The sequence below is a fragment of the Hypomesus nipponensis genome, chromosome 14 (assembly GCF_054491055.1).
Source record: "Hypomesus nipponensis isolate SF chromosome 14, ASM5449105v1, whole genome shotgun sequence".
Lineage (NCBI taxonomy): Eukaryota > Metazoa > Chordata > Actinopteri > Osmeriformes > Osmeridae > Hypomesus > Hypomesus nipponensis.
In genome coordinates, this window is record NC_140374.1 from 12,385,451 (window position 1) to 12,445,000 (window position 59,550).

The 59,550-nt window shown below is 47.7% G+C and overlaps 1 protein-coding gene and 1 long non-coding RNA gene across 3 annotated transcripts; both read left to right on the forward strand.

Moving 5' to 3' along the window:
- Positions 1–228: 228 nt before the first annotated feature.
- On the forward strand, positions 229–29,401 carry sema3d (sema domain, immunoglobulin domain (Ig), short basic domain, secreted, (semaphorin) 3D). The gene is made up of 18 exons (XM_084671824.1): positions 229–458; positions 7,828–8,147; positions 12,773–12,933; positions 14,822–14,884; positions 15,001–15,120; positions 15,447–15,540; positions 16,256–16,384; positions 17,959–18,095; positions 19,706–19,820; positions 19,935–20,004; positions 20,152–20,296; positions 20,888–21,110; positions 21,747–21,835; positions 22,042–22,083; positions 22,861–23,018; positions 24,059–24,123; positions 24,314–24,447; positions 28,913–29,401. The coding sequence occupies exons 2-18, from the start codon at positions 7,889–7,891 to the stop codon at positions 29,399–29,401; spliced, it is 2,493 nt and encodes an 830-aa protein (XP_084527950.1). The 5' UTR covers positions 229–458; positions 7,828–7,888.
- Positions 29,402–33,507: 4,106 nt separating this feature from the next.
- LOC146258648 (uncharacterized) lies at positions 33,508–37,128 on the forward strand. 2 transcript variants are annotated; one of them, XR_014729639.1, is made up of 3 exons: positions 33,508–33,647; positions 34,520–34,585; positions 35,708–37,128. It is a non-coding gene; the product is annotated as an uncharacterized LOC146258648 (long non-coding RNA). The 2 variants fall into 2 exon arrangements; XR_014729640.1 differs by having other exon boundaries at positions 33,519–33,647; positions 34,517–34,585.
- The last annotated feature ends 22,422 nt before the right edge of the window (positions 37,129–59,550 follow it).

Below are 59,550 nucleotides of genomic sequence, written 5' to 3' on the forward strand. Positions count from 1 at the left end.
TAGTCTACATGGATTGTAAGTATTGAGTGATTTATTTGCTTCGGAGTTTGACCGCAGGCAGTTAATCCAGGAGAGGGACCTGGCCGTGGTACAAACGCCTTGGAGACTCGCCCGCTAACCCCTCCCCTCCGGTCGGAGCATAGCTCAGAGTTTATCGTCTCTCTTTCTCCCAGGGCGAGCGCCTCAGATCAGAATCATCCAACACACGCCAGTGCACGAAGAGTTCAGCATCACCGGCGGGGCTCTCTTCCGTGCGTCAAAGTGCTCTCTTAAGTGTAGCCTACGGTTAAGGGAGGGAGAAAAAGATCACATTTTATTTGTATAACTTTGTAGGTGCATTACTTTAGCGGTTTGGTTCCGCGCTTTATCAAGATTAACAACTGAAGGACACTGAAGAGACGTGTATCAGTTTGATTTAAAGTTGTTACCAATCCTTCAAGAGAAGATAGCGCTTCAAGGTAAGCTGCCATAGAAAGTAAAATGGATTTAAAACTTTTTACCGTTTACTTAATCATATATAATTATAATATTCAGTCTGTAACAACACCTTCGTCTGTTCATCATTGGCAAAATAATTCCAAAACGCGTTATGAGAGGATAATGGACTCTTCTAAAAGTATTTATTGGATACGGTTTAAATTCCTCACATTACTCAGTAAAAAAATCTGTATGTCTGAAGTCTTGTGATGATGAGGGAAATTCTAAATCGTTAATTGGACTTCAGTATTTGCATATTATTCAAATACTTTACAAAGCTGTGATGAACATTTATGAAATACAATTTTATAAGCTTGTGAATAGTTCACATCTTGGGATATGATTAATTGAACCTCCTATAATGACAGTGGATGACTAATTGATAATGTTTATAGATCATTTCCGTCCTTAAATGGCATACAGTGTTGCCTGAACTGTAAGTTTCTCACAGCCTGTAAAGATGGAATCTACGGTTTTGATCTTGTGTGCAATTTAATGAAAAAATAATACGCCCAGGTTGACAGGGGGAGTATTTTATTTTCTCTGCCAAAAATGAAGTGAAGAAATGCAGTAGAGGAGGATACTATGTCAGTCTTATGGCATCTTCTTTTGCCCCGTTAAATGTTTTATGTCAACAGTGAAATACCCTATAACATTTTCTATTTTTTCTTGCTTGTCACACACTCACCTATGGAAACTGGACTCTGTCTCTCAGTGTAGAGAGGAAAGCAGGAGAAAGACTCAGTCATAAGTGACCACCCTGTCACTACCCCCTCTCCTTGCTGTTCACCTAATAGCCTGCAGCACACTGTTCCCACTTACGGACCTATTAAAGATTTACCTAGCACCCTACCAGGAGACAGAGAGAGAGAGAGAGAGAGAGAGAGAGAGAGAGAGAGAGAGAGAGAGAGAGAGAGAGAGAGACAGAGAGAGAGACAGAGAAAGAGAGAGAGACAGAGGGAGAGGGAGGGAGAGGGAGAGGGAGACAGAGAGAGACACATATTTCAACATAGATACCAAGTCTCCAAGTGTGTTTATTAGAGTGAGGCTTTGGCCTTGTTGAGATTCAGTGTGCCTTAATTAGGAAAGTCTTTGTCTGCCTGTTGAATCGAATACATTTATACTCCATTAGGATCAATGTATTCACCCAAGACTCTATCTACAACATCAGTATTTCAGAACACAAACCGAGAGAGAGAGAGAGAGAGAGAGAGAGAGAGAGAGAGAGAGAGAGGCAGAGAGAGAGAAGCACTATCGTACGCAGTTGTAAATTCAGTGATTTGTTTTCGCCCCACGTCCCTCTTTGGCTGCTCTCCAGTAGTTTCCGTCAGAGTGACATGGGTAAATAAATGTGTAGCTAATTTCTGCCGTCCTGCGTTCAAAAGACAACAGAGAAAAAGCTTCTCTAATTGTGTTCTTTAAACACCATCCAATCATGAACTCGGTGATGTGGTGACACCGAAGCATCCCAGTAACTAGTGTATGCGCGGGCACACACCAGGTTAGGTTAGGGCAGGGCCACTGGCAGAGCATTCTGACAAAGGTAACATGGTTAAACTATCAAATGGATTCCTGAATGACCGTATTGGATTCCCTCCAAAATGCCCACGTTGATTTAGCAGCACCGCAGATCCATCAGGACGTGATCCCGCTCTGCTGTGTTTAGCATGGCCTACGGCTCCATTCCTGAGGTGGGTGACCCCGGCGTAGGTTTCGTGCTGGGATTTTTCCTGGACCGAGCTGAAAGGCGAACGCTGAGAGAACGTTGTTTTTCTCGAAACCTCCCCTGGATTTGGGTGGAAAGACTTGTAAAACATCCTGGTGCAGACCTTACCGAGATGACCATATATGGTCATCCTTCCCGACAGAGTGGCATCTTTGCTGAGCTGGGTGATGTTTATGTGTTCAGAGTCCACAACATGCAGGTGTAACGGGGTCCTGGGTCCGCTGTCCTCCGCTGGATGTCTAGCCTGGAGCTCCAGGGACTGGTTGAGAACACTGGGGCTGCCCTCCCGGTGGCCTGACTGCGCCCCGCGAGAGGAGCATGTATCACTGTCTCCTCAGGCCACAAGACTAATGTGAAGAGGTCACTTAGGGCTGTCACTCCCTTTTGTCATGGCTTATTGCTCCTAACAGGGCTCCCTCTCAGGAGGCTTTGGGTCTCGCACACACACACACACACACATGCATACACACACACATGCATGCGCACACTTGCACACACACACAGACACATTTTTACATGCTCTAATGCCTGTAGCGGTGCTGTGACCAGGATGTATGGCGTTCCCTGTTTTCAGGTTCCATGTTTGGTTACCAGTCACTCGTTTAGCTTGGTTTTAACTCAGTTCTATTGCTAAATGTACAAGTATAGTCGACACATTTTGACATTTGAATGAAGGCTTTTAAGCTTTTTGCCCGAAGAGTGCTTTGGACCTTTTTTTTGTTTGTCTTTACTTAGCTTACTTCCGAGAAAGAACCTTGGGAACTGTTGGAATTGGTCTTTATCGCGTGGAATCTTTTTTGTTTGTACGAGTGGCACGTTCTGCATCTCCAATTAAAATGCGGTTCAGTCGAACAAAAGGAAGCTCCATTTGTAGTTACTGCTTGTGCGTGTGCGTGTGTACTGCATTTGTAAGTGTGTGCGAGAACTGGGCTGGCTTCGGTGTCAAGTCTCTGCCCAGAGCCAGAGGACCAGAGTGCTCTCCCATTCACAGGAGACAAAGATGATGCAGTGGCATTAAATGTAAAGCTGCGCCCTGACAGAGACATCTCAAGACTATTATCCACCCAAAGCCTATTCTGTTACCTCCAGAGCACTCTGCTCCAGTATTCACTTACGGTTGTTTCCAGATAACAGTTTGAGGTGCCCTGACAGAATACATAGGGACCCCAGGGTGGGAACCTGATATCCCTCCTCTGGTTCTCCCTACAATGGCTTCCCAGAAAATCATTCTGATCCCCTGTCATCTCTGTGGACCGTTGCCCTGGATAGATGACATACATTAAGACGGAGATTCCCCAGCAAAGTTAATTAGCACATTCCAGCTATTTATTATGTGCCGCTTTTTACGATCGAGGGATTGAATGTTTTCAATAAGGGTCCCCGTCTCCTCTCCCCTCTAACCTAACCCCTCAGATCAGCCCGGCTCTATGTCAAACTGCTCGGCTGTTCTTCGCTGTGGTTTAACCATTTGTTGCCTTGGCCCCTCCGACACACTGATTAATAGGATTTATTAGTAGCAAATAAGAACAGGAAGTTGCTTTCCCTCGAGGCCCTAGATCTGAAGGTCTTGGAGGCATCTTGCCTCACCCTTCGTACTATGCCCATAGTTAGAATCCACATCAACAGTAGGACATAGATACGTCAAAGCATAAGCCCATCACTATCCAGTATCCATTGCCATTTTGAATTTAATTCTCTTTCGTGAGGGTAGGGCTTTCGTTCTCCCTTCCAGAATCAGAGTTTGAGGATTCTAGAGTACTCATCTCTCTAGAGATTCACTTTGAAATGTGTTGCACTGTAAAGTTTTATTGATATCAGCATTTGATATGTTTTGGATGCAAAGCTTATGATCGCTTGCCAAATGAGTTTCTTTATACTTAAATGTTGACTTTGTGTAGTGATGAATAACATGAACTTCAATGTACAAGTGAGCCTGATGTAATGCTAGCTGCCAGACTGTTTTTACATCATACGACTCTACTAATGTTGGCAGTCTAATCTTTCCTTTGTTACTTGATGTTCCCACAGAGAGGATACAGTATGGATATCATTGTGTTTACTTACTTTGTGCCGCTCAAGGCTGAGCAACACAAGACAATAGTCACAACACACTGCAATCTCACCTGGGGAGGTGTCTGTGTGTGTGTGTGTGTGTGTGTGTGTGTGTGTGTGTGTGTGTGTGTGTGTGTAAGAGTGCATGCATGCTTTCGTTTGTGTGTGTGTGTTGAAACACAGCACAACCCAACATGCTTAAACTCATACCGAATATATGAGGTTGGAGAGCGCGGGAACATCAGTAATAAAGATAGTTTATAGATATTATTTAAGATACAATCAGATATTTAAAAAGAAACACTAGTAAAGTTGCAGGGAAAGTTCACAGTCTGTAAATCTATGGAGCTTTTTCTTAGCTGTTGGAACAATAAACTAAGTCCAAATAAGCAGAGTCATTGCAGCTCCAGTATTGTCTTTAAGACGCCCTGCTCAAGGCTATAACTGTTGTCATAGCTCCTAGGCAGCTCCACATTGTAATGTTTCTCTCATTACTGTTCTTAATAACCAGAGTTATAGCTAATGAAGACAATTTGGTGTGCCTGGTAGATGTTTTATTTTGTGTATTGTGCAAACAGAACACAGTGGCAGTCTAGTATTTTCACTGGTAGACGTGAACTCACTCAGACTCACTGGGGAGTTTGCCTGCTTTCTTAAACTGGGGGCTAAAAGGATGATTGACTGTTGCCAAGAAAAACAACCAATAGCCTCGAGAGCTAGAAACAATTAGCTGTGTTGTTCCGTGTGTCCCGGCCCTGTGGTCTGGAACTAGAGACTAACGGCCCAATATATAGGTCTCATACACTGTCCTGCCACACGGAGAGATGTGATAACAGCATACTCACACATATCCACACACACACGTACACACACACACACACACACACACGTACACACACACACAGAGGTGACAACAGACTCACAGATGATGCCTCATTTGGGTGTGTCCACCTAAATATCCTCTGTCCTATAGTACATGTAGATAACTAAAGTATCAACAAACCAGTCATTGTGTCCTGTCAGGTTTTGTTATCCGGAATGATCCGTAACTTTTTGTTGTGACCAGGACTCTGGTGTTTAAACTGGTTGAAACAAAACTTTAATGTGGCAAAACAACACGAAAGTTGTGTGGTTTCGGGGAGACGTCTGGCACTTTCTGTGTTTCCCACAGCACTGGGACGACTTCCATGGAGGCTGTTACTGTACTCCTGTCACCATCGCCATCAGGAAGGTTTCCCATCACCCCCTGCAACGTGTGTCGCCCATGTAGCCAAACATAACACATGCTGCAGCCTGCAAGGAAACACTGCTGTTGGTTTAACCCACACGCCACTGGCAGGGCTGGCCATTTCTCTCTCCCTCTTGTTTTTTGTTCTTCTCACCTCTCTGACTCCGCTTTCATTTTTTCTCTCTCATGACCACCCACTTCCACCCTCTCCTGAATGACCCAGTGGCTATTATCGACAAAGCAAATCCTATAATTCTGTAAAAGTAACTTTTAGTAGAGCAACTTTTATCTTAGACATCTATAGAGGTAACGTTGTTTACAAGATCCCCCCCCTCTCTCTCTCTCTCTCTCTCTCTCTCTCTCTCTCTCTCTCTCTCTCTCTCTCTCTCTCTCTCTCTCTCTGTCTCTCTCTCTCTTTGTCTCTCTCTCTCTCTTTGTCTCTCTCTCCTTCACCTCTCTTTGTAATTTCTCTCCCCCTGTTGAGTTCTGTCACCTAACTAATTTCCCCCGTGTGGCTGCTAACACCATCTGAACTCCTATCTGTCCTCCCATCACCGGCGGCACAGATGGAGTGCGTTGTTGACGTCCCTCTTGGAACACTTGAGCTTCCTCCTTTGTGGCCGCTCCGCTCTTCCACAGAGATACAGCCCAGTCCCTGTTGCTGATAGATGTGTGCGCTCAGGGGCGAAGAGAGATACATTACATGAACTTTACTCACATGGGTGAGATCGTGTCAGCACCCCCCCTCTCCCCTCCCCCCCCCCTCCCCCCCCCCCCCCCGACACAGGGGAGGCAACCCCCACAACCACTATCACTCTTTCACACACGCACCCGCGCACAAACACACACATACAGCCAATCGCGCACGCAAACACACATGCGACCCCAACTAGTATTCTAGCACATGCGCACAAGGGCACACACTACCGAGTCTCCAGCTTGGCAACATGTTTTTCGCTAGCCTATCCATCAAGCCTATATCCTATCTGTGCTCTGTAATCCCACTGGGGGCCCAATTTGTTCGTCCAAATAAACAGTTGTCTGTTTATCAGTCCTTAATCCTCCTGCTTTTAGGGTTCTTCTGTGTTTGTGTTTGTCCTTTACAAGGCTCTTGCTCCTTTCATCCATTTCCAGCAGTTTAGTGTGACATCTAACATGATCTGTGGATAGAAGTCGGTAGGAGTTGTTTTCCGTTTGTCATTCACTGCACATCCGCAGGTGAAACATTAGCGGTCTGCCAAGAACGGGTTCCATTTTAGAAGTGTGTTTAGAATGAATCAGATCCATTAGTTAAGTCTGACATTGTTTATGGTATGCATGGACAGGTTGATGTGTGTAATCTAGGTAGGGGGCCCAGGGAGTACGGCTGATAGGGAGACAGAGAGCTCGGAGACACAGGGAGGAACATCCATCCATTCTTGCCCAATGCTTGTTAGTTAATCATTAGTCATAGCATACGAGGAATGCGTAGGGATGCATTTTCTTTTTTCTTTTTAATTAGAAGGATATCAAGGAAGCTGCCAGTGTTCCATCCCTCCAGATGAAACTTTTAAGACAGTTAACCGGTTATGACGGATGCATGTCTTCCTTGAATGATTTTTCTAGCGCTGGAGGTGAACCAGGATAAATCCTGCCGCGGTACTGATGTGTCCTGCACGGTGTCTTCAACCTAGAACTCTTGACCCATGAGTGACTAATGGCTCGTCTACTCGCTTTGTTTCACTTTTCAACCCCCCCCCCCCCCCCCAGTCACATCGCTTTCAATTTCGGAGGTGTTGACTAATGGCAGTTGCGGTGGTCTTTGAGGGCTCGAACACATCGCAAAGGCACAGGGACAGGACTGAAGTCATTTATAACAGACGAGAAAAGGGCCACTGACAGGATCATCAGCGGGTGCTAAATCTACTAGCACGAATCATTTTGCGTGAGAGTCAAAATGGGTTTAGCATTTGAAAGAGGGAAGGAGCGAGAGAAGGATTGGGAGGGAGAGACATCTGAAAGAGGGACGGACGGCTGAAAGATGTCAGATCGCCTCTGTTTTTGTTGGTCTGACCTTTTGTTTTCGGCAAACAGATTTAAAGTGGACACAAAAGGAAAGGCGCAGAGAAGCTCCAGCTGATGTAGAAACGAGTAGAGAGAGAAGACATGCCTGTAAGGGACCATGGAGAGACAGCTGAATACTCACAACAGAACTGTGTGTGCATATCTCGCTGCAGTGTACACACACACACGCAGGCAGACACACACAAATGCGCTCGCTCGCACGCACACACACATACACAAACATGCACGCATGAAAAGCTCCTCCCTTGGTTAACTTTGGACACTGATCTCCTTCTTTCAGGCTGAGCAAGAGAAGGGAGGAGAAGAGTGAACTCTCACCAGTCCCCCACGCTCCACACACCATGACGACTGGAGACTCTGAAAGTCCGGGTGGGACTCCAGGGGAGAGAAGCTGCTCTCGTCCCCTCTCTGGGAGCCCTGCATCGAAGAGGCCTGGGTATTCTGTGTCCTGGTGCTCTGGTGCCAGTGTCAGGCAGGGGAGGCTGGAGATGACTCTAGCCCACCCATGGCTGCTTCTGATGGGCTTGGCGCTGACGGTTGGCCTGTCTGCTGGAGAGAACATCAAACAGAGTGTCCCCAGGGTCAAACTCAGTTACAAAGGTAAGAGACAAGGATCTGAGGTTATGACATCATTTATCTTCAGTGACGTGGAACCTGGGAATAAAAGTGGTCAGTGACCAGGGCTTTTCTAGGCCATCAAGCAATCTATGGCTATTTTTAGGCCCTATATTTAGCGAAATGATTAATATGCCGCAGCACAGACAAGAATGTGTGTATTGGAGTACAGATACTGTTTTTTTTTGTTGCAAAAGTTACTAAACTCATAAGCCACAAAGGGCTGTATTATGTGTGTCCCTGACTGTCAGATAGAACTACTGCAGTAACTGAGGCTTTATGCCATCCAAGCCAGTGATTGTTTCAAGCAGTTGGTCTTTGATGGGTAGGGAATGGTGCCTGAATCCTGCTTCATTGGCTCAAGAAGAACACGGCATCTTGTTGAAGAAAAACCCACCTGGCTGCCATCTTTAATAACAACCAAGCTTTCTCTTAATCACGATACTGCCCGTACCTCGAGTCATCCCTGTAAATAACCCGTGTCCTTGGTTAGCTTACATATGATTGCCCAGCTGTCTATCTCTTTCTTCTCTCTTTTGTTGATAATCTCACAGAACGCTCAGGTTTACCTCCCATCTGGTCACTCTGGTGGAACACGTCAGTTATCAGAGCAGTACCTGGGGTGATCAGGACACACACACACACACTTAGCTGTGATTATAAAACCCACTTGGCTGCAGTGGTAAAATCAATGGGGCTTGACGTATCACTTCTGGGCTGGAGACATGTTGGGGGAGGGGGACCAAACACTTTATACTCCCTGCTCATGTAAGCCTGAAGAACAGTGTTGCCACATTTACCCGTTTATACAATTCTGATGGTGTTGATGTGAAGTCCAACATGAATTTCAAAATAAACATGAAGTAGGTACGGTGGCGTCACATATTTGAATGCCAACGCACAGCCTTTGTGTCGCGGTGATTCAGCGACTGCAGCTCGACCTGCCGCGGGTATGTCATTCTTGGGTTTGGTCCTGGGCCTGACTCTGCTGTGGCTGTGGTCCTCTCCGTCCATGAGCTCACTCTTCGCTAAACTGGCTGTATTTGCTTTGTGCCACAGTGGGAAAGCTCAGTTAAAAGGCGACATAAACCCACATGAACCCTCCAACTCTTCGTCTTACGCTCTGTCCACTTCTCCTCACTACATCATGCACTAAGGAACTCCTAAGCCACTCGCATTCTACCATAAATAACTCACGTTTCCATTCTAGTCAAAAACAACCTGAAAATAAGCCCTGACATTGAATCTCCCATCCCCACCACACCACACCACAAACTCTCCATAACCCCAAATATAAAGCCCAAACCCTGTACTCCGGCCACTTTACTAAACCAGCATTGCTGGAAATAGACAGACATTTACATGTCCTGACCTTCCAAGATAAATATATGTATGCGGTGGCTGGAATAATTCCTTGGAACACTATTTACCTTGTAGTTTGGACCAAGGTTTGGTTTCCCTTTCTTTCTTTCTTTCTTTCTTTCTTTCTTTCTTTCTTTCTTTCTTTCATTCTCTGTTCTGGTTTCGGCCTGAGCTGAAGGAGTTTCGCAAACCTTTTTTGGAATGGAAGCACTTTACCGGAATGTCTGGTGCAGTTAAGATGAAAAGTGCGATTAACGTTGATGGTTTTGGGGGAAACTCATTCATGTTCAGTCATTTGAAAGGAAGACCATCTGAGTGTGTAATATCATTACCTTTAGATCTCATTTAGCTCAACATTGGGGTACTAAACCAGATCCATGTTTGGTCGTTCCTGTCAGGGTGACTGTGGAGTAAGATCCATCAAAGCTAACTCATCTTCAACCCTGAACGCACTCTCCACAACATTTCCCTCATGAATACACTCTTCAAACACAGCAAGGAACACACACTTCAATCGTAACACCGGCCCAGTCTCAACGCACAGCTGAGAATGAGCATAGGGTAAGATGATCAAAGGAGAATCATCCTTGATTGAATGCACCCCTCGAAAACAACCTCACAGCTCAGCTAAATGAACATTTGAAAACTCATTGAACTTTCCACTGAAGTCAACGTCTATCCTGTGACCTTCAGGGAGTTGAAAAAGTTTAGGATTTTGCTTTTGAGACCAATGACGAGACTATCAGTATTGCTTTTTTAAATGTAATTTGACGAGTTATGGCCTTTTCTGTTATCCTAGATGTAGGGCCAAACCATGTCAGAAACAGCAAAACAGTCCAATGTCCATGACGTTCCTATCACACAGATCCAAGTAATCCAGCTATAAAGTAAATATTTTCATGTTCAGCAGCTCCATGTTGTTGTTGATTTGATGACACATAATCACAATATTTGACATGAAGAGTTAAAAAACTGTGACGACCAGTGTGACACGTGTGTGTCAGTATATTCTCCTCACATAAATATACTTTTTGACTACACATGTCCCTGTTGCCAGTTTACAGGAAGTTGATCATCCAACACACAATGAAAGGGACTTATTGACTTATTGTCTTTCTTTGCAAAAGTCGATGACAAAGTTGGTCTTCATTTCCTTCAGTTCTTTCATTCAGCTCACCACCATGGCTCATGGGTACCATATGAAGCTGTAAATCCTTTTCCTTTCAGGAACATTTCTCTGTTTACTGTGGAAAAAAACAGGGTTTTAGGTCAGTCTCAGTGTTCAGCCTGTCTCACTCGCCTGTCTCGTCGTGTCATATTTTCCAAAATGGAAGGTTCTCTCAGCACACGTTAGGCTTCGTTAATCTCCTCCCAGCGTCAATGGTTGACATCAGAACCTCTTATGTGACAAGATGTTTTTTGCCGGTTATAAGGTCTGAAAACACTGGTAATCAGGTTATGTTGCATTCATGCACATTTGGGAGCGAGAGGGAATGGGCGAGGGAGAAAGGGAGACAGTGCTGTTAAATAGGTCATTGATGGAGCCTCATAGCCACACGTGAACCTGATATGATCTCAATACATGGGGGATCAGAGAGCTTCAGGGCTCTGACCTGGTGCTAAGAAGGACCTGAGGTCTTTCCTCCCTGAGGAAGGGTGCCGGGCGCTAAGCTAAACGGCTAACAGCTAAACATGGTAGTTTCAATGGGCTCACAGTGCTGTGTGTTTACAGAACAGATTAGCGTTAGCCAAAGGCTAGCACGACTAATCTTGCTGTGAGGTTTAGTGTGGAGAGGGCACAGGGGCTGTGTGTGTGTGAAGGAATGAGATATTTAAGTATGTGGGGGTGGTATGTGTGTGAATTTGTGTGTGTGTGTGTGTGTAGGAGGGGAGGTATTAAGTTGGCCGAGTCTGGGAGTTTAGGGGGTTGAAGTTCAAATATTGATAGTTAGTAACCTCAGCCCTAGCACCCAGAGGGTAATCACAATGTCAATCCTTTGAGAGAAACTCCCCCTCAGAGAGCTGGTGTTTGTTCAGGACATGTTGCTGTGCTCCTCAGCCAGACAAGCTGGGCTCCATCACAAGGCCACAAGGTCTTCACTGACAAAAAACACACAACTTGGCACTGCCTGGCTTGATTTGATGCCAAGTAGTAATTTACTAAAAATAAATCTATGATGATAGATATTTATATGCAGTAGAAACAAAATATTTGGAGGTGGGATTTGCCTTTGTCTGGTTCGCATGAATCAGTAATCCCCCCCAAGATATCTCAGACAACTTCAGATCTGTGCCAATTGTTCTGGCAATTTGCCATTTGAATGGACAAAACAACTTTGTAGTTTATCCCATACCAGATTGATTATCCACACATTTTCCACAACTAACATTTCTCTCTGGTCAGAAAGATTTTTCAATATTCCCCAACAATACCAACAGAAAGGAGGAAGAGGTCCCCTGTTTGTGTATTACAAAGGGAAACTGGATCCCCCCTTGTGGGGAGATAAGCTCTGTAAGAACCCAGCACATGTAAAATTCAAACATGCTCTCAAAGGTTCAGTAGAGAAAATATCCTGTTGATGTTTTCAGGATTCTTGGATCTGGGATTGGATGTGCATCTTTGATTTCAGTCTAACCTGAGTTCAACCCAGACATGGCAAACTTGTAGATCATTCGCAATAATTAAGGTGTAGAAATGGAGTAACATGAATCCAGCATCTCCCTTCCTCTCCCATCTCCCTGTCCTCACCTAGTCACTCACACATAGAGAAGGCTATAACATGCTGGTATTTTCACTGTCTCTATTGTAACTCGGATGCTAATACCGATGGTGGGATCAGCTCATCCCTGTGCTGAGGTGTGAGGGCACCTCGAGCGTGCATCAGAGTCTCTCCCCCTGCGCCTCTTCCTGTGTGCAGCCAAGGTGTTGAACCGCAGGGGATTAGACAGCTCTGAGTCAAGCTACGACACGCTTCCCCTCTCAACTCAGCACGAGAAGGGACCAAGCCCCCCCCCCCCCTCCCCGGGCCTGTTTCGACAGCCTTCATTACGCTATGGAGAAACACATGTCTCTTTACCAAACTCTGGAATCCGACGAGCTCCATGGTTTTATTTGAGATATCGAGTGTCTGCGGGTCCACGGTACAAAATGTCCTCGTGTGCAGGCTGTATCGATATGAGATATTATCTTTTATATATCTCTCTCTCTCCTTACCCCTCTCCTCCCCCCCACCACCACCACCATCCAGAGCTGCTCCTCGGGGCCAGTGTGTCCGTCTTCCTGGGGCCCTCCGACGGCCTCCACTCCCACACACTGCTGCTGGATGAGGAGAGGGGCCGTCTGCTACTGGGGGCCAGAGATCAAATCTACCTGCTGGACCCGGACAACCTGGCCAGGGGCCCCAGAAAGGTACAGCACGTCTCACACATCAACACGAGTATCTTCACAGTAGGAAAAACGAAAAGAAAAAAAAAACTGAACTCTCTCCAGCAACGGCAGAGGAAACATTCTGGCCGAGCTTCAAGTCCCGACAGCTGAGCTGGCTGGGTGTGTTTCCCCCTGCAGACACGACTGAAGCTGTCACAGGCGTCGGGCAGGCAGACTCACGCATGGATTCCCCCCTCACACATCCCAGTCACCTCAGCTATGTGGCTGAATAGCTCATTACGGCGAGCCCCAATCATTTCATTTCTCATCCCAAACTGTCATGGACCCCTTTGAGCAGACTCTGTGGTGACAAGAGAGGAATTTGGTATTTCGCTGCGAGTGTGAAATGTACTCAGTCATGTGTCGTTGGGAGGTGTGAACAGGTCTCTTTTCGCTAGCCAGCCGTCTCAGACGATCGATTGTATCTGCTCTGAAGTGTCTGAGGTGGGCAAGGTGAAAGGGCAACTCATGACCTTCACACGCCTTATTCCCTTCCCCTGCACCCACACACACACACACACAAACACACACACATACACGCTGCGAGAGAGTGATGCAGTTAGAGGGATTACATATGTTGAGGTTTGTAAATGTGAGAGTGTGTTTATGCAGCTGGTGCTGATCGTCCACTGAGAAGACCCCTCTGTTTATTTGATCTGTATCTCGTTGTTTTAACTCTTAGTCCGTCCCGCTAAGTGTTGCCTCTCTGGACACTGATACCGATGCTCGGACGATAGTCACGATTGGTCTTATTCTAAGAAAAGTGTGTGAGTTTCACCGCGAACAAGACAAATATACAGAAATTAGTTACAGCTCAGACCCACTGCACGCTTAGCTCCATAACTGGGTCCGTGGAGAACCGTTGACGCTCTGTGGCGGTCCTGTTGCAGATGGTGCAGGCTTACACACTGAGAGGGTGCAGGGAACACTCTGGCACCAATGCCTTGCAGTATGTGTTCATAACAGCTGGTAACAAGGCCCACCAGGTACCTCTGGGTACCAACAGGCGGGGGGTTGGGGGGGGGGGGGTTGGGGGGGGGGCTTCGTTCAGGCAAATTCCAGGTGCATTGCGTGAATGAGTCTGCGAATAAAAGCATTATTCCAAAGTCCTCCCAGCGTCCCAACAGCCTGCTCAGAAGCCAGGCTGCCGGGCCTGTACTTGGCGTCGTGGCTCAAACCCGACGAAGGCTAAAGTCCCTTCACAAGCTACATACTGTACCAATACAGAAAATCATAATTCCTTTATGAATTCCATGGTGCAGAAAGATCATCTACTGGAGAATTATAAGACAGCTGGTGTGTGCGTGATAGTGTGTGTGTGTGTGTTCGTGTAGGAGAGAGAGAGAGTATGTGCAGGTTAATCGTTGACCTCTGAATAATAACGGCGATAGCTCTCCTTGGCAGATTTAGAGGTGAACATACTAAGCACATAAGCCTGTTATAACACATGTGTGAGCACAGTGGGGTACATGCAAGGTACTCTGGGTGTAAGCCCTCCTTCACACACTAATACCAGTGACTGGAGGTGTTAATAGTAATACAACAAAGGTCCACTAGCCAAATCCACCAGGAAAAACGAATCTTACAATTCCTGTGGGATTACTGTAATACTGTAAAGTGCTTTGAATTGGGTTTAATTCAAAGTGGAATAGAAAGTGTAAAATAAAGTGTATATTTAGAAGTGTCGTGTCACTCAATTCATCCTTCTTTGTGTGTGTGTGTGTGTGTCCATGTGTTTGCGTGCATGCGTGTCTGTGCATGTCCATATGTGCATGTACTGTGTGTGTGTATGTCTGAGCGGGGGGGTGTACTCCCATGTGTATGTGTGTGTGTGTGTGTGTGTGTGACATGTGCTTGTGCCTCTCCTCAGATTAGCTGGCCTGCGCCCAGGGAACGAGTGGAGATGTGCAAACTGGCAGGGAAGAACGCCCACGTGAGTGCACCAATACAATACACAGACCTCCAACCCCCTGGGAGGGGGGGGGGGGCGGGGGGTAGAAAGGTTCTCAACCACATTCAGTGCACTCACCTCATGTTCTTCCCTGCCAGATGGAGTGCGCTAACTTTGTGCGTGTGCTGCACAACTACAACCGCACACACGTGTATGCCTGTGGGACAGGAGCCTTCCATCCCAGCTGTGCCTTTGTGGAGATTTCTGGACACAGACAGGTAAGAGGGGGGAACACTGTAGGTGCTGCTCAGAGGAGGTGGACTGAACTCAACAGACAGCTCCTCCACCGGCACGTTTCTCTTTCACACTTTCTGTATTTCTCCGTTCTCCCTCCCTCCCTCCCTCCCTCCCTCCCTCCCTCCCTCCCTCCCTCCCTCCCTCCCTCCCTCCCTCCCTCCCTCCCTCCCTCCCTCCCTCCCTCCCTCCCTCCCTCCCTCCCTCCCTCCCTCCCTCCCCTCCCTCCCTCCCTCCCTCCCTCCCTCCCTCCCCTCCCTCCCTCCCTCCCCCCCCTCCCTCCCTCCCTCCCTCCCTCCCTCCCTCCCAGAATGGGGCGTTCCAGTTGCTTCCGTCCACTGTAGAGTCGGGCAGGCTCAAGTGTCCATACGATCCCTGGCAGCCCTTCACCTCCGTTCTCACAGGTCAGAGGCCCTCCGCCACGCTCCGTCTCTTCATCCCTGACAGATCCTCTCCTCCCCCACAGCCTATGCTGCATATCTACGATGATACATCCTCTCCCCCCATATACAGTCTATACTGTACATGTCGATAACGATTCAACCTTTCCCACAGGCTATAATGTGTACGTCTATGAGAACCTCCTCTCCAGTCAATGGTGTACATCCTCACAGAACTTCTATTCCTCCTCTGTTGTTTCCTGCCTGTAGTCCCTGTAGTCCTCGGGGCCGGCCCCGTGGTAACAGGCCTGGGTGTCAGCTGCTGTGTGCTACACTTGTCTTCTCAGAATCTCTGGCAGAGTGGAGAGGCGTTCCTGTCGGAGTGACATAAACAAAGATACTTGGCAGGAAACCATAAACATTCAGCCATACTGTAGAGATTTTGTAGGACCTTTGTGTCAAATGCTCAAATATGTTAACCTACCCCTCAGGACCTGCGTGTTTGTGGTTGGGTGTGTTTGTGTCTGTGGTGTGGCCATATTTTGATGAGGTAATACGATAATGTCAGATTACCTTAAAACCATTTCATCAGCATGTTCCCTTTTAAGGCAATTGTTTTGACAGAAATTGCATACAGGATCTGACTGCAAAAACAGTTGTAATGTTGACCTTCGATGTCTCAAGCAGACCTTTTGTTCATTGGTTCTAATCAATGTTCCTTCTCTCTGATTGGTTCCAGACCAGTACCTTTACGCGGGCACCGCCTCTGACTTCCTGGGTAAAGACACAACATTCACCCGGTCCTTAGGCCCGCCCCCTGACCAGCATTTCATACGCACAGACATCTCAGAAGACTACTGGATAAACGGTACATACAGACACACACACACTCACCCCCCCCCCACCCCCCCCCCCCCCCACACACACACACACACATATGTTATTGTTCATTAACATGCCCATGCAGACAGACTCATGCTGAGTCTTGTCATAACCACTCGCTTTCCCTCTCAGTCTTTCCACGTCCCGCCTCTCCATCGATACAAAGGCAGCCTGTATGTTTCCAGGGTAGGATACAGTTCACCTATTGGCATTCCTGTCCACAGGAAACAGCCCTCTTATTCATCGAGGGCTTTTATATGAATGCCAGAGTGGAGGGACCACACCCTAAGGAGGGTTTCACTGTGCTTCCCAGAGTTCCACAGTCGAGCGCCTCAGCCACTCTGTTCTCAATGATGCATTCTGGGTCGTCTCCCCAGCCTGTCTGTCTCCCTTCCCCTCCCATCAGTTCCCCAGCCAGCTCTGCCATGGATCAACAGTTGTCACCAGCCTCCCAGCGTCCTGACACATGCTATCCACATTTCACAGCCTCAAGGCCAGGGTGTGGTGGTCTGTGGTGTGCCGGAGGTCTCTGGAAGGATTCTCTGTGTGTGTTTGTGTGTGTGCGTGCCTGTGTTTGAATGTGGTGTGTATCAGCTATATGTATATCATCATCTGTATATGCTTGGTAAGTGAGCGTGTTTGTGTTACCATGTCGGGGAGAGAGAGAGAGAGAGAGAGAGAGAGAGAGAGAGAGAGAGAGAGAGAGAGAGAGAGAGAGAGAGAGAGAGAGAGAGAGAGAGAGAGAGAGAGAGACAGACAGACAGACATAATTTCTCTCTGTGCCAGGTTGTCAGCGTGTAACATCTTACATTACATTGACATGACCTACAATCAAGTATACAGACCCTCTGCTGTGTGTGCAAGAGTGGCCCCATGTCAGACTGTGAATGAGGCATTGCTCTTAGTCTAGAGTGGGTTTCCAGGGTTTTTTAGCTAATGTTGATGTCATGCTACTGTAGCATGTTCTGTTTAAGATTGGCCTTTCTCTTTCTAACACACGAGCACATACTCTCAGTCTATCTCCTTTTATTTCTCTTTTATTTGTCTGTCTCTCTCTCACACACACACACGCTCTCTGTCTCTCTTTCCCCCCCCCTCTCTCTCTCTCTCTCTCTCTCTCTCTCTCTCTCTCTCTCTCTCTCTCTCTCTCTCTCTCTCTCTCTCTCTCTCTCTCTCTCCTCTCTCTCTCTCTCTCTCTCTCTCTCTCTCTCTCTCTCTCTCTCTCTCTCTCTCTCTCCCTCTCCCTCTCCCTCTCTCTCTCTCTCTCTCTCTCTCTCTCTCTCTCCCTCTCTCTCTCTCTCTCTCTCTCTCTCTCTTTCTCTGAGGTGTTGTCTGCTTGTGTTGTAACATTGATAAATCTCAGGAGAAGACACAATGAGACTATAAATTATTCTGAGTAGTGGATATACGCGTGTGTGCAATCCCTCACAGGCACTGCAGGATGAAGTTGTAAATATTTAAGTGTTGCTTGTGTTACTAACACGCTCTCCCTTTTCTCCTCTCTCACCTCTCCCTCTATCCTCGCTACATTTCTCTCTCTCTCTCTTTCTCTCTCTGTAGAGGCCAGATTCATCTCTGCTCATCCCATCTCAGACACATACAACCCAGACGATGACAAAATTTACTTCTTCTTCCGCGAGGTGTCCCGCGACGGGAATGACAAATCTGTCCTGTCTCGCGTGGCGCGAGTGTGTAAGGTGAGTGTGTGTGTGTGTGTGTGGGGGGGGGGGGGGGGGGGGGGAGTTTAAAGGTGTTTAGACGTTGTTACTCCCCCCTAGTGATCTTGTCTGATTGATCTTCCTGTTGGCTACAGATGTGCTTAAACCCCCCCGGGTGTAAGCTTCCTGGTACATTCCTCCTTTGTGTTGTGCTGAAAGAGGAGCACATCATTCCTGTCAGGGGGGGTAAATCAAGGTATAACCCCCCTTTGTGTTTGGCCGAGAGGGTAGGCTGGGGTCCCATCCCTGGACAGTAAGAGAGATAAATGGACTTGGAGAGTGTCTGGCCCCGGTTCATATCTTCATGTCAGTCCCCTCACTGCTGGAGATGTGCAAATGTATACGCAGCACACATATATATGAGTGCACGGACCACATGGACCACAACAGGCCTCATCCCCACATGGTGAGAGGAGATTGGTATGTGTTTGTCATTTATAGACACACACATACACAAAGTGCAGACTGCACATGACAGTCTTGTTCTGGGCCTGACCAGTCTTCCGTGCGGGATAAATATTCAGAGACCTCTTGCAACATTCTTAGGTTCAAGCTCTACGAGTGTTTATGACTTGAGAGTAAGCTGTAAGGCAGACTGGAGGGGGATTCCTGTCTTAATAACCGCTGTGTGTGTGTGTGTTTGAGTGTGAGTGTGTATTCGACAGAGAGGAATAGGGTGGGCTGGATTCTCCTAAGGCTAAGGGGACCAGTAACTGCTGCCATCTTTGTAGATTATAGCATTTAGAAAACAGCCTCATTAGTCCCTCAGGGGTTTCCCTGCTCTGGGGACTGAATGTGTGTGTGCGTGTGGGATTGGGAGACGAGAGGGAGAGAGGTAGGAAGGAGAGAAGGAGAGAAAGAGATCGAGAGCGTGTGAGTGTTTGTGAGTGTCGGTTCGTGGATCCCTTTAATGGCCTCTCCTTGTCCCTGGGTTATTTCAGGGGCGAGTTCAACAGGAGGGTTTGTCCGAGACCCTCAGACGACACAAAGAGGAGAGCCACTCCAGCCACTCCTTCCCTAACCCCCTTAAAGAGCCCTGCTTTCCTAGGCCTGTCCGCATGCTAATCGGCATACCTGCATAATTAATGAGCCTCCTCGTTTACCTTCAGTCCCACTTCACTTTCGCTCCATTCTCTCCGCTCTCTCTCCCTCTCACGAATTCCCCTCTCTCTCTCGCTCCTTCTCTTTTCATTCTCCAGTCTCTCCATCCCTCCTTCCCACCGTCCTCGGCTGTTTTGTATGATCCTTTGTCTTTTGGTCCTGGCCGCCATTAGCGTTAATGAGCGGGCCTCTCCTGTTCTGCTAGGTAAATAAGCAGTAACCCAGCCAGGCACATGTGCAGTAGCTCACCTGACCTCTGTCTACGTATGAGACACCAGACTCTGTGGGCTTTGGAAGTCTGGGAGCGAGGTTGCGATGTTGTCATGGTCAAGTTAAGGTTGTATGGAAAGTACTTCATGGAAGAGGTTGTGGTCTTAAAGCCACAGTTGCGGTTGCGGTGCAGACGGTCGAAACAGGTCTTTCAGAAGGTCGAGACAGGTCGCGGTCAGTGGTTCAGGATGACGATGGAGGTTGTGGTCGTGTTTCAGAATGACGTGGGAGGCCTGAGGAGTTTGACCAACAAATGGACCACCTTCCTGAAGGCCAGACTGGTGTGTTCCATACCCGGGCCAGACGGAGTGGACACACACTTCGACGAACTCCGTGAGTACCACACTTACCCCTCTCCAGCCCCACCCCACACACACACACACACACACACACTCAGACCGTCCTCAATGACGCACACACCTCACTGCACGTCCGCGTGTGTTGCAGAGGACATCTTCCTGCTCCCCTCCAGAGATGAGAAGAACCCGGTGGTGTATGGCGTGTTCACCACCTCCAGGTATGGAGCTCACCTGCACACACACACACACACACACCCAGAACTACACAGCCTGTGGCACGGGCGTCTGTGTTTGTCTTGCTTGGTGTAACGTGTGTGTAACGTGTGTGTAACGGGTGTGTAACGGGTGTGTCTGGACGTCCTCAGCTCCGTGTTCCGGGGCTCGGCAGTGTGTGTGTACAGCATGGCCGACATCAGGACAGTGTTTAACGGGCCCTATGCTCACAAGGAGGGCCCGGACCACCGCTGGGTAGAGTACGATGGCAGGATTCCATACCCAAGACCTGGCACGGTATGTTCCATACACACATGCTCACACACACACACACTCACACACACGCTTACAGACACAGTTGGCTCTTGCAGTGAGGAATGTCCACATGGATTAACCTGTGCTCTGACATGTATGTACTGAGTGACCCAGTCCTGATTAAGAATAATAAACATGTCTATCATGACATCATGCCTATTTGGTTGTAATCGTTGAGTGGATTACAGTAGAAGAGCTGACTGTGTGTGTGTGTGTGTTCGTAAGTGTCTATGTGTGTGTATTTGTGAGTCGACATGAATGGTTGACTAGTCAGACCAGAGAGCTTGTTTATTGTAACAGCAGTAAGAAGAAGCAGAGAAAGACGGCTCACATTCCAGATATCCACTTCCTGATGTTACCACTAGATGGTGACAAAAGCCTATTTATAGTCTTGGAAAACTTCAAATCCTCCTTTCCTTTTCCTTCTATGCATTACATATATAGCATCCTTACCGGTAAATATACTACAAATTGTGTTATGACACATTTCTACATGGGAATTTGACTATTTAGTCCACTTCTCATCCAAGTCCTTACCTATCAAATTAATCGGGTTGTCTGCTTGTTCCCCAGTGCCCCAGTAAGACCTATGACCCCAGGATAAAGACCACTAAAGACTTCTCTGACGAGGTGGTCAGCTTCGTGCGCTACCACCCGCTCATGTACCGGTCCGTGTACCCTCTGACGGGACGCCCGGTGTTCACGCGTGTGCGTGTGGACTACACCCTGACCCAGATTGTGGTGGACCGTGTCACGGCCGAAGACGGCCAGTACGAAGTCATGTTCCTGGGCACAGGTGAGACACAGGGCCCACCATGGTCTCAGGGGTCATGTTCCTGGGCACAGGTGAGACACAGGGCCCACCATGGTCTCAGGGGTCATGTTCCTGGGCACAGGTGAGACACAGGGCCCACCATGGTCTCAGGGGTCATGTTCCTGGGCACAGGTGAGACACAGGGCCCACCATGGTCTCAGAAAAAAAGGGTTAACGGTGACAGAGGCTTTGAGTGAATCGCTGGTTCATTTGGTCATTTTCAGTCGAGGCCTTAAAAAAATATCTTGACTGCCCTTGCCAAAGCTCACCAGCAGAGAGCGCCCACGTGCTGTTTACGGTCAAGCGATCCTCAATGAGTTTCTTTTTCACTAAAATGTTGCTGGTGATGTGGGATTGTACAACACCATGTTTTTCATGAATGTGTGAGAAGAAAGGCATAAATGAGAACAGTGTGTCGTTTTCTACAGGTCTGCAGTTCATCTTGTTTTCATCACTTAGTTCACTTCATGTTCTCCCAGTGCGAAATAATAGTTCACGAAATGTGCTGCTTTGTTTTCACATGGCCTTTCTTTCTTTCTTCCTCATTGTGTGTGTGTGTGTGTGTTTGTGTGTGTGTGTGTGTGTGTGTGTGTGCATGTGTGTGTGTGTGTGTGTTAGATGCTGGATCTGTTCTCAAGGTGGTGAGCATCACTCAAGAGAACTGGTCCACTGAAGAAGTGGTGCTTGAAGAACTCCAAGTGTTCCAGGTAATCTACATGCAAGCACAAGCACACGCACACACACACACACACACACACACACAAACCCACACAAAGACAGTTGTCCTTGGTTGTCAACCAGTTTGAAATATGAATTTAATTGTGAACACACTCTGTCATCTCCTGCTGTCATTGCTCTGTTCCTTGCCTGGATCTGAAACAATGCATGCTTGTCTCTCTGCTTTACCCTTCAGGTTCCCACAGCCATCCTGAGTATGGAGATATCTTCCAAACAGGTCAGACCTCCTCCTGCCCCTCTTCTTCATGTGTTTATGCCGTGCCGGTTCTGGACTAGTCTGGAGTTGTTGGATTCACCGCATCCACACCAACCTACCTCATTCCCCCCCCCCCCCGACTCGGCCTCAACTCATTTGTTCCCCCTTTCAATCTAACTGCCCCTCCTCCTCCATCCTCTGCTCTTACCTTCCTCACCTCCTCTTCTGCCCACCACCCAACCTGTCTTTTCCTCCCCCCGCTCCTCCTCCTCCTCCCCCCCCTCCCTTGTTATCTGGGGGTCAGTGGTGTCAGTAGACACTTCAGTTCCAATCAGATGCTTTCTTCATCAAAGGGAACTCCTGGCCAGACCCTGCAGCTGTGTGTGTGTGTGTGTGTGTGTGTGTGTATGTTTCTGCATGTTTTCTTCTATACTCTTTGTGTTTGCTGTGTCTCCTAGCATGTGTGTTTTGTTTTGGAATCTTTATCTCAGACGAGTTAGAGCAGATCCATAGAAACCCTCTCTCTCTCTTTCTCTTTCTCTCTCTCTAGTGTTTTGTTTTACTGTTTATTTAAGACTTTGACATTTAAATGAGTTTCATACTTATGTGGGTTGACTCCCAGAAATCCTGTTTTGACAAACTCCTAGTTGGAGTCCCTAGGGTGTGGATCAGCCAAAAGCAAACTATGAAAATCACCTTAGGACATGTTTATTTTGGGTCTGTTTCGTATTGTCTGTACTGGCTTTTTTGAAATTGACACATTTTGACGTAGTCCGTGCAACGTCTATGTCTCCATAGCAACAGTTGTACGTGGGATCGGGCGAGGGGCTGGCCCAGGTGTCCCTGAGTAGGTGTCACCTGTACGGTCAGGCGTGTGCAGAGTGCTGCCTCGCTCGCGACCCTTACTGCGCCTGGGACGGACACACCTGCTCCCGATACGTCCCTGCGTCCAAAAGGTACACACACACACACACATGCCATCGTGCCACACACGTCCGCAAACATACATGCACGCCTACAAGTCATCGTTTGGACCTTTTCCAAGTCAAAATACGAATCGAATATATATAATACTGTAACTTGAAGAAGATTTGGTGTTGGTTCCTCATATCTGACCTTCGACTAACCTAGTTCTTGTCAGCCTACAACGTGTGTGTCTGTGTTTGCGTGTGTGTGCTCTTTCCAAGGGCCTCGTGGTCCACTTTCTCCAGTGGCTGTCAGAAAGAGGGGAGAGACTTTTCTCTAATGTTCTCCTGCCATGGTTATGTTTACTCTGCATTTCTCAGTGCCAGAGGGTGTTAGTCCGTGCCCAGCCTGAAACATTGATTACAAACTGGGCTGCTCACATGATTAATGTTACCGTCACTGCAGACCTCTGGAGGACTGACCACGAGCGCCACGAGGTTTGAAGGTGTGTGTGTATGAGTGAGTGTGAGCGTGCGTGTGTGTGTGTGTGTGTGCGTGTGAGTGCGTGCCATCGCCCAACTATGGCCAAGGCTGCTCCCTGCAGTCGGGGGTCATCCCAATGCATTCTGGGACAGCATGGGTGCTATTATTGCATTGTGGGACAGCTCTGGCCCTGCTCGTGGCCTGGTGGGCTCTTTGAAAGCTGATCCTCGGAGTGTGTGTGAGAGCGTGGGCCGCGTACGACCCCGCGCCCCGGGCCGAGAAGATAAGGACGTAGGAGTGGGGGATGGGGAGGGAGAGGGAAAGGGGGAGAGAGAGAAACAGAGAGAGAGAGAAACAGAGAGAGAGAGAGAGAGAGGCAGAGAGAGAGAGAGAGGGAGAGAGAGAGAGAGAGAGAGAGAGAGAGAGAGAGAGAGGGAGAGGGGGAGATCATTTGTACTTGTCCTGTGTGAGCTGGGCTACGAGCTGCTACAGAGCTTCAAATAACAATGGCAAAAAAAAAAAGATATACAAAAACTAGAAACATCCAGTGATTGACAACGTGAACTGAACTCCATGAACTGTGAACGCTATGCCTGATGTGTCACAGGAGAGCCAGGAGACAGGACATCAAACACGGAGACCCTGCCAGTCAGTGCTGGGACACTGAAGACAGTACGTCGACCTCATTACATTATCAGCCGGTGGAATCTGTAACTTTCATCTTCCAAGTAGCAGCTTGCGGCTTCAAAATGACACTAAAATACTGTACTGTGCATGTAATGAGAATAAGCTGCTCCAAAATTCAGATGACTGTGTCCCTGACCAGAGATATGTTTGTGTGTGTGTGTGTGTGTGTGTCTAGGTCGAGGACACGTGGAGGACAGGCTACTCTTCGGTGTGGAGAACAACTCCACCTTCCTGGAGTGTGTTCCTAAATCCCAACAAGCCCAGATCCACTGGTACATCCACAGACCTGGAACTGAGCACAGGGAGGAGGTGAGAACACACACACACGCACACACACACACACGCACACACACGCACACACGCACAGACACGCACACACAGATGCACGGACAAAAGCACAGATGCGCGGACCCACACACACACACACACACACACAGAAACCAAAGGTTACAGTACAACAAGGTTTAGTTGTTACTCACATCCCAACTCATTATCTAGACACTTTTAGTGCCCCCCCAAAAAACTGACGGGATCCATCGCGTCGTGTTTTCTGCGGTCTTACGTAAGAGCGGGTGAACTCTGACCCCTGGCGAACCTCTCTGTGATTTACTGTAGACCTGCGTGTTTGGCTGGCAGGGACCATGTAGATGGCCAGCGTTCAAATTCAATCGGTCACACTGGTGCCGTGACTCCAATCCCAGACCTGATGTCTATCAGCCCAAGATGGCAGACAGATGATGCATGTGGTGTTAACAGGGGGGGGTGGCTACAGCCCTGGCTGATATGAGCCCACCGAGAACCCGGAATCTTCCGCCATACTCTCTATCCTATGATTGTCCCAGGTGAAGACTGACTGAGAGCAGGCACTGGGAGGGAACGAGGAGGGGAGAGGGAGAGAGAGAGACATAGAGAGAGAGTGGGGGAGAGAGAGAGGGAGGGAGCTGGAATAGGGTAAATGGGTTTGAGGAGGATGAAGTGAGTGAGTAGGTGGCAGGTCCGGGATGCAGTATTGTTTTTGGAGAGGGGGCCTGGGAGTTAGTTAGTGAGAAAGAGAAGGGAGAGAGGGGGGGGGGAGAAGGGTCAGATGTTTGTGTGTGAGGTGCAGAGAGGACCTCATTGGCAATGTCGTTCATCTCCTGAACTCGACAACAGAGATCCCTCTTAGACAACGGCTCCTACAATCTTCTCACACACAAGCACACACACGCACGCACACACACATCCCATCCCATTCCCCCGGGTCGGCTTATCATTCACCCTTCACCCCCCCCTTCCCTCTTCAAACCCCTCTTCTCAATCTATGTTCTCACACCCCTAGTTCACATCCGTAGTCACCCTGCCTCTATCTCTCCTTCTCACCTCATCACCTCCCCAACCCTACTCATTCACTCTCTCTCTCTCTCTCTCTCTCTCTCTCTCTCTCTCTCTCTCTCTCTCTCTCTCTCTCTCTCTCTCTCTCTCTCTCTCTCTCTCTCTCCCTCTCTCTCTCTCTCTCTCTCTCTCTCTCTCTCTCTCCCCCAGTCAGGACTCTATTCCCTCCCTCACAGCTGAATGTAAACACACAGACAGACAGGTGCAAACGCTTCGAAAACACCCACATGTCCCTTTATGGGTCCACACCTCCCCAGATCCATGTGTTTGTATGTGTGTGTTTCTTTATGAACCCTACAGGGGAAAACACAACATTGAACTCCTCAGGGACAGCCATGTGTTTTAGGGTTTACAATCGATGGGATGGAACTGTCTGTGTGTGTGTGCGTATTTGCATGCGTATGTGCGTATTTGCGCGCCCGAGTAGTTAAGCGCACGTGAGTATGTTGGTTTGTACAACGCCTCCCCCCCCGCCCCCCTACCCCCTCCCCGCCCACACCTCCCCCTCCTCCCCATTGTGGAGCGTTGGATGTGATGAAGGATTGTATCCAGGACTCCCCCCCCCTACCCCCCCACATCCCAAAGGTGCTCATGAAGACTCGTGGGCCTCACAATAGCGGCAGTGCCCGAGCGAGACGTTCCCTTTCTTTACACAAACAATGCAGAAGAGGGAGGGGACAAACACCCCCGGCAGCTGTTCGGCCGTCCGGCCCGGACTGAGCTCTCGGGGTGTGTGTCCTCCCAGTGGTCACCCTGCCGGCCGTGATAGATCACCCGCTCCCCGCTTTGCTTCTCCTCCTCTGTTCTCCATGGACGGATGGAGGCCCGGGGCGGTCGGGGTCTTGTGGGCCCAAGGGCCCCGTCCATGGTCGCGGGCCGACACAGGGAGGGCAGGAGAGAGGGCCCGGGGCGCCAGTGGAGACACACCATAGCCTCCTCATCCCAGCGGGGGTGGAGGGGGTGGTGGGGGGGGGGTGGGTCTTCCCTCCATCGCTTAGCTCACAGGGGAAGCATTGTGTGGTGGGATGCTGGAGGGGGAGTTCTGCTTCGGATGCGGTGCACTTGATTCGGTCGATGGAGTCTCGTGTGCTGTCGGCCACGTCAGGCCTTTTGCGGAGGTTGTGGGGACGGTTGCTGTGTTTTGGGGAGATCAGTTCACATCGGAGCCGGGTGGTCCCACAGCTGGCCTGGTTGTGTGGGAGCAGGTGAAGTCAGAGATCTCTGTTTTATTTCAATATCACGCCCCCCCCCCCCAACACACACACACACCATCCCTCTCACACAATCCCCCTTCCCTCTCTCTTTCTCCTCAGCCCTCCTCCCTCCCACTGCTCCTCACTCCCGTCTCACCACTTCCGTCTCCCCATATCTCACCCTCTCCATCATGCGGTCTCTGTTTTCTCTCTCTCTCTCTCTCTCTCTCTCTCTCTCTCTCTCTCTCTCTCTCTCTCTCTCTCTCTCTCTCTCTCTCTCTCTCTCTCTGTCTCTCTCTCTCTTTGTCTCTTTCTCTGTCTCTGTCTGTCTCTGTCTCTCTGTCTCTCTCTGTCTCTCAGTCTCTCTCTCTCTCTCTGGCTCTCTCTCTCTGGCTCTCTCTCTCTCTGTCTCTGTCTGTCTCTGCCTTTCTCTGTCTCTCTCTCTCTCTCTCTCTCTCTCTCTCTCTCTCTCTCTCTCTCTCTCTCTCTCTCTCTCTCTCTTTCTCGCTCTCTCTCTTTCACCGCCCTCCGATCTCCCTGGCCTCCCTCCCTGGCCTCCCTCCCTCCTCTCCATCACGTCCCCTCCGGCCTGGCCGGAACAGAAGCCCCTCGGTCCGACCGCTTCCAGAGCCTGCTCTCTTCCCGCTCCAACCCGCTCACATGCTCACACGCACCTCCCACACTCCTCCCCTCGACGTATCGTCTGTATTTGGAGGATCACGGTTGAGCCGTCTACCGTGTCTCTGGACCGGCATCGGGACACATGGGCTTCCTGCAAGCATGAGAAACACTTAACCTCATGGCTTTAATGGCGCTGAGATGGGTTTCAGACAAGGCTCCCCTGCACAGGGCACATTAAACTGCATCCCCTTCTCCCTCGTTCTCTCCCATGTTCTGTCCATATGGGGACGTTTAACTCTCTGGCCTTTTTACTTTAGTCACAGATACCTTAGTGTGGGCTGCACAGGGAGAGGAAGTTCAAAGGCACACACACATAACCTCTGACTGTGTGAAGGCGAGTGATGCAGCTAGTATTGATGTGCCAGCGCAATCCTGTTGCAGACAAGGTTCATGGTGCAATAGGTTTCACATGTATCCATAGCAAGAGCTGGAAAAGGGTGCATCCTGGAGGTTTGAATATCTGGACACATTCCTGGTATATCCACTTGAAAGCATGAGAAGGTTCCATCGAATGTGTTTTTTCAGGAGCTCTGTGTGTAATGTGTTTTTCAAGGAACTCTTCTGTGGGTTCTGGTAAAGTCCGTTTTGCTGCTATAAGGCTAACCACCAGCTGAACAACACATCATTGATGTCAATGCTGGGAGGCTGTAAACATACTACATTTTACTGCTATACACACACACACACATACACTCTCACACACACACACACTCACATGAAGACACACTTACGCGCACATAATGGCTTAACCAGAAATCCATCTTCCTTTTTAGAGCCCCCTTACTATCTCCATGATCAGTTTCCCCTCCGACCGGGTGATAGAGGGGCAGGGGTCTGGGGGAGGTATGCTTTGAAGCAACACCCCTCACTCTGTCTTACATACACACACACACACACACACAGACTCCAGGACACAGCTGTGTTGTTTTAGGCCTTGACAGTGGCCGTGCCACCTGATGAATCATGAGAGATGTTATTGAGCGTGGAGAGAGGACCATTAGTGCTCCGTTCACCCCCAACACACACACACGCACACACACACCCCCACACACACAAGCACACGCACGTGCATACACACAACCGATTCTCTTCCAAGGCCAGTTCAGCAGACCGTGGCAACCTCTGACCCCTTGTCCTTCAGTGTAAGCACACACTGCCCCGCCACGCCCAGCCTCCGAATGTGCATCCTGTTTCAGGGGTCATCAGCGTGTTTAACACCTTGGATACAAATCACACGCGTGTGTGAACACGGTGGGAGGTACTGAACAGGTGTTGTGTGATGGCCAACGCATGGGCAAACGTAGATGGGTTTTCGGAGCAAATAACTCTGTTCGGAAGGGTCTTTGATTTGGAAGAGTGCCATGGACATGTGTGTGCTCTGACGTGCTATTATACAGCTGGACGTGTCTGGGTTTTCAAGGACCTGTCCATATTATATGGGCACACATCGTGTATTTACACGGTTGCGGAATATCCGCTGCTGTGTTTGGTCCTTTACAATTCCGTCATCTCTCCCACCTTTCCCTCAGGTGAAGCCAGATGATCGCATCGTCCACACGGAGAGAGGTCTCCTCGTCCGCTCACTGCACCCTGCGGACGCCGGGGTGTATTTCTGCGTGGCCCAGGAACACACACGCTTCACACACACCCTGCTGCGCCTCACCCTGCGCCTCATCGCTCACGGGCATCTGGACGGGCGCCCCAAGCCCGGCGAGGACCCCGTGGCCGAGCCACGCCCGGGGGTGGAGTCTCGCCAGCGCTACAAGGACTACCTGCGGGTCATGAGCTCCCCGATTGGCTCGCTTGAGGAGTACTGCGATTCGCTGTGGCTGGAGAAGAGGCCCGGCCGGGGGCGGAGCAGGGTGGCGGGGGCAGGGTTAGGGGTGGGGAAATGGAAACACATGCAGGAAATGAAGAAGAGCAGGAACAGGAGACACCATGGAGAGAGGGAGGGGGAGGAGGAGAGGAGGGGACAGGGAAGGAAGGATGGAGGGGGAGAGGAGAGGGTGAGGTGGTGAGGCAATGCTGGTGGTGGTGGTGGTTGGGGCCGGGGGGGTGTTGGGTCATTGGAATGGGGCAGTGTCATGGCCAAAGGTGAGGTGATGAGATGGATATTCCAGGGCGGCTGCGGGACGGGATTGGAAAGCCCTGGGAACAAGGACTCCATAAGTGACAGGCCTCGGACACGGAAAAGACTGGACTGAACTGCATGAGCTCTTGGGACGATCTTTAGAGGGCTCTCGGTCACTCCTTCAAACCCCTCAACCAGACACACACTCTACTCCTGCTGCCCGTCTCTTGAGAAAAGCAACATCCAGTGATGTCATATCCTTCCATCACACCCCTGGGCTTGATCGGCAAAAACTGAACAGATGACGGCCAAGCCCGAGCTTGGGAGCCCATACTCTTCCGCGCACCCTCCTTTTCAGATTAGACAAAGCAGAGAGTATGATAAGTGACGAGGAAGACACTCAACAGAGTTGAGATGCAGGAAGAGGGAAGCATTCATGTTGAATGACTGTGTAAATACTTATATAACGTGTACAGGAGAAGCAGCATGCTCTACTTAGGCTTAGCTCGTAGCTATTTTACTGCTCAATGATGATAATCATGCATTACCTTTAGGTTGAACAAAGCATCCTATTTTTGTACAAAGTTATCATGTCACTTTTTATAGGTACTGTAGGTGTCATTGTGCATTTTAAACATATTTAAATAAACGTTACAGGGATTTTATCTTCTTAATACTTGTGTCGCAATTTCTTCAGGACTATCCAGGAGTACAAGAATAATGGGAAAACTTGATATGTTAGTGTGTGTGTGGGAGAGAGGCTTGACATACAGATAAAGACATAAAGACAGGCAGACAGACAGGCAGACAGGCAGACAGGCAGACAGGCAGACAGGCAGACAGGCAGACAGGCAGACAGGCAGACAGACAGACAGACAGACAGAGAGCACTAGACTGTGGGACAGACAGTAGATGTGTCCACTTAGGTTCAGCTGGCTCAGTCCTGATTTAGCAACAGCAGCCCAAGCACACGGATCGCACAGGACATTAGATGATTCGGTTCCAGCTGCTCTCTGACATTGTGTGTGGGTGTGTGTGTTTGTGTGTGTTTGTGTGTGTTTGTGTGTGTTTGTGTGTGTTTGTGTGCATGTAGATATGCAAATGTGAAGATGTATTAAGTGTGTTTCATGGCAAATAGGAGGTGGATGAGGGGAAGTTATTTACAGAACAGCCCAACCCAGAGGAAAATAAAACTACCAAAGAGCTCTCAAAAATGTCTCATGCATTTCTCGTAGACAAGAATGAGGTATGTATGAAACCAAAACGAGATTATGGCTTATTTCTCCTGTTTCTCATGTTTTTCTCTTGAGAAAAGGCCTCACAAAATCTCAAATTAGTCTCCTTTTGGGTTTCATAATAGATCTCATCAAGCACTGAAATAAGTCTCAGATTTTCTCAAGTTGTGTGCCTCTTTTTGATCTCAGGCAGAGATATCAGAGAGCTCTCTTTATAATCTCAATCTATTCACATCCTAGTCTCATTCATGCATCTCATGCTGAGCTCAGACACAACAACCAAAGAGCTCTCCACAAGCACTCTCTGAATTCTCATCCAGATGTATTGTTTTCTTTAAAAATTAACTCAACTTGCCCATTGTAATGTTGTTTATATGCTTGTCCATGACGAAAGGCAGAATCCCCTCAAAGCAGCTGGGCCGGACTCTGTCTCTCAAGCCACCCTCAAGCACTGCGCTGACCAGCTGTCTCCGGTGTTTACCTACATCTTTAACACCTCCCTTGAGACATGCCATGTGCCAGTGTCTCAAGTCCTCCACCATCATCCCTGTGCCCAAAAAGCCAAGGCCAACAGGACATACTGACTACAGACCCGTCGCCCTAACCTCTGTGGTAATGAAGTCTTTCGAGCGCCTGGTGCTGGCACACCTTAAATCCATCACTGACCCTCTACTGGACCTCCTGCAGTTTGCCTACAGAGCCAACGGGTCTGTGGACGATGCAGTTAACATGGCCCTCCACTTCACCCTACAGCACCTGGACTCCCCAGCATCCTATGCCAGGATCCTGTTTGTGGACTTCAGCTCTGCCTTCAACACCATCATCCCGGCCCTGCTTCAGGACAAGCTCTCCCAGCTGAACGTGCCTGATTCCACCTGCAGGTGGATCACAGACTTCCTGTCTGACAGGAAGCAGTGCGTTAAGCTGGGAACACAAGTCTTTGACTCCCGGTCCATCAGTACCGGATCACCTCAGGGCTGCGTCCTTTCTCCTCTGCTCTTCTCCCTGTACACCAACAGTTGCACCTCCAGTCATCCGTCCGTCAAACTCCTGAAGTTTGCGGACGACACCACCCTTATTGGGCTCATCTCTGGTGGAGACAAGTCTGGTTATAGGTGGGAAGCGGCCAACCTGGTGACCTGGTGCAGCCAGAACAACTTAGAGCTCAATGCTCTTAAGACAGTGGAGATGGTTGTGGACTTCAGGAGGAACACAGCCCCACTCACCCCCATCACCGTGTGACTCCCCAGTCAACACTGTGGAGTCCTTCCGCTTCCTGGGCACTATCCTCTCCCAGGACCTCAAGTGGGAACTGAACATCAGCTCCCTCATCAAGAAAGCACAACAGAGGATGTACTTCCTCCGGCAGCTGAAGAAGTTCAACCTGCCAAAGACAATGATGGTGCACTTCTACTCAGCCATCATTGACTCTATCCTCACCTCCTCCATCAACGTCTGGTACGCTGCTGCCACTGCCAAGGACAAGAGCAGACTGCAGCGTATCATCCGCACTGCTGAAAAGGTGATTGGCTGCAATCTGCCTACCCTCGAGGACCTGCACACCTCGAGGACCCTGAGGCGAGCGAGGAAGATTGTGGCCGACTCCTCCCACCCTGGACACTCCCTGTTTCAGTCACTCCCCTCCGGCAGAAGGCTGCGGTCCATCAGGACCAATACCTCACGCCACAAAAACAGTTTCTTCCCTTCCGCTGTTGGCCTCTTCAACAAGGCCAAGGGACCACACTGACTCTAATGACTTCCTGCTTAAAACACACTACTTTTTGCACTGCATTACAAAATTGTATCTTGTACATTTGTATTTTTTGTAATATTTGTATTTTTATATTGTAATTTACGGCAACTTATATTTTATTTTATTGTATATTTTATTCTAATCTAATCCCACTTAGTACTGCTAGTTTATGTACCCTTAGTATAGATAGTCCACATATTTAAATTTTAGGTCCCTATATATTTATTGTATGCACCTTCCTGCCAAAGCAAATTCCTTGTCTGTGCAAACTTTCATGGCGAATAAATCCCATTCTGGTCTCCAGAAAAAGAAAAGAAAATTCCCATTACATTTTAAACAGATGTTTTGATATTTACATGGCGAAAGTTGAGGTTAACATAATGCAGACAAAAGCAAATTTAACAATATGTTTTCACTGGATATTTCAATAATCTATCAATATTACTTGCACTTGAATAGGACAAATAGAAATGGAAAACAGTAGAGAGGATAACCACACTGTAAAGAAAATCCATAATTTTAACAGTGAAAGGTAGTAGAGTAGCAACAGTAAAAAACTGTTAATTATAAAACATGAATAAACAGATAAGTACTGTTAATGTAAATACAAGAAAGTTTGCATTACTAACTTTTGCATTATTGCTTTGTAAAAACTACAACTGTTTTACCGTGAAAACAACGGTAAAGTAGGCCTACACAAAAACCCAAAATGGTAAATCACTGTGTTTAGCCTACTACAGATGCATGCGGTTAGAACTGTTTTTACCCTTTTGTTTTTTCACAATACATCACAATGATATGCTCAACAAGAACATGTGTGTAATAGCAATTTTACGCCAGCACAAAAAATGCTGGTTAAATATACACTGAAAAAAATTAGACTGGCCTGGATTGGATTAAACTAAGCATCGTTTGTGTATTTTACACACTTGTGTCATGTTCTTTAGCAAAATGTGATCGCATTGTGTAGAATGCAGAAAGTGTAGGCCTACATGAAATTATTTAGGTCATTTTGTGATAAAGTGAATCAATCAAGTAACTTCAAGTAAGGCTTTCAAATTGTCTCGCGATAGCCGCGCAATCGCGCATTGCGCGCAAATCACTCACTCAACGGTTCAGTCATCACTCACTCAATGGCTCAACTCAGTGGAAGAAATTTGTCGTTTATCTGTGTTTCCACTCCAGCCATCACTCATCTCAAATATGTAAGTATGCATGGCTACCAATAGCTACCTGGTGATTTGGGGTTTGACTTTCACAATTTTCTAAAGAAATAAGTTAATGTTAGCATTAGGATTACCTTTGGCAATCACATGCAAGGCAACTAGCTACTGTAGCTACGAACCTTCGTCCACCATCTTAGATAGCCGACACACCATGAGACTAGCTTGCTATAATTTACATGCTAGTGACACTATATTGTGTCAAACCTGGGAACCGAGTAGGTTTGTCTGAACTTGTGTAATACTTTTGTGTGTTAGCCCCCTTAACTTCGCTATGTGGGGGTGCCCACATGAAACTCGCGGGCCACCTGAACGTATGTGCATGGCATGGGTCTCCGACCATGTGGAGCCCACATAAGTCTCCGACCACGCAATGTGACTTTCCTACAAATACATACCAAAGACAGTCTAAATTCAAATTTTCAGCTTTCATGTGCTTATTTAGTTGTTTAAAAACGACCTCAAATCAGCAACATTAGCAATTTGAGCGGCAAGCCTGAAATTATTGCTAGGCGATGCCGGATATGATGATAAGAATTCGATCTACTGTAAAATCAATTAGATGGTTGAACACTCATGCACCCCAGTTGAGGGTGGAATTCCAGTGCTATAGTCAAAGTTAGCAACCACGTTTTAAACCGACATAACAAAATGCTACAAATGAAGGTACATTATTATAACCAAACGTTTTCTGTTGTTATTACATTTACGTTTTTGTGTGACGTTGCCGCCTCAGAGTGGTTGGAGGCTAACGTCGTTCCACTAAATATATTTATGAGAAACCCTGCTCTAGAACTTAGGCTACACAATGTATTAATTGCATGCATGATACAAGTGTTTTTCTGTTGCAGCAGATTTACATTTTCTCACTACATTGTCACCTGGCGTCAGCTCTGCAACCGTGGGCTCTAGTTTTTGTGGTGAGTATTACATTAAGTTGCAATTGCCATTATTGTTGTATGGACTGTTTATGTCAAGACCGTTGATGGAGGTTCTTTCTGTCTCAGACATTAACTTGCATGTATTTCAAAAACACAAAACCTACGGCGGTGAAAAACATCTGATCCCGGTAATCATGAGTTCATAATTACGATGGTGTATTCTGTCTTTTTTTTGGACTATTTTGGTTATTGGAGTGGTATTTTTAAAACAAAGTTTTAACATTGGAGTGAACTAGTGTTGCACAGTAAACCTGTACTAAAAAGAGACACTTTTACATAGCTTCAGTGTTCCTGTGCATGCATGGGAGACTCTGACAGAACACCTTCTCTGTAGCACTCCATCCAGTCCAGAACCCAGGGTCCTGAAGTCTCGACTTTTACGATACTCAAACGATGCGATGTTAATATACCTCTCTGATCTAACGAGTCTGACTAGCTGTCGTGACCTCTCAGGTGGGCTTTGGCTATGATGGAGAGCTGGAGAGATGGTTGTTCTGCTAGGTTCTCCTGTCTCTGCACAGGAACTGCAGCTCTTTTGCAGTGATCGTCAAGGAGCCTAATGACAAATTATGGTCAGAATTATGTAGGCCCATGCTTAACCCCTTCACCAAGTTTCATACAAATCGGGCTGGTAGTTTTTGCGTAATCCTGTTCACACACATACAGACCAACATTCAAACACACACACGGGAGAGAAAACATTACCTTCCGCCCTGCTACGGTTTTGTCTGGGGGTGTTTAAACCAAAAAAAGTCCCACACAGCTTCCTTTTTGGGACTGAGGCCATTGTACAACAGGTCAAGGTACAGCGTAGCGTTAGCATGCCAAGTTGATGCCTTCTCTGCGGAGTGCAGACTGCTTTGCTCTCGAGATTCACATGACCAAATCGCAGCCGTTGCCATGTTTTAACATATCACAATATTATTGCAAATGCGATTAGTTGTTGAGCCCTAAAAGGAGGGGGGTGTTTTGTGTGTGATCAGGGCAAAAACTGGACATTGACTATTTCCCTGGTAACAATTAAGTCAGGATTTTCCACACCATGGTTACAGTACGCAAGGGGAATTTATCTTGAATTTGTGCTTTCTTTTATTCTTGCAGCCTACATCATGGATGGACACCTGTGGAGAAGGCCAGGGTCAAAAAAGCCTTCATCAACAAATGCCGTCTGAGAGTCGAAAATACACAGATATTAGGAGTGGAACGGTACATGTATTCGTATTAAACCATACGGTATGGGCGTCATGGTTCGGTGCATGAAATTACACAGAGAATACACGGTATAAAAATTTAAAATTAATTAATGTAATACGGATTGGCGCCGCCGTGAATCAGAGATAGCTAGCAGCACTAAGGACGAGTATGGCGAGTGGTGGCGACCCACGAGAGATAGAGGACCCGCTGGCCTCCTTAAAACCCTTGTGCTGCCTTCGGGTCACATGACCCAAAGGTTCATAATGAACCATCGTTGTGTTTACCCAATTTTACCCAATACAAACAAATAAAAATAATTTTCTTTTAACCTTCGCAATGTGGGGGGTCTGAGACAGCCCAACGGTTAAAAGAACTGCCTTCTTGTGATTTATATATATAATATGTGTGTTATTCCAATTGTTTAGACGTTACGATGACAAATGTAGCAGTTACGCATAATCAAATACAAAAACAATTGTAGAATAAGCAGTGCTTTTACTGTCCGTTCACTGCGGATGACAAGCGAAAAACTCACTTGCGCACTTCCATCCTGTATTCTTCAACATGTACGTTGAAAAGCACAACTCTGCTGTGTTTTTGCACGTAAATGTTATGCCAGTAATCACCTACGTTACGTATCCAACATGGACCAATTAAAATAGAGATATTACTGGACATTTGCGCAGCTAACGTCATTACACCAGCTACATTGTAAGCGTAATCCCTGCAAAATTCAAGTAAAAATGACAGCAGTGGTGTCTGCCGATATCACAGACTGACATCATCGCACGTCACTGATTGTGGGGTATGTGAGTGGAAATACATCTAACATGCTAACGCATCTGGCGTGTGCTAAATGACGCCATCACCCAGGTGTGCCAATCACTGGAACGAGACGAAAAAAACTGTCCTACTTCTCCCTACAGTGCTTAACCAGCCATACACATACAAATAGGGCCAAAAAAATCTGTGACGCAATCGGAATTGACATGTCATCTTCAATGCGCCCGTATTCACTCATAGAGGAACTTGGTTTGTTTTGCTTTTCCCTCCGTTTTACCGAACTCGTACCGAACCGTGATGTATGAACCGCGGTATGAACCGAACCGTGACTTCAGTGTACCATTCCACCCCTAATAGATTTACATTCTTTATATGTTAAGTTCAGATTGTTCTTCTGCTAATGTTCAGCAACAACTAAAAGTTTTGTTTTTGCTCAGATATACTGTATATATCTATTTAAGGATCCCTACAGAGATTGCCCTTTCTGTCAAAGTGATCATTTTTGTTTAACATTAAATAAAGGGTCCATTTGCATGCATTTGTTGAAAGTTTCCTTGATTTTTTTCCATTAGTATATAAATATATATGACTCATATATTGCTCAATATTTGCTCTGGTACTGCTCATTTTCTTTCCTAATGAGAACAAAGTGAGCCATTAATGAGACTGAGCAAGTTATCTCCATCAAGTCTCAACTATGACTCCTGCTAATGTTGCTCTATCTCACCTATTGCTCCTAGTGAATTTTAGGAGCAACATATGAGAAATGGATATATGACTCATATATTGCTCAATTTTAGCTCTGGTACTGCTCATTTTCTTTCCTAATGAGAACAAAATGAGCCATTAATGAGACTGAGCAAGTTATCTCCATCAAGTCTCAACTATGACTCCTGCTAATGTTGCTCTATCTCACCTATTGCTCCTAGTGAATTTTAGGAGCAACACTTGAGAAATGGTTCAGATCAAATTGAAATTAAAACGAGGCTGAACTGAGAGTCACAGTTTTGTCTCATGAGCTGTAGAATAGCAACCTTTGAGCAATACAATTTTCCTCAATATGACAAGCTTTAAAGGCCACAGTATCAACAGTGTTTTTAATGTAATAAGGACATTAAACATGACTGGTGACTTTACAGTGTAACCTTTGATTCATATAAAAAGATGTAATCAAATGTTCTGGTCCCACAATCATAAAGCTCTTGACTGCCACACCCCAAGACCATCCTTTATTAGAGTCATGAGTGTTCTCAGTTTTTGATTGGCTTCAGTAATGTGATTCAGATTTGACTGCTTAGAGTAATGCAATTTGAAAATATGATTGGTTGAACCAGTTATGTAACCAACGTCTTCATGGGGATCTCTGTTTCAGACAGAACAGAATGATGGCAGATGTTGTTGAAGTGAGTACTGACCTTCTCACCTGAGTACATGAGTGATTCATTTTTTTATTTTCTACCAGTCCCTCCAAACTCCTCAATAGCCCCTCACCTCACCATCTCTTGTCACCCTCACTATCTCCCGTCACCCTCACCATCTCCTGTTCAGAGATCTTTCCAGACAGGAAAACAGTGTGTGTAATGTGGATGGTTTTACCTAGCCATGCAAACTAAGTGGCACTGGGCCTATATGTTCTCCTATCAACCTAGTATCAGTGCAGTAGCACTCCTGAGATAATGTTACATGATTGCTGACGGCAGTCTGAAACAACATCACACCGATTACAGTTATTACGCTAAAAGATTTAAAGGAGGATGGCGGTTGTCTTCGACATGTTGAAATGTACTTCGTACGTTCTATATGGTAGAAAATGGACGTCATCCTCGCGCTACGGCAGTGATTTCTCTCTCTGTCCTGTGACAAAGGTCATGAATTTTTCAGACCGCTTTTCTATCCCCATTGTTTATTTATTGTGAAGCTGCAGTGAACAAACGGCATCCATCCCAAAAAGGAAACAAGAAAAGCTCTCCAGAGACGCGGCCAGCGCAGCACCAGCAGACGTGACCATCAGACTCTGCCAAACCGATCGCTGTGTTTGCATAGGACACCACTCAGACGCCGCTGACACATTACCCTGATGAGGAAGGTTTGCAGTGCCTCGCTGCACCGTGAGTTGCAACCGAAACGGTCCGGGGAGATTGGTTTTGTAAGCGCGCGACGCGTTCTGTTGTTCTTGAACGTCCACCTTCCCATTTCATCTCAGCCCTTTTGCCTGGTACCTCGACTCCAAGCAGCTTCCACTCCGCTCCTCTCCCAGGCCGGTCCTAACCACTTACAGTAGCACTTACACTCACAGGCTTTATCAGTGCTCAGAGTGGGGACCAAAAGGTGTGGCGGAAAGGAGAGAGCAAGGGAAGATAAATGGGGCGAAAGAGTGTGGGGGGTTGGAGGTAGAGCTGGAGTGATAGAGGAGGTGAGAGGGTTACTGGAGCAACAAGTTAGAGGAACAGGGGTCTGCAGAGCTGGACTGGGAATGGGTTGCTGAGGGTACTGAATACCAGAAAGGAATGCCAAACCTCAACTCAACACCACCAGACCTCACACCTTAGCACTTCTCAATTCAAGGAATGCGTGCGAAATGAGATTTCCTGATGTGCCTGTGTTAATCAGCTCTTGCCTTATCATCTGTTTATATATTCGGTCTTAGCATCCATTCAGAGAAATGCGTTCCTACGGTAAGTTACAGTGTTCTGATGAAAGTCCCAGTTCTATGATGGACTATCCGCCTGCCTATAATAACAAACAGCTGTTGGCTGAATGTTTTCTTCCTTTTTCTCCGTTCACTATGAACACCATCCTCTGGCTTTCAGAGCTGAGGGAGACATGATTGAGACCCAAGCCGGGTGTTGTGTTGTCATTCATGGTCAGAGGTCTGGTTATCCCTAAGCCAGCACCTTCACCATGTGCCTCACCAACTGCCTAAGGAGGAGATACAAAAACTTACAAAACCCGTACAGTGAGGCTACGCATGTACACTGCGTGTGACCAAAGCCCTGCAAGGTGCCAACTTAACTTATGCAGATCATTAGCCATCTGATTCGACAAGAGCGCTCAGTGAGTCGTGATGACTGGTCCAGACAGACACAGGAGGAGGGAGGGTGAGGAGGAAGTTCAGAGACACAGGAAGAAGGAATGGGCTTGATTTGATGTGATTGGTCTAATGAGAGGGGCAGTCTGTAATGGACCCCTACAGAGGACTTAGGGGAAGCTTTGAAAACACGTACACATATACAGCTCTGGAAAAAAGTTGAGGAAGACAATTTTGTGAGGAACAGAAAGGTAAAAATGTTAAGGCCACTGCACACTTTACCCTTCTGTTCTTTACTCAAAATTGTCCTTCTCAACTTTTTTTTTAAAAGGAAAGGAAAAGTTGCAGTGGTCGTATATATACAGAGTTGCAATATCCGGTGACCTAAATATGCCATAGTCTATATTCATTTTGCAGGTGTCTGTGAGCACCTGCAGCATGTCAGTATATGCAGGTGTGCTCAGGATGTGGAATCCAAAGCAGAGGTGTTTTTCAGTAAACACTCAACCCCAAAGAGAGACTCCAAAGGCCCCCGTGCTAAAATCCAGATATGAAACAACCTGACAGGAAGACGGAAAAAAACAAAAAAAACGACCAGTCGCGAGAGCGGAATTGAGTTGTCAGACTGGCAAGGTGTTCTTCTTCCTATATTACAGGGCATTTACTGCCCTGCACAAGTGTGTCTGTCAGGTGTTGACAGTTCACTTCTGGGCCGGGGTGGGTACAGTGGAGAGCAGTGTGTGAACTGTCGGAGCAGGGTGGTATTGATGGTGGCCCGAGGGGGAGGGTGGGCGGGCTGCAGGTATGTGTGTGTGTGTGTGAGGCAGAAACAGTTGTTCTTTGGGGAAGGGGGTAATGACTACCTGTAGTCTCTCTGCTTGATTTACAACAAACACGGTCCCTCCGCACAGAGGAGTGTGTGTCAGGGCATGCAACACATGGAGAATCTCCTGAGCACACACTTGGGAGCCGGTTGTCAGGGCACACGTGAAACACACATGCAGACACACGGACACACACACAAGCCTGAGTGATGTCTTCATTTCCACAGGGTTTGGAAAGGCTCCATACAACCATGTAAACCTGGGTGACATATCGCTCTCTTGTTCAGGTCATGAAATAACCTCAGGTATAAAAATCCTCAATAAATAACGTCCATTCCCCACCTCCTGTCGAGTCCACTTTTTTTCGTCCTCTCTGCAGTGATGCCGCAGGTGAATGATCGTGTGATGGGAATACTCCCCCCGGATGTAAGGTCAGTGCGGATGGGGTATTGTGTGTCGTGAAGCAATGTGCGGCCATGCGTGTCTGGTTTCCCCGAGGTTCTGATCGCAGTCCATGTTCCTGTGGGTAGGGGGTCAAATGTCACAGCCAGGCTGCTGGTTACAGGGCTCTGATGTCTCTAATATCAAAGCTCTGTGTGATTGCCTGGGGTAGAGCAGTCAACACACTCCATCACATTAGCCAGCCATGACTGATGGCTCATGTCAAGCGTAGGATGTATTGTGGACCTTTTCAGTTCATGGAAAACGTGTGGGGATGTGACATCCTCCCTGTGTTTGTGCAAATGAGTGTGTTTGAGTGTAATTACATCAGATGCCTGAATAATTGTGATATGTTAATGTCCTGTTACCGTCTGGCATCCATACAAAATCAGACGGCCTCTCTCCTGAACCCAGAGAGGACATGGGAATCTCACTCACTCGGAAACGTCCTGAGAGGATTTCACGGTGGCGAAGGGCGTCGGATCCCACCCTCTGAATGTGTGGTCTGACGTTTATACTGCCACCCTGAAAGATTTACCCTTCCTGTCAAGGTGGACTGATCGTTTCTTTCGCTCTCCCTCTTTAAACAGGAAGAGTGGGGGTCAAATCAAGTTTTGAATGTGGACAGCTGGAGGGACCAGTCGAAAAAGATCTGTAGCCTGATTTTGTCTGTTCATTCTGTAGCTTGATTCAAACTACCTTGGCAGCACGACTTGAGCTGCACGTGTCATAATGTGGCCTGTTTTCTCCCATGCTCGTTTATCCTCACAACATGAGTAACATTCTTGGAAGTGCAAATGCTCTCGTGTCGCGTTTCATTGTAACCTCGAGGAGTTTTTTGAAGGAAGCCCTCCTGTGGCTTCCAGGAACTCAATATGTGTGATATAATCAATATTCCACAGCCCCTCATGTAAGAGTTGGAACGTCATGTGATTCAACCTCACAGCTCCACCTTCTTGTGCATTTCAACATCTCAGTCTCTATTATTCACAGCTACTCCATTCACCGTGCAGTAACCTCCGAGCTACTGCTCCGGTGAGACCCAGTATGTTCCAGTTGGCTTTCGAAACCTCCACTGTGTTGTAGTTCGGGTCTATATTCCCCTGTGGTCTGCTCCTCCACCTCCAGGGTCTACTGGCTGCTAACGTTCCACACATGAACTATCAGCTCCACAGTCATGGTCTATTATCATGGAGCTGCTAACCATCCACAAAGACAAACTCTGCTCTCCCTGCCTCTCCTCCTCTGTCCTCTACCCTCCTTTCGTCAACCTCTTCAACCATAACCTTCAAGGAAACAAAGAATTGTGTTTGCACAGAGGGCTATGTTTGTCTTTGCTGATTTCCAGAGGAAGAATGATTGTTTTTCCCTGCTTCTGTTCCTGGATTGCAAGGGGTTCCTGTGAGGTCATTAAGGACTGGTGCCCCAGAGGGAGGGCGGGAGGGAGGGAGCCCAGGAGGCGAGAGGGCTGGGGGAGGAGGGGGAAACGTTTTTAGTGGGTAATTGGCAACAATCTCCGGTAAGCTTGTGCACAAGCTTGTCTATGTTTTGATTCAGTCTCTGTGAAACTTTCGCACTGGTCGGGGACTACCCCAGCCAGTGGAAACCTCAGCCCACTGGAGAGCACAGGGGGTCACTGGAGGGCCAAGAAACTCAGCCAACATGGGAACCTCCATGAAAATATAGAAGAGATTCCTTTTGCTTCTTTCGTGTAAAGAATAGCACCTTTTAGAATTGCCAGTTTTCTGACACAGCACCACTTGGTATGTCAAAAATGAACAAACAGTGAGATTCTCAAAACATTTGTATGGGAAAACGTTGGGATTACCTTAGACACATCAACACATGGATTCGTGTTTTAAAATGTAAGGCCTGTTGCTAGGACAGATAAGACTCTTGGGTGGGGCAACATTGAAAATAAACTTTCAGCTATATGCTTGCGTCATGTATTACATAACTTTTAACCTTGCAGCAAACTAGGGTTCAGACTCAGGCCTGTAAATAAATGTAGATTAGGACTGGTCATTCTCAGGCCAACCCAAAACAAATAACTGGATTACTTTGTTCAACCAAAGTAGGAATGTGGTTTGTTTTAGAGGAGCCAATGCTTTTGACATGGATTTACAGTTTTGCTCTTGGTAAAATGGTATAAATTGTTAAATCCATTCTTTGATCTTCAAACATGAAGTCATAGAATGTGCTAGTTTCTCAGTTGTGGTTATGTTCACTTGGGTTACATACAATGCACAGCATACATTGTTCACAGATCGCTATATAGAATGGTAATCATAAGGCTTCAGATCATGCTACCACGTCGTTTGTTGCATCGCTATCAGATTGAACAAGTGCGTCACAAAAGGATTTCTCTGGATCACTTCGTCATAGAGATTATTCACTGATTGTTTGGATGGCTAGACGTTCTGCATGCAAGCAATGCCAAGAAGGGACATTATGTGTGTGAATGTGTGTGTGTGTGTGTGTGAATGTGTGTGTGTGTGTGTTGTCTCATGTTGCTGCTGGCATCCACATATCTCCCCACAGAGTGAGGGCTGAGTTGCATGTCCATGTAATCGATACAGCATTCTCTACAGTTTGGTGCCACACTTCATTGACCCCTAGCCTTTTAATCTATTTTCCAATTGGTCACATATTCTAAATCTATTCAATGGAAAATATTTATTTCTGATTAATGTAATGAATCCTTATGGGACATGGGTAATATAGGACAAAGGCTAGCAGACTTGTAGACGGACATAGGGTTTGATAAATCATTTGTCTATGCTTCCTATGATTCTGGCAGAGTGACAACAGCGTTGAGAGCCCTTTAGCAGCCCTCCCAAGAGCCTCCACTCATGCCCTCATTTCTCTTCCTCTCTGCCCAGCTTGGGCCAGCACTGACTGGGGAGAGCCCGAGGAAGAGACTATGAATCAATTGTATGTACATCTTATTTTGTTTTTTATTCGATTTTTTAAAAATCAAACACTCAAAGTGATCTGCTAGTGTTGGGGTGGACTGTTGTGTGTGAGAAATTGGCCTTGTTTGTGTACTGTATCACATTAAACCTTTTGTATGGAAGCCCCGAAATTAATATTCCTGAAAAATTCTCCACCCACAACTTTTCACCAGAGGGCATGAAAAGAAATATAGGCCTAAGGGGATAGATGAGGTGGAAATTTGCAGGTTAAGTTACACTTTAAATATATGTACATGGCAGCTCTCCAACAAGGCTGGTTAACGGATGGCAAGAAGTGTCTCAGAGAGGAAAAAATAAATGGCTAACTAATGTTAAATTACAACAAGCTGTAAATGTTATTCTGCAGTTGCTGTTTTTCCATCACAGTGAGCAAGCTGGGGAAGTATTTACAGTTCATTCTTTCAAACGCCAAAAGCACAATTTGTCATGAGACATAAACTGTTCAAGGTAAGCCCATTTGTTTATTGCTGCTATGGTTAAACAATCAGGGAATACAAATAAATAAAAATACAATGTTTTAAAATTGATTTTAATGAACTCCACCAAGGAAAACGATCCCTAAAGTTTTTGTTGCTGTAGGCAGGAGAGGTAGATGAAGGAAGAGAGATGTTTTAGTTGTATTGATCTCCAAGACTAAGTGGAACACTTGGCAAGTGTCTGGAGATATCAGATGTTAGCAGAGTACAGTCCAAAAGGAGGGAAGGAGAGGAGAGGTGAGGGAGATACGGACACCTGGGGGCTGTAGAGCGATCAGTCTTTCTACAACTTGATACCATGTCTCTGAAAAGCTTTTCAGAGGTGGTGTCAAGTCATATCTATGAAGACAGGCCAACTGACTCACCACTACAGACACCACCTTACATTTTATGGAAACACGTAGCTCCTATCATAAGAGAATAACATCACCACATAAGCCTGGGGATTGCCTGTGTTTACTGCTGAGCCCTAAGACAAACTGTATTTTTATTGTCAGGTTTGAGTCTGACGCTCCATGATGACTGAGTGGTCAATGGACCCCAAAAGTATCCAGTCGGAATCTAAATCGCTGCAGCTGTCATGGCGACAACCGTTTTCATCTAAGCCTTTGATCTCCCGTTGCTGGCCACTCACCACGATACACACCCCTGGAAAATACTTAGGACAAACACACACGCGCTCACACACACTGCTCTGAAAACACTTAAGACAGTGTGCCATTGGCTGCCTGTTCATAGCCTACACAGTCCACACCTCTTTTGCCAATGTGATACCTCTCTTGGTGTGTCAGATATTGGTATAGGATGGCACTGTCTCTGATAAATTAGGGAACATCATATATGTACTTCAGTTATATTGAACATATTTAATTGTTTCCGCTCTAACATTTTAAATACCACCTTAAAACAAAATGCCACATATTTGCTGTCAAAATTATGGGTCATTTCATTCTGAAAAGCACATTGTGACCTTTTAAACAATTTGTGGTTTAGCATAAACACAATACACAGATTTTGTCATTAGGCATCGACTTAATGGTCAGGCAATGTTGTGGTTCAGTCATGGTGGATAACCAGAGTAGATAATGCGCAGGTCACACAAAGCCTCCAGGCATCATTTGAGAAAGTGAACTATTGAAGGGCACTTTCTTACTGTACACCAAAAAGTACACTTTCCTATGCACTCACAATTGAAAATGATACTTCGATTTTTTATTGGTAGTCAGTTTCCATAGAACAGCCTTGAATAGCTTAGGATAGCCTTCCACGGAGCCATGGTCTGGTTAACAATGAACAAGTCTCCATGATGGATGTGTGATTAAGGAGCAGACCAACCACAGCAAGGGTTGACTGTGTGTGAAGCTGATCTCAGGAAAGACACCGTATGGCAGACATGACATCATCACTCTGGAATGTGATCCAAAAGCACTTCATCTCCATATACAAGTATAGTGCCTGAGATTCATTCACAAAGGAAGGATTTGTCTGTGTTTTTATTCATGATAAGTCATCTGTATATTCCGAGGCTTGTCTGCGAGCGATAAGATGCAGTGGTGGGCAGAAGGAAGACTTCATTTGATTCCCACATTATTGACTAATTGATTCTTTTATCTGGAGAAGGCACATGGTGGGCTATTGTCCTCTTTGTCTGACGATGGAGCTGAGGGGTTCAGCGCTAACAAACCAAACTGGGGGTTTTCTCTCCTTCCACCAGACTAGTTTGCTCTTTCTGCAGCTGTCTTTTTTCTGCTTTGCTTCCTTTTCAATTTCACTTCTGCTTCTCTCTGTCTCTGTGTTTGTATCAACTTGTCTCTTTCTCTGTGACCGTCATTTTTTCTCTCTCTCTCTCTCTCTCTCTCTCTCTCTCTCTCTCTCTCTCTCTCTCTCTCTCTCTCTCTCTCTCTCTCTCTGTCTCTCTCTCTCTCTCTCTCTCTCTGGGAGTGCTGACTCCTATCGTTGCGGTAACCTTACCCATATGGCTAAGTGTTTGATGTTGTGCCCAGATCCACGTGCCTTGTGATTGCCATGGAGCCTCACAGCCATCACCTGAGAGGGACACCAGTCTCACACACACATACACACACACACCACTCGTATGCTGACCAATAGCCTCAAAAGCAAAAAGAAGCAAACAAGTTTTACAGCAGGACCTATTTATCTAATTTCTTCTGTTGGGTGATTTCACAACACCACATAGCCATGAAGGTTCTTCACAAGGGAGAACACCATCTCATAACCTACAACATATTTTCCAATATATATAGGAGCCACCGTCAAATATAACGTAAATTAAACATAGAGGTCATGTCAAAGATCCTTTAGGAAATTCATGGGGTGAATATGTGCTAAAAATAGATGTCTGTGGAATGAGTGAGTGAGAAACAGAGAGAGAGAGAGAGCGTCATGCTGCACAGTGTAGCTTTCACTCCACGCTCATAACAAGATCACAGTATTCGGCCCATTAGAAAACCTCATCACAGCCTTGGTAGTAAAAGTCATTTTGATCTCGCTGCAACAGTAAGTGTTGGGATTTAGTGTTTGAAATGGGGATTTGACATTGAACAATGTGAAATAGGCACATAGATACTCTTTTTTTTAATGGCAGGGGTTCAATCCATTACTGTGCACTGGCCTGGATCACATTTCACATCTCCACTTCCCAGATGTCCTCAATATCCTTCAATGAGGCGAATTTATGCAAAGTTGATGCTAATGATCAAAGTGTGTGCGTGCATGCATGCATGTGTGTATGTGATTGATTGACGTGATTTGCCGTCTCCCCTGAGTATGTCGGGGCTGCAGCTCCATTATGTAAATGACCAGGTTAAACAGAGTTGTCTCTGCCTCTGGGCGTCATTGAGCCTGTAATGGTACAGAGAGCAGCCTCGAACGCAGTCAGTATAATATAGCCCATGTATCTCCATAACCTGACTCACATGGAAGAGCAGGAAGACAGCATTAGAAGGGGGGGGGGGGGTTACATGAATGATGTGAACCCCCTCCAGTCCAACCTCTGCCACACTCCTCCCTGACCCATCCCCCACACACACACCACACACCCATGCGCACACTCACTCCAGCCTATGTGTCCCAGGCCCTGACAAACACAGATCCACCGAGGGGTCATTTAGCTGTAAATCATGCTATCATCCCATTAGAGCTGATCCAAAGTGTGTGCTGTAGAGTAGACAGCAGCACACAGGCCTTTAGCATGCCTGCGTATCACCAGGGAGGACTACACCGACCGAGGCTGCCATTTACTCAATTACCCAATTATCCCTGCTGGGGGGTCATCAACACATGTCATTACCTACATCATCATCAGGATATCCATCTCCCCGGAATAGCTGTCTCTCGCTCTCTCTCTCTCGCCATGGTTTCTCCACCTCACTTCTTTCGGCAGGTCCTTTCTATTTGGACAGCAGTCGGGGCCTCTAAAAGCAGCCCTGGGATTGGACGGCAGAGGAACTAGAGTTGCTAGTGGCAGGTCATTCCCTCTTACCAGACATGGCAGCTTGGTTCTGAGTGTTTCTGAGTGTTCCTGTGAGCAGGTGATCGGGACAGGTCACTTTGTTCACCGTCCACTCTGTCCACTTTTCCTCCGGGCCTCTTCTTGTCCTCCGTTGAACGATCTTGCCTCAGGTTCCGGTTGAAATCCTGATCACCCAGAATTCTAATGTTTGCCTTGGATCAGGATCAAAGCCATTTCACTTGGCAGTGGTAAATGTGAGAGTCGTTTGCCCATAGGGGATTCCGTCCTGTAATTACTCTTTTTGGCCCTCAGGTCTCCATGAATCTACCCACAAGAATGTGGCCTAGCACCCAAACAACCTCCCGTTAGACACCCTGCTTCCTGATGCTCCCGCCCCCGGATCCGCCCCCCACCCCATCTCTTATCCTCTCTTAGCAGTGCCGCAAGTGATGATGGACATCTCAAGCACAGTCCGACTGTTTACTCTGCCTAAAAATAAAGGGTCAGGCCCTAAACGCCGTAACCCCTGCATGCCTTAGATAAATCAACAGTGTGTGTGTGTCAGGTTATGAAGATGTCCATCGCACCGAGGACGGTGTGTCTACTGGTCATCTCCATGTCATCATGTCCCTCCCTCTCCCTCCCTTAGAAGGGGGGGATCCAAGGTTATTCTTAGCCCCGGGTCGAGGCCTGTCTCTGGGGAGTGGTTGTAGCCAGATCTCCGTTACCTCCCACTATCCTCCAGCATGGAGGTCCATCCTGAGACGTCTTCATCCGATCACGATAAACCCATCGTAACGCCACACCTATTTACAGGCTCCGCTCTCATGTTGCCGTAAAACTGAAAACTCTCTTCATGAGGTGACATGTGGGCCCAGACGGGGATCCTGTACAGGGACGGATGGTGGTGGATGTGTCACTGTAGCCTCTCTAATTACCAGCAGTTCACAGGCACCTCAAGGTGTTGATGGATCACTTGCATGTATGTTTGTACATGGCCACAGAGTGAACTTGTTTTAGATTAAATATCAGGAGTCGATTGGCAGGAGTAATCCAAATCTGATTTGGTTACATTGGGATCACACTTGGCAAGTTATTTATATCCGTAATTTCAATGTCAGTTTTTTGTACGTTTTGCAGATAGGTTTTTGCAGATAGGTGCAAAATAGGTTTTTGAGCTCTATTTAAAATAAACCGCCGCCGTTTTCCAATTGGTAAAAACCTTGTCTATGCAGATGATGTCTTTATCATTTCTGGCTCCAAATTGTCGACAGGGGAAGCAGAAACATGTATGTAGCTTGGGTGAATACCCTAACAAAGTTTGAGAGCGATGCATAGGACCTTGGCTGAAAATGGCTGAAAATGCGCATGGGGTACGTTTGCATAACAGGCTGCATTGGATTGCTGTCATTCAAACCATGCTCGCCTTCACCCACAGCAGCGGTAACGTTGGTACCGAGAGACAGGGAAGTGCGTCCACTACGACCATCACGCTCTACTTTGGAGTATCAGTTAAATATCCCTTGTCGCAGGGACTGTAGTAGATGGTTTGGGGATCAGAAATCGATACATGATAAAGGTTTTTCTTTGTAGGTACAAACAGCACGCAAAGAACAATCGATGGCTAACGAAGCTAAAACTGTTAACGTCTTTAACCCGTGTATCTTCTATGAAAACAAATAAACATTACAACTGAAACAGAAGTATGAAATTCTAGGGTCTAACATTAAACACCAATGCTTCACTTTATTATTCGTCAAAAGCCCTCCACAAAAGACCGATATACAATAACTTCGAGAAGTGAGTGTCAAGAGATTCGAGGTTGATTTCACTTCTAACGGTAAACGTGGATGCAGAGCGCTAACCTACGATGCCCATTATCAACCACACAATCACTGGGGAATCTTCTAAAAAGATTGGTTTAAAAATCATATAACTGAAAGCACTAACAGACTTTTTCATAGCCTCAACATGTAACCATTTCGGCTGAAGTCAGAAGGAGCTTGGGGGGGGGGGGGGGGGGCGCAGCCCCCCCGAGCCCCCCCTGGATCCGGCCCTGCTTTACCTCATGTTCAAGTCAAGGCCTACGCATGTGTGTGCGTGCACGCGTGTGGACATGTGAGTGTGTGTACAGTATGCTGGTGCGCATATGTGTGCGTGCGTGCTTGTATTTGTGTTTGTATGTGTGTGTGTGTGTGTGTGTGTGTGTAGATGTGTGTTTTTACAGGACTCTGGTTTCTCTGTTGTTTCAGAGAGCAGAGGTAATGGTAATCTAAGATAGCTTCACGGGGAGAGATGTCCTCAGCTGACTCCTCATACCACATCTCCTCAATGACTGATGCTATCAGCGCTAACGCTAGCCTCTCCTTAGCCTTGCTTAACCATGGTAACTTCAGCCTCTTGTTACCCAGGATGTGGGTGGCTTTAATCCGTCTTCTATGACAAATGTATTATTCTTACCGCATGTTACGTGAGAGAACCCCTGTGCGCCTTTGTTAGTGGTGCATTCAAGCTACCACCTGGATTTTGGCAAAGTGGCACCGTGCCTGGTGTCTGTGTGTGTGTGGATGTACAGTATGTGTGTGTACTGTGTATTTCTCATGCGTGTGTGTAAGGCTTCCCATTTCAATCCCGAGGTAAGAGTCCTGGGCACGTTTCTCAGCATAACAAGAGCATTGCCTTACAGACCACACGTAAGACTGGCCTGCAGCAAAAGCCCTGTGGTGAAGAGTAAATCCCCAGGTTGTGTCCCGCCGTGTTTCTCACAGGGGGCTGAGGGGTGTGAAAGCAGCATGTGGCCCAACGCAGCTGTCCAGAAATGGCCATGTGCTCTAATATTATTACCCCACCCTACAATCACCAGCCAACCAGCACAGACACACACACACAAACGCGTGTTCGCGGGCACACACGCATGCACGCACTGTTAAGGAATGCGTATGAACTCTTCATGCTGAGATACAGGGTGGGAATGAACCTATAGTTGGTGTTAGCAGAAGGGCTTTCTCAGGTTTCCTTCTGTCCAGACACATCACAACACATGCTGCTGTTCCTGACCTGCATCTAACCCAGAAAAAGCCGAGACCAGTCCAACAGAGTAGGGTGGAGAGGTGTAGGAACATGAAAGGGTAACTCCAGAACAGCCCGCATGTCCTCGGGAGCTTAGTGACGAAGCCTGTTGTTCGGTGAAGATGGAACACATGTGGAAATGTGCTGTGTTGGGAAACAGTGGAATCAGTCCGTAGCAAGCTGTAGCAGGCTGACTAAGTGGGTAGCAGGCTATTGGGGTAGTGTGGGTTGAAGGCTGGTGTCTAGCAGGGTGGTGTGGGCTAAAGACGAGTGTCTAGCAGGGTAGTGTGGGTTGAAGGCTGGTGTCTAGCAGGGTAGTGTGGGTCGAAGGCTGGTGTCTAGCAGGGTAGTGTGGGTTGCAGGCTGTGGCAGCGCAGGCCTTTGGTACTGGGGTGTTGGTGGTTAATGGCCTCCCATGAGCAGGTCCTATTTTACTACCCAGCCCCAGAGATGGAAGAAGGGAGGGATGGAGGGAGGGAGAAAGTGGTAAATTGAGAGAGAGAGAGAGAGACGAGGTAAAGAGTGAGAGAGGGAACGAGGGAGAGCAGGAGAGCGGTAGAGAAGGAGTGGGGTGCAAGTCAAGGTATTGGGTGACAGGGTGACTTGGAGCCAGACTGGCTGCTTCTGACGGATGTGTTGGTCAACCTGACAGGTATGACAAACTGCCCCTCAGTACACAGATTTACTGGACACATTGCTTTTCACACTGCTGTGAAAACCTTTATGGGCTATTAGAGTTTGCATCGCTACATATCATCAAACAATCCTGGAACAGCACCAGAAAGCTGCTACAATAAACTTTAGATGGTGTCAAGAAGGAGTCAGCTGTGTCATTGTAAAGACAAGTATTTATGGACTTTATCAGTAAATGAGAAATGAAATGTTGTTGGGTGTGGATTTTGAAGATGCAGTACAGTGTGCCAAGCATTCAACCTACTGTGAACACAATGAGAGTAAACTGGAGGCATGAGCACTCACATAATAATGTGAGTAAAGCGGGGATGGACGTCTGTCTAAAGTAGAAATATGAACCTGGCTGTATACTCTCACCCTCCTCACATGGGCTATTCATATCACAGGCTCCCTGTAGCCTGGGGGCCTGTGTGTGTGTCTGTGTCTGTGGGTGTGTCTGTGTGTGTCTGTGTGTGTGTGTGGCGCCCTTGTTGCCTGCTTGTCTGAGTGTTCCGCAGAAGGCAGGCCTATCAGGTTCAGGTTCATGCCCATTCATCACAATGCAAACAAGACATTTGATTTAGTTTACAACAATGTCACCCTAACCACAAGGTTGCACGCTGCAGTGTGTGGATCATCTTATGGTCTTTCGTTCTCCAATGTCTCCCCCCTGTCACTCTGGGGGGGGGGGGGGGGGTTATATTAATAGACCCTGCTCCTCCATCTGCTCCCTCCAGCAAAGGTGAATGGGCGAAAGCAAACACTACAACATACCTGATCTGCTTTCACCAGAACACCAGTCATCCTGCTTCCATCTCCAGTCCTCGACTCTTTCCTTCTCTTCTTAATGCAAACCTTATAAACCAGCCTCACAATACATCTAAATAGGGCTGACAATATACAATGACTACTTCCCTTCATAAAAGCACCATATCAACTCAAAGGCATTTTTCCTTTATTACAAGTTTCGTACGAGTGACTGGTCGGTGTCATGAATGCCCTTGATGCTTTTTGTAAATTAGACCACAGCACACCCCGTCCAAGGTTTAAAGAGTGGGTCCATGAAAGCACACACATATACACACACACAAACGCACACACACAGGCACACACACACACACACACCAATCTTCCAACTAAATTGTGTTAGGTTTCAGGCTCTTTCTCGTTGACGTGTCCCAGGAGCAGAGAGCATTGTGGTGGACAAATATATGATCTTCCCCTGGGGTCAGTGTTCCTGTGCTCCCTGCTCTGGGTCTTGCTATTGTGCTGACCGGTCCAGTCTAATACATATAAGGTGGTCTTAAACACACACACCCACAGGTACACACACACACACACATACAGCACAACTGTGCTGACAGGAGCTGGGGCACATGGACTATGTGACAAAGTTCAGAGTGCTGTGGGACCCGTGTGGTTCTCACATGAATGTTCCCGGTCCCTGCGACTAGGAGCGTCTGGCTCAGAGCTGGACACTATGGCCATTGTGCTGAGAGGCTGACCACTCGCTTCCGCTCAACTACCAGGTGTTCAAGGGTCAGGGGTCAGACAGATGACCGTGTGTGTGTGTGTGTGTGTGTGTGTGTGTGTGTGTGTTGGAGAAAGTCCTGCTATGGTAGTTACTGAGTGCTGATGACCCCCCTGTTTCTTGTGAAAATGTTTATTCTTGCCTACTCTCACTCATTTTCACCCTCCCTCCCCTTCCCCCCTTTCCCCTCCTCCTCCTCCCCTCCTGCCCTCTCACTGCATCGAGTAGTTTACCACTCATCAGGTGTTATTTTACAGGGCCATTCTTGCTGGGACCTGATTAGCGTATGGTACTCCTGCTGTGTGCTTCCATCGGCACCTCGTCACCCACAAGGTGACACACACAAACGCACACGCAGTCGTCTGGACCACAACACCAGCCACCTGTGACCAACCCTCTCAGGGAGCGCAGGGGGTCTGTGGGAGGTAAACGTTCCACAGAGTGTGTAGGAGGGAGAGGCGGAGGGACAGAGAGAGAGAGGGGATTCTAGTGTCGAAGGGGAAACCGCGGGGCGTTCTGTGTTTTTTTTTTTCTTCCATTGCTTTGGATGTTCATTCAGGAGTGAGGGAATAACAATGGTACTGTCAGGGGAGTAAGCACACACTTTCCATATCCCTCAGAGCTCTGTCAATTCCACTCTTGCAAGCCACGCCTGGGCCTCGCTGTCACCGACAGCTGCTGCTCGCTCGGCCACAGAGAACGGCAGGAGAAGGAACAGAGAGAGAGAGAGAGAGAGAGAGAGAGAGAGAGAGAGAGAGAGGGAGGGAGGGAGGGAGGGAGAGAGAGAGAGAGAGAGAGAGAGAGAGAGAGAGAGAGAGAGAGAGAGAGAGAGAGAGAGAGAGAGAGAGAGAGAGAGAGAGAGAGAGAGAGAGAGAGAGAGAGAGAGAGGCTAGACCAGAAGTAGTTGTGTGTGAGGGTCTGACTTGTGATTGGTCATACCGATTGTGTGTGTGTGTGTGACCAGCCAGTTTGATTGGCGCTCTGTCCAATGCAACCAGGTCATCCTCTCTCTGTGGTCCATCTGGTTTCTCCATCTACCACCACTGCTACTACCACACACGGACATACACAAACTAGCCAGGCACACGGTCAGGAATCAACACAGCACACAACGCTGGTCAAGACCGGCAGGAAGATTTCGATGACCTGTCCTGTCACACCCAGCCGATGGTCCTTCCAGTAAAGCCTGGTCCAGGGTGACTCAGCCCTGGTCCTAAGGCCCTGCCCCCTCCGTCCAGGTCCAGTTACCAAACATTTCTCTCCCCCAGGTCTGAATAATAAACAGTGGTTCTGGCCAGGTTGGATCAGAGGGGCCTGTGTGTATTTTCTTACAGGAGAAGGCTGAGGGCTCCATCCTAATACCCTAATGCCTTACAGATGGCCTTGCTCTCCTCAGTAAACTCAGGACATACCCTGGCTCTCTCCTGCTCCTTTGATGTTTCCAACCCCCCTTCTCTCCATGGGGGTCCACGTGGACCTTTATTCTTTTTGCCAGACGACAATTTGTCAGAGATTTACCGCTAAGCTCTCACTGACGTCACCTGCAGTACCTTGATGTGTGTCACATGTTTGATGGGTTATGTTGTCGATTGCCAGTCAGTGCTGGTCTCTATGCGAGGAGGGTGACATTAGGGATGACATGTTGACGTCTACTGAGTGCGTGCCCTGGCTGAAAACACAGTCACCTGTAGGTTCACGGCTGTGTCCACCTGCGAAAGTAGCGTAAACAGCATGAAATTCCCCCATCGCCTTAGACTTCCTTATTGGATTAACCAACCACCAGAGTGGTTATAATGGGTTTCTTTGTCAAGAGTTTTTCACAGATGGAATAGGTGCTGGATGGATAGACTACTGATACAGTGCAGTTTTCCAGGGAGAGGATCTCTGAAGCATCTTCATGCAAGGTCTTTAAGATGGTCAAGGTTTACCACCCACCCCACCCACACACACACACCCCACACACACACAACTACCCTCTGTCCCATCTCTCCTGCCAGTGTACGTATCAAGGTCGGGGGTCACATCACATTCTATTCTAATGGCATTCATGACCTCACGGATGATGACACAAAGTCGGTTCCTATCACCACATTCATTTCTCTCTTCACTTCCCAATTACAGCTGTACAGGCATCTAAAGGTTAGAACTAAGATATGTGCCGTGTGTAGCTGCTCTGGCTTCTCCTTAATGGAGGTCAGTGTAATGTCATCTCTCGTTCTGAAATGGCTGAACGCTTCAGCACAACGCGGCAGGTAAAATGGCCGCCGCCTGCAAACCTGGCACGCGAACGCTGTCACGTCTTCGCATTCCCGTCTTCACGGAGTGTCGCATCCTACTGAGAGAAAACCGAGGACATAAATTATCTTTTGGCCGCCTTTAGATTTCATTAGGGTGCAGTATGGTTTATTGCTGTAAAATGAAACTGCCTGCAATCCAAGTTTTACTTCCTAATGGTTACCATGTTGGGTTATTATGTTTTAATGTCCAGCCTGTAAACGCTCCCTGTGGGTCGGCTGTTCCTGTGTAGTCCTCCCAGTAGCCTGGAGGAGGGTATAACTGTTTACCAAGCTAACCAAAAGCGTGCTAATATGGCCTGACATGGACTGTAATTAAACCTCAACTTAGAACACAACTATCTTGTGGCAGTTTAGAATTAGAACCAAGGCAGCCAGCCAATTGTCTTGTGCAATTTAGATTTGATTTGATTTAGATGAGATTCAGCTGATGGAACCTATCATGCCTCAACTCCACCATTAATCATCTGCTGGAGTTTATGACAAAATAATTTTTCATAACAAGATGATCGTGTATGCTGTTGTTTTAACTCTATTTGGGTGACCAGTCACTCAGTCCTCATATGATATGAAAAGGGAAGTTTGCTTCATGGTACAGAGGACTTTTGTGAAGGTAGACACACACACACACAGTCGCAGTCTGGCAGGCAATTTCACTCAGTTTGGGGCAAAAGAAACTAACCAAATGAACACTGGATGCTTGTGGTTTTTAATTTAGTGTCCTGATGGCTGTGCACAGTCCTGTGGTGACATTGGATAACTTTACCACCCTGCCTGGAGGAGAGTGGGAAGCGGACCAGGACATCCAACCCCCAGCCCTGACACCAACCCCCAGTCCTGACACCAACCACCAGCCCTGACACCAACCCCCAGTCCTGACACCAACCCCCAGCCCTGACACCAACCCCCAGCCCTGACACCAACCACCAGCCCTGACACCAACCCCCAGTCCTGACACCAACCCCCAGCCCTGACACCAACCCCCAGTCCTGACACCAACCACCAGCCCTGACACCAACCCCCAGTCCTGACACCAACCCCCAGCCCTGACACCAACCCCCAGCCCTGACACCAACCACCAGCCCTGACACCAACCCCCAGTCCTGACACCAACCCCCAGCCCTGACACCAACCCCCAGCCCTGACACCAACCACCAGCCCTGACACCAACCCCCAGCCCTGACACCAACCCCCAGCCCTGACACCAACCACCAGCCCTGACACCAACCCCCAGTCCTGACACCAACCCCCAGCCCTGACACCAACCCCCAGCCCTGACACCAACCCCCAGCCCTGACACCAACCACCAGCCCTGACACCAACCACCAGCCCTGACACCAACCCCCAGTCCTGACACCAACCCCCAGCCCTGACACCAACCCCCAGCCCTGACACCAACCCCCAGCCCTGACACCAACCACCAGCCCTGACACCAACCACCAGCCCTGACACCAACCCCCAGTCCTTACACCAACCACCAGTCCTGACACCAACCCCCAGCCCTGACACCAACCCCCAGCCCTGACACCAACCCCCAGCCCTGATACCAACCCCCAGCCCTGATATGAACCACCAGCCCTCAAACTAACCACCTGCCCTGATACCAACCCCCAGCCCTCAAACTAACCACCAGCCCTGACACCAACCTCATGCGCTGACTCTCTCCCTCTCTCTCTCTAGATGCACATATCATCATGAATGGAGCTTGTATCCTCAGTGGGGGTTGGGGTGCACTGTTTGGATAATCACATGGAGGCACACTTTCACCCACAGTGTCTGTCAGAACACAAATCCAAGTGCACGTGTATTAGTGACGCACAAACACACCTAACCACCGAGCGCTCTCTCTCTGTCTGTCTCTGTCTTTGTCTCTGTCTCTCTGTCTCTGTCTCTCTGTCTCTCTGTCTCTGTCTCTCTCTGTCTCTGTCTCTGTCTCTCTCTCTCTCTCTCTCTCTCTCTCTCTCTCTCTCTCTCTCTCTCTCTCTCTCTCTCTCTCTCTCTCTCTCTCTCTGTGGTCCACATGTGCTGTTGCTTTACATGTGATGGTACGTATACCATACGGAAAATTATGGCTCAGAGGTGGCCTTGCGTGTGGCTTGATGTTCGTGTGTGTGTGTTTGATACCTTTAGGTGGCAATTCCACTGCAACACAGAAAAGCAGTTATGACAGTTCAAAAACCACATGCAATTGAAATTTATAGGAGGTTGGTAAAAGTGCATGTGGTGTGTGAGCATGCGTGTGTGTGAGAGAGAGAGAGAGAGAGAGAGAGAGAGAGAGAGAGAGAGAGAGAGAGGAAGGCTGGTTGGGGTTTTTAATGGATTGTGGGGGTGCCCCGGTGGAAATCATTGTAATGGGCACTGTCAGAGACAAGGAAATGAAACCAACTTTAAGATGTCAGTGTGTGACTATATGTCGTGTGCGTGTGTTTGTGTCTGTGTGTGTCCTTTCTGAATGACCGGTTACAGAAAGCAGGCTGTATGAAGTCATGTGTTGGACTGGTGCATGGGAAACAGTGTGAGTGCTACTATGAATGGTTCCTGGGCAGTTCTACAGCACATGGGAGACATATGATTCACAGTGACAGAGGGCCATGTGGAACACTGGAAAAGCACCTTTCCATCACATGCACAGTTCAAGGCCCATGAGTGGTGAATGTAAAAAGTAAATGATTGGTCTTGTAAAACATCCAGTCGTATTAGCATGTTAGCGAAGCCTTTGTGTGATTTGAGGTTGGCGTGGTCATTGCATTTGGAATTTAAAAGTTCAACAACAGTGAGCCACGGACCATCAATAGTAGGTACTTTACCATACTGGCAGTGATGCAGATGAGAACAGCAGCAATATTTAAGGCAGACACAGCAACATAACTATATGTATGCACCAAGGCAGTAATCATAATACATTATTAATCATTAATACACACATCCCCCCAAATATTCAAATCTGGTCAAAATGTCCCCCTCCAATATATTGATATAAAAATATAAATGTGCTACGCTACGACAGGCAATCACGCACGCTGTTCGAAATGATCATAACAAATTTAATTTGTCCCCCCCAATTATGACTCCATGGCTACGGCCTTGGTATGCAAAGCCATAAACAAGCATGCACGCACGCACACACACACACAAACACACACGACCACTCACGCACACACACACACAAACACACACGACCACTCACGCACACACACAAACACACACACACACACACAGTGGAGTGTTCCATCCTCCATGGAGAGATGTTTGTTTCCAGGTTCATTCTCTCACCAGAAGGAGAGACTCTGTGACCTCCTACAAACACTCCTTAATTAGGCAGGCAGGCAGGCAGGCAGGCAGGCAGGCAGGCAGGCAGGCAGGCAGGCAGGCAGGCAGGCAGGCAGGCAGGCAGGCAGGCAAGGAGGCAGGCAGGCAGGCAGGCAGGCAGGCAGGCAGGCAAGGAGGCAGGCAGGCAGGCAGGCAGGCAGGCAGGCAGGCAGGCAGGCAGGCAGGCAGGCAGGCAGGCAGGCAGGCAGGCAGGCAGGCAGGCAGGCAGGCTCAGCCCCAGCCCCAGCCCCAGCCTCAGCCTCAGCCCTAGCCGTAACCTTAGTTTCAGCCTCTGCCTCACCCTTAGCCTCCAGCCTCAAGCCTGCAGCTTCCAGCCCCAGCCCCAGCTCCAGCCTCGAAAATGACTCCTGTGAGTATAGATCTCTGCTCCCAGGTGACAGAGAACCACAGCACACAAACACACTGTCTCTATCGTACATGCTCCCACACGAACACAACGGCAACCAGGATGGCATGTTTGTGTGCGTAGAAAGAGAGGGAGTTAGAAGAGAGAGCGAGGGGCAGAACATTGTGTGCGCTACAGAGAAGGGGAATCACTGCCCATTTAAACTCACCTGCTGTTACTCCCACCCCCCGATGCTTAGCTACACATCCACAAACAAACGATCTTACGCGCAAATGATCTTACCCACTTCACACACACACACTGGAAACTGTAGAGAGATCTCCCCGACCTTCACAGAGTGAGTGAAACCTGTACGTTTACAATGTTATTGAGTGATCTTCTGTAGTGCTGTAAAGAGATGCAGGAAGGTTAACCTACATAGGACATTTACAGTGTCACTGTCTATTGAAGGGACTCTGTTATCGTGTTGTAGTCTGTGCCTAGGTGTCTTGGTGTCACAGGTAAATGTT

Coding starts and splice junctions, on each gene's coding strand:
- sema3d (XM_084671824.1), top strand. CDS start 7,889: ATGACGACTGGAGACTCTGAAAGTCCGGGTGGGACTCCAGGGGAGAGA. Junction 20,297..20,887: donor CATACCCAAGACCTGGCACG/GTATGTTCCATA, acceptor CTTGTTCCCCAG/TGCCCCAGTAAGACCTATGA. Junction 21,836..22,041: donor AAGAACTCCAAGTGTTCCAG/GTAATCTACATG, acceptor TTTACCCTTCAG/GTTCCCACAGCCATCCTGAG.